The following is a 72,089-nucleotide window of genomic DNA, read 5'->3' as shown; positions in this document are numbered from 1 at the left end:
TAGTGACAGCAACAAAAATGTATTTCTTAGTGGTGAAAACTGCAAACATTCACTAAGCGGTATACTTTTGTGCCAAGGTATTAATTTACACTGAGCCTGTGAAGGAAATTCAAACAACCTTTCATGCCATCAACATGTCACACCTGCAACGCAGATAGAGCCTTTATTTAAGCAGCTCTCGAATGGGAGTTATAGGGGTATAATGGAAGAACGTTTTCAGTGACCTCTGAGCTAGTTGGTAACAAACCCAATTAAGTTTAGCATAGTCAGTAGAGACCTGGAAGACCGCACTTCTATGTCTATACTGCTGTTTATGTTATTCCAATGCGCAGGATCTATTGGGAAAATAGGAACTACACTACAGAGCTAAAGATGTCCAGATCTACGGTCAACATGTTTTAGCCCCTTCGTTGCCCCTGATGGGTCATAGGGCTTTCTTCAGGACCTATAAAAGGGTGTGTGTGGTGTGAATCAGGTATTTCCCCAATTCAAGGTGGCGTCACAGTAAATACCCTGAGGTAAGGTCAATAGTACCTGTGTGGTTAAAAGAGACAAAAGAACAAGAATGTGTGTTCATGATGAAAATGTACATATGTTATTCGTGTTTGTTCAAACCAACAAGTGCTGAAATTCTTAGAGTAAAATTTCTTTTTTATAATAATAAGCAGACTATAAAAATTGCAATTCTTTCCTTCATAAGCATACATTCAAAATGGCAATGCTTTACATATTACTTTACTGTTCTGCATGGGTGGTAGCCCCTGATGTGCAGCAAGAACAGTGGTGCTGGTTACATTGGTTTTTGAGTACTGATCGTAGTTGGCTAGCTGCTGTGGCCAGGAATAGTAAGTAGTGAGCGTATGGCTTTTTCCTCATGTGTGTGGCTCTAGCGTCTCTTAAATATTCACTCATTCCAAAGAGTACGTTAAATATGGAACTAATGGGTGAGGGCGGTGTCCTGGTTGTAACATATTATGCTCGAGCGTTATGGCGATATGTGATCATGCAGCTAGAAATCATTTCACATTTGGGACACTCGGTCATGGATCTAAATTTAATTGAAGGTGCTAAATACCGCACTGTGGGCAGGTGTACTGTGCAGCGCTTGAGTGCAGCTAGAGGGCATTTCATTTCAGGGGCACTCGGTCTTGAATCTAAACTTAAATTTAACGAGGGTTCTTAAACCGCGCTCGGGGCAGGTGTCATGTGCAGCGCTTGAGTGCAATTTAGTTAAATTACTGAAGAACCGCATACCTTAAGAAGTCCCGATTCGGGCTTCAACGGGGCAGCTGACCGCATGGTGCTTGCTGTTAAATTACAAAACATTAATAACGCGGTTAGCGTTTGGATTAGGGTACATTACGTGTCTTCAGGCATGCCATCCAGCGTTGGAAGTACCTTTTCTGCAGGTTTGCACAACTAGTACTGGCGCTGATGTCAGGGTCCCGGGTAGAATGGGATCCCGTACTCAGTTATTAAATCACATCACGCGTCATCAATACAGAAGACAGACTTCCGTTGGTATTTCTCTTGGAAGAGAGACTCTGTGAATATGTTGTTTTTTGCACTAGAGAGCACATTTAGTTCATAGGTCAACATGAACTGTTAGTGAGAATTCACAGGTTTAGGATTTAGATTACAATTGTTTTTCAAAGTTTTATCAATCTAATAATATAGGAATATCCTCTGTCTCATTGATATCTATTGATATCTTTAAAAGAACCTCAGTTCTAGAAATTCTAAAAAGTACTAAGTTAACTGTGTGGTGTCTTGTCATTATTTTATGCTGAGCCAGGGAATGTTATCATTGAGACCCGATGTGTCTGTCTTGAGGCGGTGCACCAATCTTTGCTCTTTCTCAAAGAGGATTTTCTCTGCATTCTGAGTTGCGCCAGTCAGTGTTTCAATAATAACCCAGTTGAGGTCATTTATGGAGTGTTCAAGTTCGATATACTGTTTGCTCATTTTGGTAGTTACACGTTTGCATTTTACAATACTCCTATGTTCACAGATCCTCTGCTTTATTTTTCGGCATGTCATTCCAAAATACCTGAGATTGCAGGGGCAGGTGATCATGTAGACAACATGTGATGTGTTGCAATTGGTGTGTTGTCTTATTGTCCATTTCAGTTCTGGTGTTAGTTGTAGGGTTTTTGTCGGAGTTGTCATTTTGCATACTGAGCACTGTCCGCGTGGAAAATGGCCTATGACTGGTTGCATATTCCAGTGTGTTGGTGGTTATCTTTTGTTGGGGTGCCTGTGGTCGTGTGGGTACCAGTATGTTTTTTATACTCCTGGTCCTTTTGTTAGCGAACCTTGGTTTTGGCCAATTAAGTGTGCCAGATGTTAATATGCTCCAGTTTTTGTTAATTATCTTTTTTACGGCATTGCTTGCTATGCTGTAGGTGGTGACGCATGTCAGTGTCTCTTGTGTTGGACTCTTTTTCGCAGTTTTAAGGAGACTTTCTCGTGGTTGGGTCCTAGCCCTCTTTTGGCACTTTGTCACTGTCTTTGCTGGGTAGTCTCTTTTAGATAGTTTGAGCACAATTCCTTGGCTTGTGTCTTGTACTCTGTGAGTTCGCTGCAGTTTCTTTTTAAGCGCAGGAACTGGCTGTAAGGTAAGTTTTCTTGTAGAGGACGGGGGTGAAAACTATTGTAAGAGAGGAGGCATATGGTTAAAAGAGACATATAAAGACTGGAAGAGATCAACGGAGAAATGAATGAAGCTAAAGAATACATTACCCAAAACAAGATACAGAAACTGGGAAAGCATCTCAAATGCTTCTCCATGGAGAAATTGCACCCCTACAGCATGGACGATTATGAAGTACTGGAAAACTCAACAGACAATGACACCAGCGGCAATTCAACGGACAATTCAGACTGGAGCAACGAAGAAACAAGACAACCAAGGAGGAATAGAGGGACATATAGCAGCATCGTAGACCAAACACATGGCTCAACTCACAATACGGGGACCAACAACCTAACCCTTTCCAACCGTATACACCAAATTTTCATGGATGGATGAACCCCTACACCACAGGACCACCACCAATGGGGCCTTTCATGGGACCGTACATGCAACAACCGTCTATTTTAGGGAGAGGCCAAACGAACCAAAGAGGACGAAGAAAAGGAGTGACCTGGACAGATCAGTAGAGACAAATTCTGACCAGGAGCATGTCAGGCATGTCGAAAGAGAAACTAGGAACAAGCACGATCCGCTCGTAATAAACCTGACTGACATCACCCTAACAAAGGAACAAGAAGACGTATTAAATAAGTATGGGCTGAAAATCCGTTCCGTTCACGGAATTTGTGGTTTTTGTGGCAAATTCGCAGTCCAAGAATCGCGCGAATTTGCCCAAAAATCCGCAATTCCCAAGCTGGCAGATTTTTTTGCTTGGTCACGCTTGAAAAATACAATATTGCACGCGTAGCGTTGACTTACCGTGATTCTGAGTTGTGCTGAACCATTTTGGATCTTGCTGCGTGATCGCGCTAGAGTTTTTAGACCACGAGTACATCATCGAAGCCTGCCATCTTGCACAGCGAGAGTTTGACAACCCGAGTACGTCATAAGGGCCGTCGATCACACATCGCGGGAGTAACCAATTGCAAACACGTAGATGCAGTGCGCAGCTGACTTCTGGCAGGAGATTTGAACCGCTTGCTTTCCCGAACTTGCAACAAAAATTGCAATTCTGCACAAGAAATCCACCACAGGCAGCATAAACCTTCTGAAAATGATGATTTTGACATTTGGCTGCACTCTTTAGTGCAAGGAGTCCATTTTTGGGGGATGGGAGGAAGGAAGTGCCCCAGAGTCTCCAACTTCCTGTTCCTGTCCAGCAGGCTCCTCCCAGTGCTTTGTCCATGTCCTGGTCACTCTTCATTTGGATCTGGAGCTGGAAGGATTAATTTTTGTGGCTGCTGCTGGATATTTATATTTGAGGACTTTTTGGACTTTGGATCACTTTTAGATTTGAGATTTTACAAGTAAGTTGGTGTTGTTTGTTTTGGGCATTGCAGTTGCTGCAACTACAATTTTAAAACTTTTTCACAACTTTAATTTTTTTTTATTGTAGGTAGCCACAGTATCCAGTAGGCCCAGGGTTAGTCATGAGTGCATGATACAACTGTTTCTGTGAGTTTTGTTGAACTTAAATCTCATTTATGTCATGGAATTTTAGCTCACTGTTATATGTGGAACTTTTTTCATTTTGGGGTGCGTGTAAAGCCACACTAGCCAGTAGGCCCAGGGGTGGTGAGTGGTGCATGGACCAAGTATTTCTGTGGGGTGTCCTGTATTTAAACATCATTGAGGGCAGGGATTGCATTGGATTGTAGTGATTTTTGTGCGTTTTTGACTTTTTGGCGTGTTGTTGGGGCCTGGCCATGTGGGTGGGGCCATTATGAGGCCTGGTCCAGCAGGGCCTGGCCATGTGGATGGGGGTCAAGGGGCCATTTTGAAGCCAGGCAGTGTGCTCAGGCCTGCACCCAGTTTGCTTTGCTTTCATCCATTATGCCCAGGGGTACTCAGTGGTGCATGGGCCAAGTCTTTCTGTGGGGTGTCTTGAATTTAAACACCATTGAAGGCATGGATGGCATTGGATTGTGGTGATTTATGTGTGTTTTTGTACTTCTAGGGGTGTTGTTGGGGCCTGGCCATGTGGGTGGGGGCCATTTTGAGGCCTGGTCCAGGCAGGGCCTGGCCATGTGGGTGGGGGTCAAGGGGCCATTTTGAAGCCAGGCAGTGTGCTCAGGCCTGCACCCAGTTTGCCTTGCTTTCATCCATTATGCGCAGGGGTATTCAGTGGTGCATGGGCCAAGTCTTTCTGTGGGGTGTCTTGAATTTAAACATCATTGAGGGCATGGATGGCAATGGATTGTGGTGATTTTAGTGTGTTTTTTGACTTTTTGGGGTGTTGTTGGGGCCTGGCCATGTGGGGGAGGGGCATTTTGAGGCATGGTCCAGGCAGGGCCTGGCCATGTGGGTGGGGGTCAAGGGGCCATTTTGAAGCCAGGCAGTGTGCTCAGGCCTGCACCCAGTTTGCCTTGCTTTCATCCATTATGCGCAGGGGTATTCAGTGGTGCATGGGCCAAGTCTTTCTGTGGGGTGTCTTGAATTTAAACATCATTGAGGGCATGGATGGCATTGGATTGTGGTGATTTGTGTGTGTTTTTTAACTTCTTGTGGTGTTGTTGGGGCCTGGCCATGTTAGTGGGGGCCATTTTGAGGCCTGGTACAGGCAGGGCCTGGCCATGTGGCTGGGGGTCAAGGGGCCATTTTAAAGCCAGGCAGTGTGCTCAGGCCTACACCCAGTTTGCCTTGCTTTCATCCATTATGCCCAGGGGTACTCAGTGGTGCATGAACCAAGTCTTTCTGTGGGGTGTCTTGAATTTAAAAATCATTGAGGGCATGGATGGCATTGGATTGTGGTGGTTTATGTGTGTTTTTTACTTCTTGGGGTGTTCTTGGGGCCTGGCCATGTGGGTGGGGCCATTTTGAGGCCTGGTCCAGGCAGGGCCTGGCCATGTGGGTGGGGGTCAAGGGGCCATATTGAAGCCAGGCAGTGTGCTCAGGCCTGCACCCAGTTTACCTTGCTTTCATCCATTATGCCCAGGGGTACACAGTGGTGCATGGACCAAGTCTTTCTGTGGGGTGTATTGAATTTAAGCATCATTGAGGGCATGGATGGCATTGGAATGTGGTGATTTTTGTGTGTTTTCTTACTTCTTGGGGTGTTGTTGGGGCCTGGCCATGTGGACAGGGCCTGGCCATGTGGCTGGTGGTCAAGGGGCCATCTTGATGCCAGGCAGTGTGCTCAGGCCTGCAACCAGTTTGACTTGCTTTCATCCATTATGCCCAGGGGTAGTGAGTGGTGCATGAAACAACTGTCTCTGTGTGGGTTCTCTTCTATTAATGTAAACATCCATTTTTGATTAGAATTGCAATTTTTAAATTGGGGTCTTTGGGTGTGTTGTAATAATAATAAATGCCTAGTTGCAAATAATAATTGAAGCACGACATATGCAACATTTATTTAACTGATGTTCCTCTGGCTTTCTTTGCTTTTAGGTGCACAAGAGAACCACATCAGTCATCGTTCATCATTCATCAGTGCCAGGAAGAAGTCCTGTAGCGGTGTGTGCAGCACAACGTCACGTGAAGTCATGTGTGGCCACAGACAACTCTGCAACTCGTGCAACTGCGGCCTGCTGTTCTGACATCTGAAGAAGATGGGCCCAAAGAAAGGTGGCCGTAGCTCCTCTACCAAGAAAGGTGCCAGTGCCGCTGCCAGTAAGAAGGAGCAGAAGAAGCACGTGGAGCCACTTACCAAGGAGACTGGTGTGCCCACAGACACTTTTTTCGGGGAAAAAAAACTACGCCTGCAGCAGCGGGGTCCGCCGGGGACCAAGCTGGGAGCAGCACCTCTGCTTCATTGGCTCAGTGCCACCACGCCAAGTTAGGTCCAAGACCATGAGTGCTGCAGAGGCAGTCACTTTAATTGCTTAATCACCATCAACCAGTGATGTTGGCTCATTGCAAGAAAGTAGCATCCAATCAACGCAGGGTGTAACTCATCTGACAAGTGTTCAACAACCACAGCTGCAACGACAACCACAGGTGCAACTAGTACAAGCGAAAGTAAATGCGCAAGGAGAGGCGCAAGTAGAGGCCCAAGTAGAGTCGCAAGTAGAGGCACATGGAGAGGCGCAAGGAGAGGCGCAAGTAGAGGCGCAAGTAGAGGCCCAAGTAGAGGCGCAAGTAGAGGCGCATGGAGAGGCGCAGGGAAAGGTGCAAGGAGAGGCGCATGGAGAGGTGCATCTAGAGGCACATGGAGCGGCACAACTGCCCACAATGCTTGTTCCTCCAGAAGTAGGGGCACATCAGGAAATCGAGATTCAAGCGGAGGTATCATCCGAGGAAGCCACTCCTCCTGATGATGATCCATTGTCTTCTAGGTCCCCAGCAAGAAAAAGGTCAAGCAGGGCTACTTCAAGTTCTTCTTCAAGCCCCATTCCTTCTGATGATCTTGATGTTGATTGGAACCCATTAATGCAGTCTGAGAGTGAGGCACGCCATGAGCTGACAAAGGTAGCTAAGCCTAAAAGGAAGGTTCCCGCAAGACTTTCACTTATGGGTGATGACGAAGAACAAGAAGTGTTGTATTCTGCTGCTGATGAACATTCTGACGATGACGACCCAGTCATCACAGATGTCATTCCAGCCCCAGCGGGCATGCAGCAGACAGACATTTTGACCCTATCCTGAATTGCTGCTGAGCGGGATGTGGGTGGCATGGCACTGGTACCACTACCAACGCAGTTAACTACTAAACCAATACTACCTACAGCTTCCATATACTTTCTCTTCAGATGGGCCGGCAGGGACCTCCATTCAGCTCGACCTCCATTACCTCAAGTAGTAGTGCTGTAAGTGCCCAACTGAGTCAAATTCAGCCATGCCCATCCTCCACTTCATCTGGCATTGAAAGTAGCACCTCCACCACCAGCAGACATCTCCAGTCCCCAGTTTAGGACTTCTTTAGTGTTAGCAAAAAGGCGGAAAACAGGGTTGTTTGTTCGATTTGTAAAACTGTAGTTAGTCGGGGTAAGCTTGGTACCAACTATGGTAACGGAGGCCAGAGAGGTCATCTCCAAAAACACCACACTACCATTTGGGAGGCGCAAATGTACAACAAATCCAAATGTATTCATTCATATTGCATCTGATGATGACGAGGAGGGGCTGATCATGCAGGGGGGAAGTGAAGAAGCGACAGACATTTTTTCTGGTAGACCTAGTACCCCTGGCAGCAGCACTGCAGTGGTAGCGCCCATACCCTCTACTTCAGCAACATGTATGAGGCACATTAAGAGTCTGGGAGAGACACCAATGCGAAAAAGTACATCAATGAGCCTAACTGGGTTGAAGAAGTCTGCATCATCATCATCATCACGTATGAAAACGGTCCAGACCACCATTAAAAGCATGTTTTGGTCAAATGCGCCATTTGAATGCAACCACCCTATGGCACGTCTTTATAATGCAATGCTGGCTAAAACGTTAGCGCTGGACCTTCTCCCTTTTTCTTTCGTGGAAGGGGTGGGTTTTCTAGAATTTGTGGCAACAGTCTGCCCTAAATGTAAGGTTTTTGGGGCAGCTTTGCAGAAGAGTGCTGTTCACATCATCCACCTGACAACAGACATGTGGACCAGTTGCCAAGCCCTTGATTACATGTGCATCACTGCACACTGGTTCTCTTTTGCAGGGGTGAGAGACAAGTTATATGCAGGTGTTGACCCGGACACAGTTTTTCAAGCTACTCGGAAACAAGCAACAGTAGCCATGTTTGCCATGGAAAAAACTGTTACTGCAAAAACCTTTTGGATGAGTTTCAGAGTAAGGTCTAAAAATGGCTGCATCCAAGAAAGTGCATGATTCGTTATGTTTCCACGGATAATGGGAGTAATATAGTTAAGACCATGCATGATGGTGGCTATTTCAGAGTGCCGTGTTTGGTGCACAGTATTAACATTGTTGCGCAAGAGTTCTTGAAAAAAGAAAACACAGTCAGCAACTTACTGACCACCTGCCGAAGAATCTACACACATTTCAGCCATTCTTTTAAGGCCCGGATGCAGCTGAGGAACATGCAACTTGAACGTAGAGTCCCAGTCAGAGGACTCATCCAGGAGGTGGTAACACGTTGGAACTCAACCTTCTACATGCTTGAGCGTCTGTCTGTGCTTGGTAGGTATGTTACTGTTACATCGCAATTTTTACATCGTAATGCTGTTACAACGCAGCTTTTACAACGCTGGTTCCATTACATCATATGCCATTACAACGCAGTACATTACATAGCAGATGCTATTACAACGCATGCCATTACATCGTAAGTATTGGTAAGTATATAATTTATTTTTTATTTTTTTAAATATTATTTAATTAATTTAATTAATTTTATTCATAAATAAATATATTTATTTATGTATTTTAATATTATAAATTAAATATATTAATTTAAGTAATTTTTAAAATAAGTATGAGTATAGGAGTATATGTTTTGGGGTACTGAGGTATATGTTTTGGGGTGTTTGGGTATTTTTAGGTTTTAGGGCTGGGTTTGCGTTTTGGGGTACAGGGGTATTTTTAGGTTTTAGGGCTGGGTTTGGGTTTTGGGGTACAGGGGTATTTTTAGGTTTTAGGGCTGGGTTTGGGTTTTGAGGTACAGGGGTATTTTTAGGTTTTAGGGCTGGGTTTGGGTTTTGGGGTACAGGGGTATTTTTAGGTTTTAGGGCTGGGTTTGGGTTTTTGGGTACAGGGGTATTTTTAGGTTTTAGGGCTGGGTTTGGGTTTTGGGGTACAGGGGTATTTTTAGGTTTTAGGGCTGGGTTTGGGTTTTGGGGTACAGGGGTATTTTTAGGTTTTAGGGCTGGGTTTGGGTTTTGAGGTACAGGGGTATTTTTAGGTTTTAGGGCTGGGTTTGGGTTTTGGGGTACAGGGGTATTTTTAGGTTTTAGGGCTGGGTTTGGGTTTTGGGGTACATGGGTATTTTTAGGGTTTCTTTTTTATAAAGTACTACTTTAATTAAATTAAATTAATTAAATTAATTAAATTTAGTAAAATGTATTTAATTATTTTAATTACAATTTTAAGAATAATTTAATTATATTAATTAAATTAAATTAATTAAATTAAAATAATTACAATTATAAAATTTATTAAATTAAATTAATAAAATTATATTGAATTAATTAAATTACATTAATACAATTTTTAAATTTAATTAAACTATATTTAATAAATTAAATTATTTTCAATTTTAAAATTAATTTCATTATATTTGTTAAATTAAATTACTTAAATTAACTTAATTTCCTTTTTTTAAAAAGATATACTTACCTATACTTACGATGTAATGGTATGCGTTGTAAAAGCATCTGCTATGTAATGTCCTGCGTTGTAATGGCATCCGCTGTAATGGAACCTGCATTGTAAAAGTTGCGATGTTACAGCCTGCGTTGTAAAATAACGCGTTGTAACATCATAGATCCGCTTGGTAATCAATGAGTATGTCTTTGCACTGGGTTCTACTATTCAAGACATGAGGCTAGAATTAGAGGAATGGAAGCTAGTTAAAAGCCTGACAGAAATGCTCTGTCCTTTTGAGGTCTTCACACGTGAAGTCAGCAGGGAGGACAGTAATTTGGGCAACGCTCCTTGATTGTTGCACATGCTAGAGCACCAACTGAAGGCAGTGTCTTCAACTTTCAAAGGTGATACTGCCAAGCAAGACGCATATCAGTTGGCGGAGAGCAATTTAACCTACCTAGTTGACAATGAAAGGCTTAAAAAATACATACAGAACAACATTACATTTGTGCCACTATTCTGGATCCACGGTACAAAAAGGCACTGGCCAGCAAAGCATTCATTCCTTTTAATGAAGCAGATGTTTCAAAGTACAAACATTGGCTAGGTCGGTCAGCCACTCAGTTAAAAAAAGAGCGGCAGGAAATTAAACGAACCGGCAGAAGTACTACTGAATCAGCAGGCGTTCCGGCGTCAAGGTCCACTTCCCTCAGAGCTGTTAAAGACACCAGCAACCGGATCATCACCTGCACCAAGCCCAGCCATAATATTGTCGGAAGCGGATTGGATAACTCATCAAGGGTTTGCTTGTTCCAGTGTTGATGCAAAGGCAAAAGATGTTACGCAAAGTGGAGCACCCCTGGAGGACCTTGAGCGGATGGATGGTGCAGGCCTATCTGGATGACCCAACAGAGGTCTTCATTGATCATAACCCATTGCTGTATTGTATGGGAATAGGCCTCAATTGCCACTGATCACCAACCTGGCTCTAAATTATTTGTCTCGCCCACTCGCAAGCGTGTCTTCTGAACGTGTTTTTTGCAGTGCTGCTGGTGCCATTGTAAATTCAAAAAGGACCTGCCTCTCACCCATAACTGTGGGGAGGTTAACAATGATCAAGATGAATCAGCACTTCATACCACCAGATTACAAAATACGTGAATGCACGCAGGAAGAAGAGGGCACCGACTTAGGTGACGGAATTTCTTCTCTGTTAGCTGACCTACTGCCATCTCAATTCACTGAGTTTGAGGACGAGCTTTACTTCCCTGACACCGAGGCCTGAAAATGACTTCCTTTTTCACTTTTTCACTTTTATTCCTGTGTGCCTTTCTTTGTTTTGCAACTTTTACCACAACAAAACTCTAATCACCCAATCACAACAAATCCATCAGCGGCACTGTCTTCATCTTATTTCCTTATTGATTTGAAGGTGCCGCTGTCTGCATTCCTGAGGTTCACAAGTTCACAACTCAGTCATGCTCCTCTAGCCTCCTCCTCCAGACTACCCCCTATCCATTTCCCTCAAGGCAGATGGCTGGATTATGCAGAATCAAGAAACTTTGGCTTCGTAGACGAGTCCCCTCAAGTGGGACTGGAATTACTGCCTACATGCTGATTGCTGACAGTTACTTCTGAAATTGACAGAAGAGACTGCCCTGTGGTCCTTAACTTTCAGAACAAGATGCGGACAAAAAGTGTACCAGGTAATGAATAATTAGAAGATGGCATGCAGTGGACAGCAATGGCTGTCTGGCTCTGATGAAAGCAATTGCTGTTTGTTTGTTGTGCATGAAATGAATCATATGTCTTCTGTTATTATTCAATCTTTTACACACTAAATGTTACTCAAGTTTACTCTGTTTTTTTTACCTTGTTTAATTCAAATTGTACTTCAACTGCAGGGCCCACTACGTTGCATTTTCCAATATGCAAAATGTCCTTGGACTCACTGTTTGCCAATATACCATGATGATGATGAATGTTGATGATCAAAATTAAATAATATATATTTTTTCTTTACAGTCACTCACTGGGATGGATGGATCATCATCGTCGGTTTATGGAAGAATTATGGCCAATTCGTGAGTGGCAAACAGGTAAACCAGTCAACAACAACTACTACAGCAGAACTACATGTACGTCTAGTCGTGGTATGGAGTGGTCGAGCCAGTGTAGTGTTATGCCAGAGTCCAGACAGCGGTTCATGTAAAATTGCGGCTATGTGGCATGCTGTATAAAATTAGATCTGCTTTGTCTGTCTGTGTCAAAGAGGTGTGGTCCATGGAGGTTGGTTCACTCAGTGCTGCCTGCCTTGACCGTATGCATGGCCCTGGCCTGCTGTGTGCTAATTATTTTCCTGGAAACAGAGAGTCAGAGTAGGCACTTTAGAAATGAGGCATGTATGTAATATACTGTCACCTCTGAAAGTGAAAGTGTTATTTCTGCACTATACAGTGTACCTTATATTTTTTTATCTGTGGTGTTTTAATATCATTTCCTGTTTTTCCATCAACAATTACAGGCCGGCATTTACCCTGTGCGATGGGAAAAACGATTAACTCAAGCTTACCATTTGCGATCCACAATTCCGCATCCGCCAGGCAGGCAGTGGTCAGTGTGTCTCGTCACCAAGATTGATCGACGGAGCGTCAGATGGAATGGAGGAGTACCGCGAATAAGAAGAATGGCTGGATGCATGCAACTTCCCAAATTCAACAGGACAACTACAGTTACAGTACAGTATCCTCTTCACTTCTCCTTATCTTTTAAATAATGTTATTGTTGTGAACTTCTATGAGTGTGACTGTGCATTTGTTTGCTCTCTGCTACAAATTCATCCCTCCAGCCATTGTATACGTTTTTCTTTGCTATTTTTAAAACTAATTTAATGTACTAACTGTTTATTCTCTCTGAGGGCAGATAGGCAAGGGAAATTGCATAATTACTGCAGCCCTTTACTGTCACATTGTTTCTTCATAGTTAGTAAGTTGTAGAAACGAAGTACTACTTTGTTTTCAGTAACGTAACCAGCCATTTAGCAAACAACTTCATGCATGAAGTAGTGCATGCACTTCCTTTATGTCCCTTAAAAGATTTATGGATATCTTCGTAACCAAAGATTTGTTTATCTTCATTTGTGGTTTGTCCATGCTGTGGTTTTTTTTCCTCTCTCCATAAAACTTTCCCAAAAAAAACCCATTCCCATCCAATTTTCAAACCTTAACCCTCTTCCCCAGGGCTGTGTGGTTTTCATTGAGGTGTGACTAAATGACAACAATAATTCCACACACTTGCTGGGAAGGATAAGTTCAAAGCAACAGAAAAATCATTCAAATCAGAATTTCATGTGCGCCATCGTGGATTGATCATCAACAACATCCTCCTCCTACACGTGACAAATCGAATGCTTAATGCTTACGCTGCTGTGTCCTTCACCTTCAATACTATTTCTTATAGTAGCCATACTCCACGCAACTAGTACTTATATGTTGAATACTTTAGCACTGCTTAGGCTACAATTATGGCACTGTTCTCTACCGTACTATCTATCGTAATGTTTTTTTTTAAATTATTATTCAGGATTTTCTCCCCATTTTACAATATTTTCCATTCCAGGAAATTCAAAGCCATGAAATCATATTCATACAATACCTTTTTCCTACAAAAACATTAACAGCAGAATTATGAAAAATCATAACTTTAGACTTTGCATGCTTTTTATCTCTACTTTTCTCTCTGTCTACTTTTCCACTAATCTAATGGTTGCCAGATTCTATCTCCCAATGCTCTCGCTCTCCTACCCTTCCTTTCATAGATAGCTTTCTCCAGGTTATATGTTGAGATCAATCTAGCTATCCACATTTGAAATGTTGGCGGGACCCTATCAAGCCACGCCCTTGCAATTCCAATTCTATAAACCGCAGCTATCATAAACATAAATTCGATATGATGAACCGCTGTTCCTCCCGACACACCTAATATATATATCATCTGACAGTTTACTCTTAAATCCCAAAGAAATCTCCAAGAAATGTTCTATTGCTATTTTTTAGTGTATGTAATTGCGGGCATTGGGCAAACATGTGGACAATATCCACCTCGTTTGAATCACAACGCGGACAGGTAATTCCTGTGTTACCACCCCACTGTGCAATTCTGGCTGGCGTATGATATAAGGAATATACAGCCTGATTCATGAAGTAAAATTGCGCCCGCAATCGCTGCGAAAATGCAAATGCGGGCGCAATTTCCGTAAACGGCATTCAACAACAAAATAGCGAATTCGCAAACACATATTTGCGAATTCGCTAATATATTCGCAGAATCCCGGCAGGTGAGCATTAGCGATTCAGAAATAGCGACACACCACGGATTCTGCGAAAATAATTCCAAAATCGCAATACAATCGCAATCGGTATTCAAGAAAAATCGCTATTAGCGAAAAACCCAAAAATCGCAATTTGCACCGCGCAAAATAAGGACAACTCAAAGCAGGTGGTAACCATGAAAGCCATGGAAAAAAAACTTTCAAAAAACCGTTTTCCTATTACCTACAGGTACTGGCCTGACCAATCACACATAAGGACCATCATCATCAGCAGCATTAGGAGTCCCACAATGCCAGGAATGTACATGGTGGTGAGGCGTCGCAGGCTAGAGCGATTAGCACGGAGGAGACGCAGGATCCAGGACAGGATATTCCGCCAGCGGGTCACCTTGCTGGGCCAAACCAGAGAGCAGATATATGCTAAATACAGGCTGAATGGGGAAATGATAATGCAGCTAATACAGGACCTTAACCCCCTGATGCAGCACCCAACAAGCCGTACCAATGCTGTGCCTACACATGTGCAGGAATTGTGTAGCCTGCACCTCCTGGCCTCCGGGAGTTTCCAGGGGATAGTAGCGGCTGCTGGGGGGATATCCCAGCCCACCATGTCACGCTGCCTCCACACTTTTGTTGACGCCATGCTCACCCAGCTACACCGTCACATCAAATTCCCCGCCAGCCAACAGGAATTGGACATGACCAAGCTACAATTCTACAATGTAGCCCATTTTCCACATGTGCTCGGATGTATAGACTGTACCCACGTCGCCATCTGCCCACCAGCTGGCATGGAGTATATGTTCCGCAATAGAAAGTCCTACCACTCCCTCAACATCCAGATGGTCTGCAATGCTAAGACATACATCACTGACATTGTCGCACGGTACCCAGGGACTACCCATGACTCCTTCATTTTCCGGCACAGCGGACTCCACACACGACTGGTCAGGGGAGAGTTTGGGGAAGGACACCTACTTGGTAAGTACTCTTTGATTGAAATGTCACATTGCAAAGATGTAACAGCGCAGCACAGGCAATCACCATCTGCTCCTCTCATTCAGGTGACAGTGGCTACGCCCTCCGTGAATACCTCCTGACCCCATACCTCAACCCTGCTACACCCCAGCAACGGCGCTACAATATTGCACACATACGGACAAGGAATTGCATAGAAAGGACATTTGGCCTGCTCAAGAGCAGGTTCCGCATACTGCACAAGACAGGTGGGGCCATGTATTACAGTCCTGAAAAGTGCTGCCGCATTGTGGCTGTCTGCGCAATACTACATAACATTGCAACCAAGCGCCGGATACCTGTTGACATCTCTGGCAGTGAATCTGAGGGGGACAACCGGCCACCTGCACATGCGCGCCATGCACATGGGGAGAACCCAGCAGAAGGGCACAGACGTCGCAACCACATCACATTGAACAGTTTCTAGTACAACCACTTCCATCACCCCACAAATCAACAATGCATGCAAAATGTAATGATGACACAACGCTAATGTGTGTAGCAAAATAAATGTATTTGTTAAATTCACAAAAATAAAAATAAGGTTCCTGTCCAAATAAGTCCAACAAACAGTATTACGCCATACTGCTGTGCATCACAACATGGCAGGCTTAACCTCAGCCTGTGCCATTGTTTAACTGCAGTTCTCTAGGAGCGCCCAGTGCGCGTTCCGCCACAGCGCCTCTGAGGGGCATCCTCCTCCGGGGCTTCAGGCAATGGGGGGGGGCATGGTGCTGCGGGATTGTGGTGGGGCCTGTGAGGCAGATTGAGAGCTGACGCTGGACGCCCCCTCACTCGCATCATCACCCCCCACAACAGATGGAATAGCTGGAGGGTGAAGAGCAATGACGGCCGTGGTGAGGGTCTCCAGCACCCTTGTCATGTCCTCGCTGCACTGTATGATTTGGTGCTGCTGGGTCAGGGAGCGCCGCGCCAACAGAGATGTAGCATTCGCTGACACGTAACTTGCCCTGCTGTTAGTGGCAAGCTGGGTTATCAGTTGGCGGTGGCGCCAGCGCGTTCCACTGCGCTCTCTCAACATGGCCGCGGTGTTGGCCTCCAAGGCTGCAGCCATGCGGGCCAGTCCTTCTCCCACACCTGCCATGTCTGCCCTCATGCCTTCCATGTGGCCTGCAACAGAGGCCACATTGCGCCCTATCATGTGCAGTTGCAGCTGTATAGCTCCCTGCTGCTGAGCCTGGCGCTGGTGAATGCGGAGCATGCGTCTCTCGACGCTGAGCCGCGCCAGTCCATGAGCATTGGCCCGCCTGCTAGCTGCTGTGGAGTGCCGGCGTGACCTGCCACGCCTGCCCTGCTGGCCTGAGTGTGAGGCTGCCAGCTGTGTGGACACTGGCGCAGCCCGGATGTAGAGGCGACAGCTGCTGGGGGTATGACCGCCGGTGTTGCAGGTGCGCCAGACGCAGGGGGTGTGACTGCTGGTGTGGCTGTTGTAGTAGCTGCAGGGGGCACAGGAGTGACTGCCCTGGCTGCGGCTCTGGGAGGAGCAGCGGTGGCAGGAGGCACAATGGGGGCTGGTCTGCCAGCGGATGTGGGTGCTGCACCTGTTGCAGGGGGGACGCTGCAGGTGGTACTTGCTGCTGGTGTAGATGCAGCGGCAGGGGCTGGTGCCTGGGTTGGTGTTGGCACCTCCACCTCCGGGACGCCCTCATCGATCTCCAGCCTATCGCTGTCGCTGGTATCGCCACCTGTGGGGGTAAGTGGTGGATCATTAGTTGCATGTATCTGGCAGACGTGAAGTTGCTACATGCATGCTGGGTGACATTCCCTGAATGGCAGTGGCTTTGTGTGCTTTGGGACCTGTCTGGCTGCATTGTGGTCCTACAACATTGTGGCCAGACTACATCTCCCACAATGCTTCAGGACATTCCTTGATGTGCAACTATGGCATGCCTATGGGAAATTGGGGGAGCCTATTTGGTCATGGACATTCATAGTGGGCAGGGTCGCAGTCGCATGCCACTTACCTTGGGTGTCTTGGGTGGTGCGGGATGAGTCCAGTGTTGTAAAACCGACACAGGCCTCCTTCTCCAGGGTGTTCTCGACCTGGTCCTCCAGGGAAGTGTTGGGTGGTACAGTTGGTCCTCCTCCTCCAGTGCCTGAGGACTCCCCAAGGCGCGCCGCCACCTTCTCCTTGGCACGGCCTCGGAGGTCGTACCACCGCTTTTTTAATTCCTCCAGGGACCTGGCCGCCACTCCCACGGAGTTCACAGCCGAGGCTATCCCCTGCCATATGCGCCGCTTCTCCTGTTCAGGGACCCTCCGAGAATTTGCCCCAAACAGTCTGTCGTGGTTGGCCACAACCCCCTCAATGAGGTGTTCCAGCTCCTGCTCTGAGAACTTCAATTTTCTCTTGCGCCCAGACGAGCTGCTGGTGCCAGGTGCAGGTTCCTCAGCCATGGTACAAGGGTTGTGGATCAGTGTATTTTCCAGATTAGCTGCAGCTCTCCTAAATGCTCCCTCTCTCTCTGCCTCAATGTGGAAAATGGTGGTGGAAACCTGCAGCTTCCTGGTTGTGATGTCATCACTGGGCTCGAAATGCGACTTCCCGTTTTCCCGATCTCGCGAGTTTGCGATCTCGCAAATAGCGATATTGCAAATAGCGATATCGCTATTTGCGAGCTCGCAGTCCAGGCGCGGGTAGCCGGAAATAGCGATTATTCTGCGATTATCGGTCATCGCAAACGGAATTTGCGATCGCGTGCGAATCGCTTTTTTTTATCGCAATTATTCATGAATTCGGATTTGCGATTTCTGAATAGCGATTTGCTTTTTTTCGCTATTTCAGAATCGCAAATGCCGATTTTCATGAATATGGCGGATAGTGTCTTATAATGTTGCGATTGGAGTGTCGCAGAGCAAAGAACTGTCTGCCCTAAGTCCAGCGAGATCTGTAAATCCTCTGCTGTCGCTCCCACCTTTGCCACCCATTTAATAGCATATTTTTTTCTGTCATCAGATTTTAGTATATACAGTTCTGCTTACAACTGTCGAATTGTACAATGGTCCGCCTTCTCCAGATAATCCATAATTCTACTGTGTTCAAAACCTATTAATCCACCTGTGCTATTTACAAAATAACTTCTTATCTGTAGATATTTAAAAAAATTGTTCCCCATTATCCCGTGTTTTGTTTGTAAGTACTGAAATTGTCTAAATACCCCCTCTGTATCCAGTAGATCCCCTATCTTCCTGATCCCCTTATTCTCCCATACCTTCATGGTTGCGTCACTAAATATATCCCCTGGAAGTGAGTGATTACCATATAGGCGTGTATAGTAATTATATCTTCCAATGCCGAGCTTTTTTGCCACCGCTTTCCACACATTATATGCTGCTCGCAAGGTCTTAAACTTAGTATGCTTAAAGTAGCTGAAATCAACTGTTTTCAGTAGGCCATTCTTGGCTTCCTCTCCCATTAATACTCTATATACATTAATGTACCTTAATCTGCCCTCTTGATTCTCTTTGCCCCCCCACCTAGTAATCCTTGTGTATATTGCAAAACTGCTGCCCAGTAATAAAATCTAAAGTCTGGGGCCCCCCAACCTCCTTTCGCTCTCGGAAGTACCATATATCTGTATGCTCTTCTCGTCTTCCCGTGAGCCCATATCAATCTATTGAGTATTAATTCCAGTTTCCTAAACCAAACCTGATCAAAGAATATTGGGATTGCTCTAAAAAGATATAAAAATTTCGGAAAAGTGATCATTTTAATGACGTTTATCCTACCCATTAATGTTAGATGTAAATTGTGGATTCTTTCGGTATTTCTTTTTACTTTATCTAGTAATGGATTCATGTTAAGTCCTACTAGACTATCTAAGTCAGTAGTCACCTTTAATACTAGATATGTGGCTGCAGTGACTATTCTAGTGTCTTGGTATATTGTAAACTTATTCTGTACAATCTGGGTTTTGCCTTTGTTAATCGAATAGCCTGCGATTATCCCAAAATTAAAAGCCTCTTCCTCTACTTCCAGTATAGATCTCCCTGGATTTGGTGTTACAATAGCCACGTCATCTCCGCGTATGCAAATAACTTATATTCCATACCATGTAACATAACCGGATATATTAGCATTGCTTGCTAATTTCCTTAAAAAAGGGTCTAAGTATAGAGCAAATAGCAAGGGGGAAGCAGGGCAGCCCTGTCTCGTCCCTCGTCTAATCTGTACTGCCTTTGTATAATTTCTATTTATTCTAACCCTTGCTGTTGGCTGCTCGTACAAGGCCTGAATTGCCTTAATGTAACCCTCGCCTATTCCGAACCACTTCATTACCCTCCACAGGTAGTCCCACGAGACCCTGTCAAAGGCCTTCTCAGCATGGAGGAATATAGCCGCGACAGGGTCCCGTGTCACCTCAGCAGCATCCAAAATTGTAATTATTTGTCTAATGTGCTGTGTCGTGCCTTTCCCGGGTATGAAGCCATGCTGTGTATTGATAACTAACCCTTCTATGACCTTACTCAGTCTTTGAGCTAGTGTTTTGGAGAAGATTTTTGTATCTGCGTTTAGTAGAGTGATTGGCCTATACGATCCAGGCTCTAAAGGTGTCTTGTCTTTCTTTAAAATCACTTATATATCGGCACCTGCCTAAGACTGTGGTACCGATCGTCCTGTCTGTGCCTGTCTAAAAATCTCTAACATATCCCCCCCAGTAGATCCCAAAATGTCTTGTAAAATTCGGCCGGTATTTGGTCTGGTTTCCCCGCTGGAAGTTTGTTCACGGCCTCCATGACTTCCTGTAATGTTATTGGGAGGTCTAATTCTACTTTGGATTCTGGGTCTAATGTTTCATGATGTATCCCTGCCAAATATTCAGTTATTTTCTCATCTGTGTTACTTATGTTTGAGTCATACAAGTTGTCAAAAAAACTCTTAAAAACCTCCGGTATTTTTTCTGGTGTATTAACCTTATTGCCCATACTATCACTAATTTCTTATATTTCCCCTTTTGAAAGATTTTGTCGGGTACGTATTGCTAGCATATGTCCTACTCTTTCATTGAACTCATAGCACTTTTCTTTCTTCATCAAGTAGTTCCCGGCAGCCTTCTGAGCCAGACTTATCCCTGCATCTGCTTTATTCAGTTCTATATCTAGTAGTGTTTCCTCTATTGGCTCTCGATTACATATAGCTCTAATTAATCTCCCTTCTAAAATCTCCAACTCCCTCATCTTATTATCCATCCTGATTTTCTCCTTCTTAGATCTTCGTAGTGTATAGCTAAGTGTTTCCCCCCTCACCCCGGCTTTGAATGCATTCCACACCATATTGCTCTTAGCTGTGTTCCTATTAACCTCCCAAAATTGTGGTATCCATCCCCTCATATGACTAATATATTCAGGCTCCTTTAACCCCTTCCCTGCTGGCCCGTTTCCGCCCCCGTGTGGTAAACAAACGAACAGGGGCGGGCCATGACGAACCCCAGCCGTCATCAGCACACGAGCACCGTAGTGCATGACGGCTGGGGTTCGTCACCAGCATGGAAGGGGTTAATAGGGCTCTCTCGAATGACCATTTGCTGTTTTTTGCCGCTGTGTTACTGATCGATGGCAGGGTTAACACTAATGGGTTATGATCTGAAACTACCCTGGGCAGCCTTTCTATTTTAGATTCATTCATTATTGAACTTGATATAAAGAAATAATCTAGTCTTGCTACCATCTTATGGGGGGCAGAATACAACGTACTCCCTGTACCACTTGGGTTCCTTTCTGCCCAGACATACTGTTCTATGCTATGTTCAGGCCAATCAATGTTTCATTTCCTTTTTTTAAAATATGCTGCTACTGCCAGTGTGTACCACTACTACTACCAGCACAACAATGACATTTCATCCATCCAGGATTCCATACCCAACCTTAATCGCCATTTGCCATGCAGCCAGTCCTGTGCCTAGCCCTATTCTCAAACACGAATCACAGGTAAGATAAGCATTTTGGGGAGGTAGAATAATGGGCTAGGACTCGGAGGAGAGACTGACAGTAGTACTAGTAAAGTACTAGTAGGGGAATTGAATTCACTAACTCTGTTAGTGGCACTTTTGTACATTTTTGGACGTTTAGATAATTCATGCTGGTAAGTTTGAGGAAACCAAGCGTACAGGAACCCCCGCCCACCACCACACAAAATAATATGAATGTGTATACTATGTTTAAGTATGTAAAATAAATAAATATATTTTCCCTAACAAAAATAAACTATGCAAAAGACCCAACTCACCCCCCTCCCTAACCCCAACCAATGTCCAAATGTCCTCCCTTTGAATCCTCAACGCCAAATTCCCACCCCCTCAACAGTCTTTAAAAAAGGGGCAAGGGACAGTCACTTCTTCCGGCGTTGTCCTGTGGACAGTTAGTCCCGCATCTCTTTGCGGAGGTCTTGGAGCTGGCGCTGGAGCTTCTCCACCACTCGCTCCAGGGAGTCCACTCTCCTGCAGAGGCGGCGCTGACGTGCCATCCAGGCTCTGGGAGAGGCAGCAGGTGTTTTGCTCGGCGGCTGCGTGAGGCTGTCGTACCACGGCACGGTACAACTGGAAGCTGTTGGCTGGTCCCAGGGGCACTGGAGGAGGAAGCAGTTGTTGCCGCCTCCTCCTCCTGCTCCCGAGCCCACAGCCGCCAATATTCAGCACAAATGGCCTCCAGCTTCTGGGCCCTGGCCCGGACAGCCATCTACTTCCTGGTGAGCTTTTGTGGAACATCTATATGAAGAAAGAAAGAAAAATACTGTAACCAATACTCTTTAACATTAACACAAAATAATTCAACAGAAAGTTGTCTCACAGTAACACTAGCAACTTGCAAGCAAAGTATAACATTTTGGCATGTATCTTTCCACCATCTTTGTAGGCCTGTAACATTAGTGGGAGTTTCAGGAATTCTACTAGCAGCACTATGGACTCACTACATAGTCAGAGAGTACACCAGTCTTCTTTTTTTCTCTTGTTTTGCGAAATAAATTACTTGTACCTGAACTTGTGGTAGCCGGCATAATGCCAGCTAACTCAGCTTGAACAAAAGAAAAAGAGACACAAGCCATGATGACGCAGACTCGCATTACTTTAAGCAGTACATGCAGGTGGGGATAGGGAAGCTCTTACTTTTCTATAGCGGTGGCACTGGCCATACTCGGTTACATCAAGGGCTACTGCTCAATGTAATTTATATTTCGCACTGCCCCCCCGGGCCTTGACTACTACAAAAGAAAAATGAAGATTATTCATTTCTGATCATATATCCTGCCGATCACATGATCTTTGCTTATATGATGGATGACTTTAGGTGCATTTTTTTGATAGATTGAGTGAACAACAGCAATAGTCCACCCATGACACAGCTGAAAGAAAATTATTAACATAGAAAATGAGTGTGATACACATAATTGCCGGAGGAAGGGAGTTGACTTGATATAATGTCAACTATACAATACATACACAATATATGCTGTGCTTGCAAAGTAAACTACTGTACTGTTAGTCAAGGGAGTATTTCTGAACAATCACAACTTCTAGTATTTGGATTTCCTCAGCTTTGCTACTCTGGCACGGACATGCTGTTCAAAGTAACACTCTTCATCCACTGAGCGCCTACTCTACACATACACCTCTGCTATCTATGAGGAAGAAGATACAATCCAGGCTTCGAAAGTAAACGTCTATCATTCTTCTTAATGTCTCAACTGTACCAACTTTACTTTTTCTCAACAACCAACTAACCCCCTTTTCATTTTATTTGGTAAACCACCGTCTTGATATGCATTTGAGTTTCACCCAAATGATATATAGCAATGCACACCACACATGCATTTTCTGATTCACCCACACAGGCAGTCATCTTTTCTTTCTCCTCCAACCATCCCTGCTTCAAGCAGCCATGCATCTGATTCCTTCCTATCAGCCACCTCTGCCTGCATTCAAAAACACGTATCATTATTTAAGTCATAAATGTTACGACTCGCTTGTCCTTCCTTTCACCCTAAGTTCTTTCCCTTTATGTTCATCACATCCCTCAAGTTCATCCGATATGACTTGGCTTCACGATAAAAGTTTCCCTGCTGAGTTGAAGTCAAATAGAGGGGGCCATTGCTTAATCGAGAACTACTGCAGCTAATGCTATTGCTAAGTCAAGGGTGGCTGTCTTCTCCGTGATTGGCAAAAATGTAGTTCTAAATTAGTAACTGTTCTTAACAGTACAGTGTACTTGTACTAGTATACTGTCTATTGTACAGTACATCATACACTCCTTTGCGAGCCTACTCAAAAATGTCAATAAGTAAGGAGTATAATAACTTACCACCGTCCGCCGCTACTGAGCCATCCCCCACAGCTCCTCCTGATGGCACTTGTGGCACCGTCGCATCACCCCCTGGAGTAGTGGACACCTCTGCGCTACTGGCCCCGGCACTGATGGTGGGAGGTGCCGCATTCGATGTTGTGATGACGCCTAGAAAAAACAAGTCATATTTTTAGATGCCATACACCACCCCCTATTTCATCTCGTAATGAAAGAAAATGTTAATACAGAAACAATTTTTAATTATTGGGAATGAAAAAAAGTGACGGTTTTAAGGAGGGTGTTAACCTTTTATATGCTTAGCCATTACATGCTACACTTTTTGGCACAACTGATGAATGCTTGCTTTTTAACATGCACCATTTTTCTAATTACAGACATTGCCCTTCTGCCAAAAAGAGCTTTTCAATTCACCACCTACTCCTGTCCTTATCACCACCAGTATTTGAAGTTCAAACAAGGTGAGGGCTCCCACACAGTTATTCTAATAATTAGATGTATTAAGTTGAAGTATATTGATTCTAGGGAAGGGTGTTTAAACTTTAACGTCATCTATCACCACTGCTCGCTCAGAATACTGCGCTATTAAAAATAAAGAAATTGTTTTTTTATTTCTTATTTGAAAATAAAGCTAAAAACCACTTTGTGGTTTTTATTCACAAGTGAGTGAGCGGAAGGGTTCGCACCGCTGCACTTTGCAGGCATGCTTCGGTGACTCTGATAGGTCGGGACTCAGCGGTAGTTTTCTTCTGTTTTTCTGGGTCGTATAATCATTGGTCAGACACACTGGATAGTCGGTCAGGGGATTGGGGGTTCAACTTCTGTTCAGACTGAGGTATGTGGAAAGTCGAACTGCACCTATCATCAACAATGTCCTATTTCTCTTGTCCATACTTCTGCATGTGCAAAATAGTCCCTGAAACACTAGCGGTATGGTATGTGCTCCTATCAAATCAAAAAAGCCAACTACTAGCTTATTCTTGCTGGATACATTGACATTTTGTTGTTGGAAATTGTCAAAGCACTTACATTAAGAAGACTGGAATAGACAGCAAGAGCAACCCAGAGGACTGCACTAAGTGCCTAGAGCTGTTGCTGGATCAGACTTTTGTTTAACACCGTTTGCTGACTGGGCAAGCCTAGCTATCTACACAGACCGAATCATAATAATAGTAAATAGTAATAGCACAGAGAGTGATAGTAGAGGCAGTATTAGAATGTAGAAACAGTCTACAAGAAGATCAAAGACTATTTTGTAAAAAATAGAATTAGGAAACAGTTTGGAATGAATAGGTGCTGTAAAAGTTAGGGAAGTATAATTATTAATATTAACAACAGAACAACTTACTGGAGCCAGCAGAAGAGACCACAGAGGACCGATCCTGCCCACCTTGTTCCGCTGGCGTCCTATTGCCCCTGGGAGTTGCTGATGATCATGAAATAAACACAAACATGGATGATTGTTTTTTTGAAATATTTGATTTCTTTGACCACAATCTAAAATTATCTCGGGGAAATAAATTACCAACAATTGCACTACATGTATTGACCTATCTGATCTGGTCAACTAGGAGAATAGTACAGTATTGCTGGATTCGCAGACCGTCTACTTGGAAAGTTATGTAAATCACTAACTAAACCAACAACAAAAATGTTCTACTACGACTGCCAGCACTAAGCAGCACGCGACGTGACAGACACAGTCTGTCATCATGATTGCAGACCACTAAAAAATGTCCTACTACTAATAACACGTCATAATATACTGAAACTATCAATCCACCACTATCTCTTCTTCTTAGTGGCAGCAGGAGTACAAAGGAAGGACTAGACTTGAGTCTCTAATCTCTCTAGCATTACGCAGTTCTGAAAAGTACTAAACTCATACATAATCAGGCCAAATGAGCACAAAGTTACAAACAAGTAAGCATAGCAGCAACGCCACTTAGCAGGCGAGCAGTGCACCTGCAATCACAGAAGCTATCAACATTAATTTACCTGCAATGTAATCGAATCGGCAGGATTCTTGCGTTTCGGGAAAAACATATATTAGCAATATAATAATAACACAGAGCAGAAGAAAACAAAGTAGTTATTAAATAGCTACTCACCAAACCTGGGGATCTCCACGCCTAGCAGGTTGAGCAGGTCCTGCTCCCGGTCAAGGAGGTCAGCCCACTGGTGCGTCGCCTGATGGTAGGTGCGCCGGACCCCCGACTCCCTAAACATGGCCCGGCACACCTTAGCCCAGAGCTTGCGGCGTTCCCGGAGGCCATACCTTGCACCGGGCATGCCACCTGCTACGACGGTCTTCGGGAGGTGGCGCTGAACATAAAAGATAAGTGCAGCCACCGCCACCGTGCTAAAAATCTCCCGGGCCAAGACATACTCCCCCTTAATCGCCTGCAAGGGAGCCAGGTACGGGGTGCGGGACCCTTCCCCTTGTTCTTCCCCGCTCCCTTTGCCATGGTCCTGGACAGGACTGGAAATAAATAGGAAAGAGAATAGGGAAAAAGTAAATAAAAGAAAAAAGAGTTAATAAAAGTAGTTTTAAAGTAACCAAAAGTAGAAAAAAACACAAAATATAGATGTAGAAAAAGAGAGTAAAAAATATCAATAAAAGTTCAAACAAACAAAGGATTGCAAAGATGAAAGCAGGATAGAAAAAGCATGCCCAGAACCATAGCAATAAATGAAATCAAGATGGCCGCGCCCATTGAGGACCGCGTGGGTAAGTTCGTGTGATATTTCCCCCGCAAGCATGCAAAAACAGACGCGATGACGTAATTGCGCCCCGTACGTTGGAAATGCCCAACGCGAGCAAGCAACTAGCGCCCGGAAACGGAAATACGCAATGCGAACACTGAAAACAATATGGCCACGCCCATATACGACCGCATGGGTAACTTTGCGGTCGGTGCGCTGAAAAAAACCAGAGAACACGCAAAGCGCAGGCGAACACGCAAAAATAAAAAAATCTGCAAATTTGCAAATTTTGCTAACCGCAAATTTGCTTTCACACGAATTTGGGTACCACGAATTCGCAAATTTCGCCTATACTTCGTATTGAACAATGGTTTGGGCTTCATACCAACGCCCACACTAGACGTTTTCAAAATACAATGTGAAGTTGCAGAATTCTGCAGGAAGCTGAAACTGAAAGCCTTCTTCACTGGAAAAGAAAATACCAATACTGAGGGAGATACCCCATTATAACCTAAATCCACCTTCTGCCCGTTGAACCACCAAATTCCAATTGAAGTCCAGGCATTTGAACAGGCCGTCATGAAAGAAATTGGAGAAATCAAAGGACAAACAAAGAAACCCTTCATGAACACCACAAGATCAGAGAAACAAGCTTTGGAGGAACTGCGACAAAACAAAGACATCATAATAAAACCAGCCGATAAAGGAGGAGGGATCGTTCTTCTAAGCAAAGATGGATATGATCAACAATGTCTTGAACTCCTCTCTGATGACAAATTCTACAGAATCATCAAAACTGACCCCACACCCACATTACAACAAACAATCAGAATCATGGTAGAGGAAGCAGAAACGAACAGATGGATATCAAAGAATGTAGCAGACTTCTTGAGGACAAACTCACCCAAAGTACCCTACTTCTATTCCCTGCCTAAAATACACAAAGAGAGGAGACCACCACCGGCCAATTGTGTCAGGGTAAGGGTCGATCCTTGAACCACTCTCTCAATTTGCTGACCATTATCTCAGACCACTAGTACAGAAAACACCGACCTACCTAAAAGACGTGTGTGATCTACTCAATCTTCAACAAGAAGAAACATTCTGCAACGACACCATGCCACTCATTGGATTTGACGTAGAAAGCCTGTACACCAGTCTACCACAACAGGAAACAATGGAAATACTGGAGGAGATACTTTTCAAACAAAACTGGTCCCACCACACACCAAGACCCTTCATACTACAATGCTGCAAACTTGCTCTCACTGAAAACTACTTTGAGTATAACGGGACTATGTTCCAACAATGTCATGGCACATCCAAGAGAAGCACATTTGCTCCAAGTATAGCTGGATTTTATGCAAGTAAGTTCGAGAAAACATTCATACACAATGCAACCAACCCGTACCTATCGAAGATCCGATTCTGGAAACGATATATAGATGACGTCATGGTAATCTGGGAAGGCGACCAATCCAGTCGTTGCAACTTCCATGAATGGATGAATGAACAAGCAAACCAGAAACATTTAGATTTCCTTGACCTAATAATCTATGTTGAAGATAACACCATCAAGACAAAGATATTCTTCAAACCTACTGCAAAAAATAGCCTCCTCTCTTACAATAGTTTTCACCCCCGTTCTCTACGAGAAAACTTACCTTACAGCCAGTTCCTGCGCTTAAAAAGAAACTGCAGCGAACTCACAGAGTACAAGACACAAGCCAAGGAATTGTGCTCAAAACTATCTAAAAGAGACTACCCAGCAAAGACAGTGACAAAGTGCCAGGAACCAACCACGAGAAAGTCTCCTTGAAACTGGGAAAAAGAGTCCAACACAAGAGACACTGACATGCGTCACCACCTACAGCATAGCAAGCAATGCCATAAAAAAGATAATTAACAAAAACTGGCGCATAATAACATCCGGCGCACTTAATTGCCAAAACCAAGGTTCGCTAACAAAAGGACCAGGAGTATAAAAGACATACTGGTACACACACGACACAGGCACCCCAACAAAAGATAACTACCAAGACACTGTGGAATATGCAACCAGTCATAGGTCATTTTCCATGCGAACAGTGCTCAGTATGCAAAATGACAACTTCGACAAAAACCCTACAACTAACACCAGAACTGAAAGAGACAATAAGACAACACACAAATTGCAACACATCACATGTTGTCTACACGATCACCTGCCCCTGCAATCTCAGGTATATTAGAATAACATGCCGATAAATAAAGCAGAGGATCTGTGCACATAGGAGTAATGTAAAATGCAAACGTGTAACAACCAAAATGAGCAAACATTATATGGAACTTGAACACTCCATAAATGACCTCAACTAGGTTATTATTGAAAGACTGACTGGCGCAACTCAGAATGCAGAGAAAATCCTCTTTGAGAAAGAGCAAAGATTGGTGCACTGCCTCAAGACTGACACATCACGCCTCAATGATAACATTCCAAGGCTCAGCATAAAATAATGACAAGACACCACACAGTTAACTAAGTACGTTTTAGAATTTCTAGAACTGAGGATCTTTTAAAGATATCAATAGATCTCAATGAGACAGAGGATATTCTTATATTCTTAGATTGATTTTAATCTAACACCTAAACCTTTGAATTCTCACTAACAGTTCATGTTGACCCATGCACTAAATGTGCACTCTAGTGCAAAAAACAACATATTCACAGAGTCTCTCTTCAAAGAAAAATACCAACGGAATTCTGTCTTCTGTATTGATGACGCGTGATGTGATTTAACAACTGAGTATGGGATCCCGTTCTACCCAGGACCCTGCATCAGCGCCAGCACTAGTTGTGCAAACCTGCAGAAAAGGTACTTCCAACGCTGGATGGCACGCCTGAAAACACGTAATGTACCCTAATCCAAACGCTAACTGCGTTCTTAATGTTCTGTGTTTAGTCTCTGGGAGGTCTATTTATGAAAAAGTCACACAGTGCAGCACAGCAAGTCACCTTGCTGGACTTCATGACAGTGAAAGGGCAGGAATGCTCTGTATTCAGGGCATTATGGTGCATTCCTGCCTTTTCTCCTGCGCTGGCACTCTTAGCATTCTAGTGCCAATGCATGTACCCTTGCACCATAGGGCAAGGGTGCCTACGATGCATGAAGGATTGTTTTTGTGCAGGAAGGGGCACCTTCCTACTTAAAAACAATACTGAGAGGCCTCTTCCTCTTTTTATGTGTGCTGCAAAATGCAGCACATATAGAAAGAGGAAGTAACAAGAAGAAAGAAATGTATTATATATTCCTCCTTGTAACGCACCTCCTGAAAAGGCGTATAATTTTTGGCTCTTTCCCAGGTCTACTAGTTCTGGTAAATCTAGGACTGTGTCAAAAGGCATGGGAGTTGAGTGGGAACACCAACACAAAACCCATGGAATGCCTTTCCAGGGCAGAGTAAGACAACGTAGTGATTTGTGATGCGTTGCCTTACTCCAGAATTATGGAGCCACTCAGAGCCATGCAAAGTGACTATGCGTGGCATCATAAATCTTACATGCATGTACCACCTTGCATGGTGCAAATCCAATGCACATCATCTCGTAAATAGGCCACTGGGTCTTTTAAGTCTAAGGAGTTGGCAGTGGAAACACTCATGGCTGAAAGAGTTGTTCAAATGGTGGACATCATTGACAGGAATAGGATTTTCAGAGTGGTAAAAAGGGAAAACAATAGAGAGATTGAGCACTTTCTTTAAAAGGCCTACTTTCTAAAATCCACAAAAAAGATGGATATTTAGCAAATTTTAAAAGGTTCAATGGCTTATTGGGAAAATGTGTCATTTCTGCAGCTTAGGAAACTGAGTAATGTGGAAAAGAAAAGTACTTTTGGGCTCCTAGTAGGGCTAATTTTATTTACTGAAACATTTTATAGCTTGTGGAGTATCAGGGTGATTTACAATACCAGAGTTATAGGAGCAGTTAGATTACAAAGAGTGTCCAATAAAAAAGGAAGGGCATAGGCTAAAGGAGTATGGAGTGTGTAAAAGAGAATCTATCAGTGCGTTCTGGTGGCAAAGAAAAGGTTAGGATGAGTTTAGACTGTGATAGATTATCTACTTAAAGATAGAAAGTGATAAAGGGGAGTCAGTTCGATTGATTAGGGAGGAGTCAAGATAACCTCAAGGCTAATATGCATTATAAAGATCTGTGAACCAGATTAAAACATTTATTTTTGGATATAAATATATGTTTGCAGCTGAAATGCCTCATTCATGCCTGCCAGGAATTCACAGAAGGATTCCTAGCAAATATAAATGGATCTACTAGTGTGAATTGTGTGCACAAATCTGTAGTAGTAATCCCACACAAGAAGTGGGATGTGAGTATTGCAAGGCATGATTAACCTTTTAAACTTGTGAATACCCACAAACATCCATGTTTGTTGGCATTGACACACTGCTATCCAACCTCCTTGGAAATGGTTGGTAGGTAAATCCAGCCAAGCGTTAAAGTATTGTCAATTCCTGGATGGGAAGGAGAATTGATGATCTCCACCTTTAGTGAGGGAGTGGATAAAGGGCTTACCCCATGAGGATTTTGTTTTCGCCAGGGAGAAAATGTTAAAGAAAAAAGTGCAATTGCATGGGAGCTCCATTCTCAATTCAGCATGCCAGTTGTAATCCGACTATTAGTATATAATCACTCAGTGTCCAATACACACATGTTCTAATGGTATCTTTAGATGAAGAAGCCTAGAAAATGACCAAGAATGTTTGACCATCAGGCTCCTTAGTCTCAATGAGTGATTGGTCTTTAGGTCACCATTAAATAGAGAAAAAGTGTTAAATCAAATAATGCTTTAAACTTTGGAAGATCTTCGCTACCACTCTTTGAAAAGGCTGAGAAGGGCATACCTTTTTAAAACATTCCCACATTAAAACGGGTTACAATGCTTAAAAACAAAGAGTAGCATGGAAGACTAGACTAATATACAAAGGTACGTATGAAGCCACTACCAGAAGAGTGAGGTAACATCATTTTCAGAACATAAAGATCCCCAGAGGAATCTAAGTAGTCATTTAGCAGAGTAATTGTGTCTCTATTGTCATATTTTGTGCGCTCATAATCAAAATATCTCTATCTAATCATTAGGTGGGATTACGGAAAACTGTGACACACAACATATCTGGCAAGCAGATGCCTCAGTGAAGGTCATATTTCTGTATCTCTATAGGGAGCCTCAGTGCTCCCTGTTTTGAAGAATCTACCCAGAACCTCTGAAATTCTATGACACTTTTGGCTATTGGTCTTCTTTCTGTCATGTATTTTCCATGCTGATTGTAGGAACTCAAACTAAGCAAATTTAGGAGTTTCTTTTTGGAAATGACTTTTAAATCTGATTGATGAATAGTGCATGGTACACAGACAGCACTTTTTTATAGACTAAAAACTGAAAATGTTTTGAAATAAGAACTGGAGCTGTCGGTACATGATGGAGCTCTTGCACACAAAGCAGGTATGCATACAGCTAGGTGAAATCATACATTTCTCCAGCAAACCTTTAGGGAGTTTAAATTGTGATTATATATACCCTGGAGCCATGTTCCAGCCCGCAAGCAGCTCTCTGACCAACCCTTTTCATTGACCCTCATATATTTTCCTTCTGAGGGCCTTTGAAGTAATTAGAGTGCTACAAGTAGGGCTTTACAAAACAATGTGATAAATTATGCACTGTGACATTTCATTAGAGCAATGCTTAATCTGTGTGGGTGGTTGTAGGTGTTGGGCACTGACTCTGCATCTTTGGTACTGATTGTCCATCATCAGAATTTCACCCAGAGTAAAAGAGAGAACAGCAAAAATGTTACAAAGAAAGATAGAAAAACAGTGACAAGGGTAGGAAACATGCATGAAAAAGAATCTGTTAAGGTTGGATAAAGAGATAGGATGGGCAGGGTGTTGGAGGAAAGAGGCTGAGCTGGAATTTAAAACAGGCAGCTTTGCAATTCAGCAAATTCAGCATTTGGCCACACCAGCACCAGGCTTACAAAATAAATGATCTGCCCGTCCACTTAATTTTGTTTTAATTAATTAAGCACTGCAGAAGAGTCGGTGTTACGATCACTTCTTTGTAATATACATCTTCATTTTTTCAGTATAATGCTAAGACTTTCACGTTGCTTGCCTAGGGTACAGGACAAGAAATATATAAGAATGATAGAAAGTTCTACTCACTTCTTCTGTACGCAGGCCTTGCGATGGATGCTGTGGTCTGTGGGAAGAAGGACACCTAGGATGTTTGATGATGTGGTGGTGAACCATGTTTGTGGGCATCAGGCGTGTAATAGGCTTGCAATGTGTGGTGCATGTAGCACTGCGGAGCCCGCAATATTGAGCATGAAATGTAGTTTGAGGGTGTGGGGTAGTTAGTGATATGTGTATGAGGTTTGGTCTCTGTATTGCATTGTGGGAATGCTATGTGAGTGTTTGGATAGTATTAGGTGTCTTTGTGGGGATTGACGGTATGGGGTTCTGGGTGAGGTACATAATTTTATATAAGTTTTAGTGGAGCTGGGGTTCTGCCTCAAGGCTCTTCCTGGCCTAAATAGGTCCAAACAGGTGAAATCCTCATCACTGATTTTCTTCTGCTTGCGAAACTCCGTTAGTTCGATTCAAGAAGGGAGAAGCAGCAAGTGATGTCACTTCCTGTACAAATAAATAATGGGATGTGCAGGAAAATAACTTTCTGTGCTGATGGATGATGGGAAATGAAGTCCTCTTGCTTAAATTATTCTTTTAAAAATTGTTTTTGGAGGTAAAACTGTGATGTCACATATGACATTTACTAAGAGCAACTAACTGAGTAGGGGCATTTGAACTTTGAGAGGTATCATTAAATCCTATAGATTAAAACAAAATTTGGATTATTCCAATTGAACATTTATCTGATCTGCTAAAACTAAGACTATATTAAACTATTTCAGAGAAATCTTATGTAGTTGTTTTGTCTGATAAGATTGGCTTATATTCTACTAATGCAAAAACAACAGGTGATGAACAGAATGCAGCACAATGTAATACATTCACCCCAGTACAGAGATCTGGGCCTAAATCCATCGTTTCTTTGCTCATCATGCCATTTCAGTTTGAACCCAGCCATATGCAAATTAGTCTTGACTCTGTGCCCCATGGGAACAGCCCAGCCCGAACTGCCATGCCAGGTCCTCCCTGGACTGGAAACAAGCATCCAAGGACCAGTTTCGGGCTTTCAGCCCTCATCAGCCTGGATAGCTTGATTCCAGTGGCATAGAGAGACTAACATCTGAGCATACCCGTCCCACTCGGGGTGACAAATGCTAAAACAACAGGTGATGGACAGAAGGGAGAAGATTGTCATACATTCACCCCAGTACAAAGATCTGGGCCTAAATCCATTGTTTTTTTGCTCACCATGCCATTCCAGTTTGAACCCAGCCATATGCAAATCAGTCTTGACCCTGTGCCCCATGGGAACAGTCCAGCCCGCTGCTGACGAGGGCTTGGGTCACCGTTCTTCTGGTTTCGATTGGGATCCACTTGTAGATCCTGCGAAGCATGTGAAGGGTGTTGTAGCAGGAGGAGGAGACGGCGCTGACCTGCTTGGACATGTTGCGTGCGTGGTCCGCAGGCGTTGGTGCTGGTTCTAGTGTTGGCGGCCCACAGGAGTCGTCCCAGGCAGACGGGGTAGGGCCGAGGATGAGGACTTCCGTCTTGTCCGAGTTCAGCTTCAGGCGGCTGCTCCTCATCTACTCGGCGATGGCCTTCATACCCTCGTTAAGGTTGGTTTTGGCGGTCTGCGGGTCCTTGGTAAGGGAGATGATGAGCTGGGTGTCTTCGGCATAGGAGATGATGTTCAGGTCGTGATGGCGGGCCACTTGTGCGAGGGGGGCCATGTAGATGTTGAACAGCATCGGGCTGAGGGATGAGCCCTGGACTACGCCGCAGATGAGGTTGGTAGCTTTGGAACGGTAGGATGGGAGGCAGACACTCTGGGTTCTGTCGGAGAGGAAGGAAGTGGTCCAGTCCAGGGCTTTTTCCATATTTCCGTCTTCTTGTAGGCGTGTTCTTAGTGTGTGGTTGCAGACCGTGTCGAAGGCGGCTGACAGGTCCAGGAAGATAGTTGGCATCGGATGTCACCTCTAGCGGCAATGAGGGCTGTCTCGGTGCTGTAGTTCCGTCTGAATCCGGATTGTGACGGTTCTAGGATGTTGTTGTCCTCGAGGTGGCTGGTCAGATGTATGTTGGCGATTTTCTCAATGACCTTCGTCGGGAAGGGGAGCAGGGAGATGGGGTGGAAGTTCTTGAGGTCCTTGGGGTCCGCCTTGGGCTTCTTGAGGAGGGCTTTGATTTTGGTGTGCTTCCAGCTTTCCGGGAATGTCGCCGAGTTGAAGGAGATGTTGATGACCTTTCGTAGTTGGGGTGTGATGGTGGCATCTGCTTTGTTGAACACGTGGTGTGGGCAGGGGTCTGCTGGTGATCACGAGTGGATGGAGTTCATGATCTTTCGTGTCTCGTCGTCGTTGACGTGGGCCCAGGATGTCAGCTAGTTGGTGCAAGTGGTGTTCGGGGTGGGGTCTGTCGTGGTCAGGGCTGACGGTGCGTTAAAACTGTTGTGGATGTCGATGATCTTGCAGTGGAAGAAGGTGGCCAGTGAGTCGCACAGTCCTTGCGAGGGTGGGATGTCGTTGATGTTGGCGCTGGGGTTGGAGAGTTCCTTGACGATGCTGAAGAGCTCTTTGCAATCGTGTGCGTTGTTGTCCAGGCGGGCTTTGAAGGAGGATCTCTTGTTTGTTCGGATGAGTTGGTGGTGTCTGCGAATGGCGTCCTTGTGGGCAGTGTGGTTGTCTGATATGCGGTCTTGGAGCCATTTTTTCTCTAGCATCCGGCATGAGTGTGTAGAGGTCTGGAGTTCTTCGGTGAACCAGGCGGCTTTCTTGCTGGAGCGGTTGATGGAGGGCTTCTTTAGCGGGGCTAGGGTGTTGGCGCAGTCTTCGATCCACTGTTTGAGGTTTGTGGGTGGTGGTGTCTGGGTCGGTTGGTGGGTCCAGGGCGAGGGCGACAGTCAGTTGGTTCTCGGTGATTTTGTCCCAGCAGTGGCGAGGAAGCTGTTGAGTGTGGTGGTGCGTGGTTGCCTTCTTGAATGTGAAGTGGATGCAGTGGTGGTCGGTCCAGTGGAGTTCGGTGGTGTAGTTGAAGGTGACGTGGGTGCTTGTGGAGAAGATGGGGTCGAGCATGTGGCCGGCGGCATGTGTGGGTTTGGTGACAAGTTGTCAGAGGCCGAGGTTGGTGAGGTTGTCGATCAGGGTGGCGGAGTTGGTGTCGTTGTTGGTTTTAAGGTGGTAGTTCAGGTCCCCGAGGAGGATGTAGTCCGTGGAGGAGAGTGCATGGGTGCTGGCACGGTCGGCGATGGAGTTGCTGAACAGGGCCCGGGGTCCGGGAGGTCTGTAGACAAGCGTTCCTCTGAGAGTGGTGTTGGGGTCGGTGTGGATCCGGAAGTGAAGGTGTTCGGCGGAGTTGAGAGAGTCGTCTGTGAAGGTGTGGACCTGGAGTGTGGGCGTGTGGACAATGGCTATTCATCCTCCGATTCTGTTGGCGTGATCCCTGCGAGTGATCTTGTAGCCGTCCGGGATGGCTATGGCGATGTCAGGTGCCGAGGATTCGTTCCACCAGGTCTCGGTCAGGAATGCTACGTTTGGGGCCGTTGTGTCGAGTAGGTCCCAAAGCTCGACAGCGTGTTTGCGTGCGGAGCAGGTGTTGAGGAGTATGCAGAGGAGGTGGTTGGGTCCGGTCCTTGGAGGCTTGGTGGTTCTGTCACAGGAGAAGTTGCAGGTGTGTCAAGAGAAGCGTCCGTGGGTGCGTTTCGAGGCAGCCTGGAAGCAGCAGCGGTCCCAGCCGGTGTTGAGAGCGAGGCGGGCGTTGGCGTGTATCTGAGTCTAGCGTTGCAGGGGACGCAGGGTCCAGGGGTTCTGACACTGGGCGCGGTCCAGGCGCAGACAGGCGCAGACGGACTTGCCTTTGGCGCGCCTTTGGCTTCCGCGCTGCATCCTCCATAAAAGGCGAATTGGGAGGGCGGAGTAGCTGGGAGGCGGGAGCAGGGCGGCCAATGGGCCTTGGAGGACAGGACGGAACCCAGAAGGTAAAGGGGGCGGGCCGCAGGGGTGCAGCAGTGGGGGGCGAGGGGTACAGAGGGCAACGAGCGCTAAAGGACCCAGAACCGACTACAATGTTTAGAAAGAGTTTTGAAAGGTTTGTTTTAGTGGATAGCAAAAGAGGTGTCAGATGATACAAGGAGGGGTAGAGTAGGAGAGAGTCTAGAAAGGGTTATTTTGGCAATCATAGTAGTGGTATGGGGTTTGGGATGAATGAGAGAGTGGATGTAGAGGATATAATGATAGATGTATAGGATGAGAGATAGGGTAGTGCATGCAAGGAGTAGTAGAAGAAGTTTGAGATGAGTCAGAAGGTTGGGCTAGAAGATATATTGAGCGAAGTATAGGCTAATAAATAGGGTATTGCATTGGAAATGCTAAATTAGAAGAAAGTGATAAATATGTAGAGCCATAATTAAATTGAAAGTATATGTGTTGCAAGAGTTACAAAGTGTGGGGGTGTGCAGTGTGTGTGTTGTGCGTTAGTGTTATTATGGTAGAAGGGAGAGGAGGGTGTTTGTTGGACAACTGATGGAAGGTCTGTTAGGTGTAATTAAAGCAGAGAGAGTGTGTCTGAATGGAATGTAGTTATGTATGGTGTTGATTGGGGTTGTGTTAGTGATGAGTGTATTGGTTAGTGGTATAGGATAGAGTTGTGTACTGTTTGTAGGTGATGGTGGATATGTGTGGCAGTTGGGATAGTAGGGTGTGTAGATGTGGTTTGGTTGGGTTTGTAGTGCAGGCTGGTACATTGATCTGTGCATAGTGTTGTGCGTGGTGTACATTTGGTGGGAGTGTGTTGCTCTGTTTGTGGATGTGGATGGTGTGGGATGGGTATTGCTAAATAAGAAAAAGGGCAGCATTTCTGGCCCTAGTCCCGACCAGTCTCGAACAAGATCAAACAGGCAACTGGCCTTGTCCTCTCTGCCCTTAACAGGCTCAAAAAGGCAACTGCCCTTGTCCTCTCTGCCCTTAACAGGCTCAAACAGGCAACTGCCCTTGTCCTCTCTGCCCTTAGCCTTGACACCCGGGCTGAGACGCCCTATGCCTGGCCTTTTTTTAGAGCCCTAGTTATCTGGTGCCCCTTCAGCCAATGGGAACCCTAGCCCTAACAATATCCAATCACAACTCTAGCCCTAAAATCTAGGAACCAATAGGAGACCAGGACCTTACTGCCAATCTTAGCCCTAGTCCAAGCACCCAATCAGTTCAAATAACCCTGGTCTCTACGTCCAATAAAAGCCCTAGCCCTACCAGTAGTCCCAAAACAAGTCCATGCAACCAATGGCACAGGTAGCCTTAGTCCCTACTTCCAATAGAAAGCCTAACCCTACTCTAAGTCCCACACCTAGTCCAGCAACCAATCACACCAGATGCCCTAATCGTTACTTCCAATTAAAGGTCTAACCCTAGCCCTAGTCCCACCCTACCCCCAACAACCAATAACATACGAAGCCCTAGTCCCTACTTCCAATATAAATCACAGACCCAGAAACCAATCAGAACCCTCAAATACCAAACCAATGGGGACAGTAACCCTAATCCAATAGAAACACCAGATACAACCACCAATCAGTGTAGACATGTACCAACCATTAGCAGACCATATAAAGTCCCAGCGACCTCAGACAAGGTTTGCTGGCCAGGGAGTTGGAATCTGCTTCTCCTGTTCAGAATCTCCTGGGAGACAGACAGGCTCAATCCACACTTTGGACTTCAGCAGGTAAGGGCCTCACTAACTTGAAATCTAACAATACTGTTTGAATAAAAATTTACTCCCCGCCTGGCCAAAAAACTAAGTGCACAGGCCCTAGTAAAACACAGTTTAAACAGCTCACAGAAGCACCCTCTGATGTAGAAAAAAACCCTGTTGCTGGGAGGAGGCAGGGGCTGGTTTCACTGGCTTGTGAACACAATATGGTGGCTGGGAGTGCACTGTTTTAACATACAGGTTTTAGCAAAGAGCAAAGAAGAACTTTGGAGGGAAAACAGAATTGTCACCAAGGAATGATAGGGACAAACTACAGAGGTTAGCCTGCAAATCCCACAGTTCAACACACTAAATGGAGGCAATCATGGGCAGGGAAAACCACACATTTAAAACGCAACACAGGTGAAAAAATATGCAATTACAGGCAGGCTAAAACTACAATTTTAAACTGTAACAACCACAGGCATAGACAGTAAACACAGAAAGTGAAAATCGTTTTTTAAACAACTTTTTGTCTTGGGAAGAGACAGCACTAGTCTGCCTCCTTACCACTTCCTAGACTCTGCTCACTGCAATCTGGCGCACAGGTAGGCTGCAACTCACAAGATGGAGGAGAATGATTTGGGGTGCAACCAGCAAGGCCTTAAGGGGCCTGGGCAGGTCTGAGAGGAGGGCTCAGACTTGCCTGGTAGCTGAATAGCCAATAGTCTGCTGGCCTGGGGGTGGCGGCTGGGCAGCTGCTTCTCCTGTTCAGAATCTCCTAGGAGACAGGCAGGCTCAATCCACACTTTGGACTTCAGCAGGTAAGGGCCTCACTGACTTGAAATCTAACATTACTGTTTGAATAACACTTTACTCCCCTTGCTGGCTTAAAAACAAAGTGCAAAGGCCCTAGTAAAACACAGTTTAAACAGCTCACAGAAGCACCCTCTGATGTAGAAAAAAATCCCTGTTTTTGGTGGGGGGGAGGCAGGGGAGCTGGTTTCACTGGCGTGTGAACACAAACTGGTGGCTGGGATTGCACTGTTTTAACATACAGGTCTTAGCACAGAGCAAAGGAGAAATTTGGAGGGAAAAAAGAATTGTCATCAAGGAATGACAGGGACAAACTACAGAGGTTGGACTGCAAATCCCACAATTCAACAAACTAAATGGAGGCAATCATGGGCAGGGAAAACCACACATTTAAAACACAACACAGGTGATAAAATATGCAATTACAGGCAGGTTAAAACTACAATTTTTAACTGTAACAACCACAGGCATAGACAGTAAACACAGAAAGTGAGAATCGTTTTTTAAACAACTTTTTGTCTAGGGAAGAGACAGCACTAGTCTGTTCCTTACCTCTTCCTGGACTCTGCTCGCTGCAATATGGGGCACAGGTAGGCTGCAACTCACAATGGATTTAGGCCCAGATCTCTGTACTGGGGTGAATGTATGGCATTGTTCTGCATTCTGTCCATCAACTGTTGTTTTTGCAGTTGTCACCCCGAGTGGGCCGGGTATGCTCAGACGTGAGTCCCGTGCTCTCCACGCCACTGGAGTCAAGCTATCATGGCAGATGACGGCTGATAGCAAGAAACCGGTCCTGGGATGCTTGATTCCGGTCCAGGAAAGACATGGCTTGGCAGTTCGGGCTGGACTGTTCCCATGAGGCACAGGGTCAAGGCTGAGTAGCATATGGCCATGTCTGAACTGGGGTGGTGTGGTGAGCAAAATAACGTTGGATTTAGGCCCAGATCTCTGTACTGGGGTGAATTTATGACACTGTTCTGCATTCTGTCCATCAACTGTTGTTTTTGCATTTGTCACCCCGAGTGGAATGGGAATGCTCAGACGTGAGTCCTGTGCTCTCCGCGCCATTGAAGTCAAGCTATCCTGGCTGTTGACGGCTGACAGCCAGGAACCGGTCCTAGGATGCTTGATTCCGGTCCAGGAAAGACATGGATTGGCAGTTCGGGCTGGACTGTTCCCATGAGGCACAGGGTCAAGGCTGATTTGCATATGGCCATGTCTGAACTGGGGTGGTGTGGTGAGCAAAATAACGATGGATTTAGGCCCAGACCTCTGTACTGGGGTGAATATATGAGATTGTTTTGCATTCTGTCCATCAACTGTTGTTTTTGCTATTTTCTACTAAGACACCCTGTGAATAGACAGGGAGGACTCGTACAGACGGTCAATGCATATGTGTTTGCAAATGTTATGTTTAAAGAATCAGAGTTCCAAGGAACATCTATCATTGCAAGATTAAGAAGCAAGTGGATATTAACAGAATTACTAAATATTTTTAGTGAAGTAGAAGCTAATATTCATCTTTCACCAGTGATTGTATAGTGAGAAAGCTTGAGTTAGTTATCCAACAATACAACTCCACAAGAAATAATTTTAAATTAAATTATTTTAAATAGTAAAGTTTTGTAATAAATATAATTTTATCGTAAACGATTCAAAAAGTACTACATATATATTATTAATTTTAAAACGTGTTGCCTTTTTAAGTAAAAAGTTAATGAAACAATATTTTATTTAAAAGATATGATTTTACTTGTAATACATTATATACATCGTGTTAAATAATTCTCAATGCATAATAAAAAAAATGGTAGGGTTTTATTAATGTTTTTATTAGAAAATAATATCAAAGCAGTTATGGAAACTAGACAGATAATAGAAAAATCTGTCAAATCTAATATAACTGTATTTGATAAATCTAATGTATTAGATTACGATATTCCATACATAAATTGGTTCACTCTCAAATGTGGCAGCCTACTTCAACTGGTTTCTTTATGTAGCAAATGTGAGTTTTCATGTGAAATAAGTGTCCGAAATGCTTATCAATTCACAATCAGATTTTTTTTTTTTACTGCAGTCGTGTGTTTACCTATTTGCTCAAATAGGTGTTAACGTTTAATGTAGATTGAGGATTATGTCATGCTATTCAATGCATATGTAGATGTGACAACAATCTCTCTTTAACTATGAACATCGTTTCCCCACTTTGTAAACAGAAGTGCTGATGCACAATAAGCAAATGCTGTAAGGGCTAAATGTAACTCACAATTTCAATTTCAAAGGTTTCATCAGAGGTAGAGTGTATACAGAAAATTATTCACTGTGACAAGATGTCACGAATTCAAGAATTATGATTTTGTTTTATTAATAACATTTTATGAATCAGAGCCATACGTCAATCATATTTGCAGAAGTAAATGTCAGGTGCAACTTAGCCTTCCTTCAATTTCAAAGCATATTAGACACAACACTTAAATAACATGTATTACATTTCACCATTGCTGATAATAAATTGCCTAGTATTGATAGTAACAACAGCTATTGTGGAAAATATATCAAGGGTTTGGAAAGCTTGTTTGTGACAAGAATGTCATCATGATTGCTGTCAATGTTCGTTACAGTTTTTCAGAAAAAAGTAAAGCAAGGCAATCAAAGGCGTAAATAAATAAGTTGTTTTAAAAAAATATATAAAAAAAAGCTATTTGTTTATCATATTTATACAGCTGACTGCATGCAAACACGGAGCAATATCTTTGAAAATATGGTGCTCTCCTGCTCCCTCCCTGTCATGCATTCCAGCGCAGCCTCACTGGGGCTGCGCTGCCGTGTGTGACTTTTTCAGACTCTCCCCCTTAGGGCCGCATTTATGGGTTTTTTGCCGCCAGGTAGTTCAGCAGACCTTGTTGCTGTGCTGCCGTACGCAAAAGAAAAGGGCAGGATTTCACCGTATCTATCAGATACAGCGCACGCCTGTCCTTATCCCTTGCGCCGGCGCCTAATGGGCTGCCGTGCGCCAACGCAGGCACCTTTGTACCATGGTGCAAAGGTGCCTGTGTTGCGAGGATGATTATTTTTGTGAAGGAAGAGAAGCCTTCCTGTATAAAAACAATCACAAGAGGCTTTTTCCTCTTTCTATGTGTACTGCAGATGCACCACATATAGAAAGAGGAATAACAAGGAGATATAAAGATATTTCTCCTTGTTGTACCTCCCTTATGCCTCCCCTGGGGAGGCGTACATTTTTAGTGCTGCCTCAGACTTACGATTCCTCATAAATCAGGGGCAGTGTCAAAAAGTCATGGATGTTCATGGGAACTCCCACAGCAACACCCATGGGAAGCCCCTTTCATGCAGTTTTCTGCATGAAAGGGGCACATATTTATAAGGCCATTAAAAGCCATTTAATGTAGCTTTATGTGGCCTTATAAATATGCCAGTGGCACATTGCGCAACCGGAACGTCCAAAAGGTTTCGGCGGCGCAATAGTGCAAAAGGTTTCGGCGGCGCAATAGTGCCGGTAGGGCCTCATAAATGTGGCCCACACTTGTTTGGGTTTGTTCTAACCCTGGGGAAGAATAGTACGCTATGCTAACGGAGCATGCAAAGTTTGTACTAATTCACAGTTCGTACTAATTCACAGTTCGCAAATTGCACATAATACAGTACCAAAACAGTGCTTAAGCACGTAGCGTAGCAGCTAAATCAAAAACATCCTCAGATGCTTTGAAAAAGCAATTTTACATGCTTAAAAGCACATAACCAATTCACAATAGTGAACTTTTACAATGAAAACATTAGGCAATGAGAGAGCTGATGATTTTAGGGTCCCCCCTAACCTAGGGGGAGGACCAAGCAGATGCCTTGAACACAAAGAGCATAAACAAAAAGCACATTTTGTTGAATTTCAGTGGTGGTCCCATCCTCTTAGGACTACCCCAAGCACAGTTATTGGCAAAAAAACAATCCCAACCAAAGGCCCTGCAACGCATTATGGGACAAGATTAGCAGTGGGCAGTGAATATTATAGTATTCAATATAAAAATAATTCTACAAAGAGCTGCAGTTCCCCTAGTCCTTACAAGATGTCCCTCACGAGTCAAATGCAAAGCATTGAAATTATTCTTACATCAAGCTGCAGTTCCACTAGTCGTTACTAGATGTCCCTCACGAGTCAAATGCAAAGCATTGAAATTATTCTTACATCTAGCTGCAGTTCCACTAGTCGTTACTAGATGTCCCTCACGAGTCAAATGCAAAACCATTTAAACCTTTTCATCAAGCATTTGCATTTGACTCGTGAGGGACATCTAGTAACCACCAGTTGAACTGCAGCTCTTTGTAGAATTATTTTGATGTTGCATACTATATAATATTCACTGCCAACTGCTAATCTCATCCCATAATGCCTTGCAGGGCCTTTGGTTGGGGATGTTTTTTTGCCAATAACTGTGCTTGGGGTGGTCCTAAGATGATGGGACCACCACCAAATTGTTCAATCAGATGTGTTTTTTTGTATTCAAGGCATCTGTTTGGTCTCCCCCTAGGTTAGGGAGGATCCCAAAATCATCACCTATCTCACTGCTTGCTAATTTTTCAGTTTCACTTTTGAGAAAGTACTATATGTATTTTAGCATATAAAGATAGATGCTTATTTTATCATAACTGGCATTGTGCAAGATGCCATTTGCAATTCTTTTGCAATTTGTTCACAGTGCAGACAAGTACACAGTGTCATCAGCTATGCTATGCAGACTATGTGTACTACGTGAAGTTCAAAATATACTACGTGAAGCTACGCCTGGTTTGTCCCACTGTCAAGTTCACAACTGTCAACTGATTGTCCCTTGGGGTTTCAAAAGCACGCCTCTGGCAGCTATACCAGAACGGACGGCAATTCTCAAAGAAACTGCTTTAAGCTTACGGTAAAATAGCACAATAAAACATCAACACACTTAAAAAATAAGAACTTAAAGGTCCAAACAAAATTTACCTAAAAAGGCAACACCTTACTTGGCAGAAACTTGAAAAATGATGAAAATGCTAATAAAGGATCAAAGGTTGTAGCAAACATAAAATTGAACAAGAGGGTATAAAATTGAATATAGGAACAACAAAGCAACATTAACATAGCTTATATACACTGAACATTCACCAGAGGACAGCAGTGCATTGAGATTGTTAATTATAATGGAAACAACATGTTAAAATGACACCTAGCATACCTTCATATGATTTATCAAGTTTTCTGAAAATTTCAGGCACTTCAGTGTAAGTTTCGAATTATTGGCAAGGATGGGAGCATTACATAATCACCTATGTTTGCTCTACTCTTCCCCAACACTTCAAATTCAGCAAGGAAATAGTCAGGGACAGAAAGAATCCTTTGATGTAAAAGACTCAAATAGATAATCCCAGACTCAATCTTCCCTTAGCTGTGAGAGATCTGAATGACTTTGTGGATCAATTAAGGGAGATGGCTCCTTCAGTTCTGCAAAAAGTGAACATCACTGAGATAAATGTCATCAGCAGGAACAAAAATTCTTCAGAGTTCTTCCGGTAAGTGTTACAAGGTAAGCCTGGGGAAAAGGCCAACCGATAGATCAGGAGAGTAATTAGGGATGCCTACACACTGGTTGTCGATCGGGAGGTGAACCAAGTGTGGTTCCTCCCCTTTTATTGACACCCTGAGGGCCACACTAAGCCGCAGATGACGTGCAGCATACATCTGGTTTATAAACCGGCCAACAGGACTGCTGACCTGTTACATCCCTCCTCAACTTGGTCTTAACACCAGTCTATGATGTTTAGCACCCAAAGTTCTGAAGTCATCAGCTAGGCTGAGAGTTTGGCCTCAGATGGGGTTGGCTTCGGATAGGTAGTTCACTTTGCGGAGGTGTGTTTGGTGGGGATTCTTGTGAGAGTCCAGGTGTCCCCTCTGGCTTTGGGTCCATAGTGCACTCGAAGGTTGGGCTGCAGCTTCTCTATTCAGGTCCCTGGTAGTCTCTGTGACCCTGCTCCGAGTGAGTGGTGGAATTTCGTTGAAACACGAAATGTTACGCAACACTTCCTCGGTCCCCTTCTGGGCCATTCCATTGTGCTTCTGTTGGTAGTGACTGTCCAGGTACCTGGCTTGTAGGTGGTTCTGAACTTGATGCCTGGTTGACGATCTTTGAGGATTACTGTAGCTCCGGGCAATATTGCCCTCGGGCGGCATGGAATCTTGTGCTGGCTTGTTCATTCCGCTGCTTCCGGCATGCCTGGGTGCCTTGGATGTCATGAGGTGGGGGCATCCATACTGGACAGATGGGGATCAGATCTCTCTGTGGCCATTTGAACATCAGAGCCCATGGAGTCTGTACTGTCGTGCAGTGAGGGGTGCTCCGGTATTCTTAGAGGAATACGTGTAGACGTTGTTACGGGCAGGCTTGCTCCACTAGGCAAGGGTGCAACATTTTGTTCAAAGTGTGCATGAACCACTCAATGTCGCCATTGGCATGCAGCCATTGTAGGGTGATGCATAGTGGTGGATTCCCCATTGAATAAGAAAAACTGCAAACTCAGTTCCATGGAATGGGCCCCATTGTCGCTCCGGATTTCAGCTGGGAATCAGAAGGACGCAAACACCTTCTCGAGGACAGGCACCGCATGGGTGAAGGCTGATGAGGTAATTATTTCTACTATTGGGTACTTGGAATATGCATCCATTAAGACGAGCATGGTCTTCCATCCCGGGAAACTTCCAAAATCCATATTCAGTTTGGACCTAATATTGGTGCAAGTTCTTATGTTATTACCTGAGAAGGGCATTCTGGTCATTTGACAGGCATGGCATTGTTGTACTATAGCCTCCACCATCGCCTCTAGCCCTGGGAACCACACCTTCTCCCTCATTCTGGACTTCATCTTGGTTGTGCCTGCTGTGCGCTAGTTGCTTGACTCGCTGACTCAGTGTCTGTGGGATCACGAGGTGAGAAGCTTGTAGCAGGATTCCGTCTCGAGTAGCACTCAGCTCGTTTTGCACTACACATCTTGGTCAATTCCTTTTTTTCCTCTGAATTCAAGTAATTTGTATGCCAGAGTAAGTCCTTCCATGATCCGTCCTGGACAGACTGTATTGTTCTTACATTGACTGGGTCAAGCTCTGCAGCTCCCTTGATGTCATCGAGAGGCATTGCTTGGGGACATGCTACCATTGAGGCCATTTGGATGTGTTGTTCTCTGCCTTCGGGATGTTCAGATCCTTCCACTGGTGTGGGGTGTTAAGATAATAAATCTGCGGGGTTCTTCGCCCCTGGGCGGTAGACCACCTCCTTATGGCAGTGTTACAACTGGATGACCCACCTTGCGATCTGCGGTGGTGGGTGAGGATCTGACCTTTGGAAAAGCAGGACCCGTGGCTGATGGTCAGTCACGACCGAGAATGGTTGGCCGCTCAGATATAGGTAGAAGGGGTTACACGCCCACTTGATAATTAGGGCCTCGCACTCAATCTGGCATACCTAGCTTCAGTTGGAGTCAGCGACTTGCTGGAGAATGAGAGGGCGGCCCTTCACCCAGGTTCCTTTTCTTGGGTTAGTACTGTTTCAACCCCATGGGGCTGACATCCACTAACAAATCAGTGCCCCAATCAGGGCTGAAATATGCCAGTGTGGCCTCACTGAAGAGGGCAACCTTGATGCTCAGGAATGTTTCCTCTTCACTGTGACCCCCAGGTCCATTTGGCCTACGGTTTCTTGAGGGCTCTTAACAGTTCGGCCAGGGTTGTGAGGTCTGGATTGAACCTCCTGCAGTACGTGGCCATGCCGAGGAAGCTCCTTACTTCCAAGGGTTTGCTGGGGGCAGGCATTCTTTGAATTGCTTGTGGGGATCCACCTGGATGCCTTCTTGGTTGAATACGTATCCAAAGAATTCCAATGATGGTTGGAAGAATGACCACTTGTCACAGTGCAGCATCACCCCATGTTCACTGAGACCTCCTAGTGTGTCCTCCAGCTGCTTATGCTGTTCCGCGGCAGTCGCTGAGTGGATTAGTACATATTCGCTGACATTTAGAACAGAACAGAAAGCATATAAATGCAGACGTTCATACCGCCACAACCTCAGGTGTGTGCTGAATGTTGTGATGTACCTGCTCTTCTCTGCCAGGTGTAGTTGCTGATACCCAGCGCTGAGGTCCAATTTGGAGAACCACCTGGATCTGTTTACACCTGTGATTATGTCATCCATAGTTGGTGTGATGTGTCGTTCATGCTTGATGGCGTGGTTGGGTAGCCCAGGTTTTCTTCCAGCAAACTGTTGTGAAATGGTTGGGAATCTACAGGTGGTACAGGTCCGGCAATGTGCGGGGCACTCACCGGCTGGGTGTTTGTCACGCCCACAGTAGCCACACTACGTCTTGATTGTTTGGGGTTTATGTTTTCTGTATGTGTCACTCTTCTTCCTTGTGCGAAGTGCATCAGCCCTTCTGTCTTGATGTTTGCTGTTCTCTTTTCGGCTCTTGTAAGGGCTTGGTTCATTTCGCTGGCCCATGCTGCTAAAAGTTTGCGCCATGATTAGGATGTTTTCTAAACTTATCTCAGGCTGGCCTCAGAGCACTTTGTCCTGGTATCCTTGGATGATCTGTGCACTGATCTCCTTTGGTTGGTCATCTGCTGCACAGGTACAGGCCAGCTCGCGTATCCGGGCGTACACTGCATCAATGGATTCGCTTTTGCGTTGTCGCTCCTAGCGCAAATTGAATCTCTCGAAGTCTGAACTGTGGGTCAAAATGAGCGTTGAGTGCTTTTACTGCTGGGTCGTAATCTGTGGCAATACCCTTGTTGGGTAGATGCTTAAACAGTCTAATTATTTTGTCCCCGGCGTAGTGAAGGAGTAATGACCTCTTAACGGCTCCGTCATTCTCTCTCTTGGTGACTGTTAGATTTGGGGGTCTCTAGTTGGCATAGGTAGGTACTTGTGACAAATTGGGACCCTTGCCTCTAGTCAGGATAAGAGGATTATACTCCTAAATAGCCCCTGCTCACCCCCTTGGTAGCTTGGCACGATCAGACAGGCTTATCTCAAAGGCAGTGCGTAAAGCATTTGTGACCACACACAGTAACCCAGTGACAACACTACAGATGGACACCACACAAGGTTTTATATCAAAAATAAGTTTACTTTATATAGATTTACCACAAGACCATAAACAATAAAAATACACAATACTATTACTTTAAGATGGTAGTTTTAGGTTAGTTACGTTCAGTTCTTAAGATGCGACACTTTGCGTCAATGTACCTTACAATGCATTGTGCTTCCACGACAAGCAATGTCGCTGCGAGGGAAATGCCGCAAAGTTCTGGTGCAAAGAAATAAAGACGTGAAGATCTTCCAGTTGCGGCATTCTTCTCCGGGGATGCGAGAAGTTCTCTGTTCAATGCGTGGACTGCAGCAGCAACACCCTTGTTCAGAAATGCAACAGCAACAGATTTAGCTGCGACACTGTTCTCCCACGTTGCGTGAAGCTTCTGCACAATGTGACAACTACAGCGGCGATATCCATGTTCAGAAATGCAACTGCAGCAGCTCCGATGGCGGCACGCTTCTCAGGGGATGCGAGGTGCTTTCCTCGATGCAGTGCTATGCGACAGTTCCAGCAGAGAAACCCTTGTTCAGAAGTGCGACGGCAGGCAGCAGCGACGGCGACACATTTCCTCATCATTGCAAGACGCTTCGCTCAATGCGGTGCAGTGCAACAACTCCAGCGGGGACACCCTTGTCGCGCTTCCAGCTCCTTGCGACATGCAGTTCCTCAGAAGGCCCAAAACAGCAGCAGGCACTTCCAAAAGAACTCTGGGGAGCCGGGGGTAAAAGCTCCCTCTCTCTGTCTAGCTCCCTCTCTCTGTCTTATTCCCTCTAGCTCCCTCTGTCTCCCTCTCTCTCTGTCTTACTCCCTCTAGCTCCCTCCCTCTCTGCCTTACGCCCTCTAGCTCCCTCTCTCTCTGTCTTACTCCCTCTAGCTCCCTCTCTCTGTCTTGCTCCCTCTAGCTCCCTCTCTCCCTCTCTTACTCCTTCTAGCTCCCTCTCTCTCTGTCTTACTCCCTCTTGCTCCCTCTCTCTCTGTCTTACTCCCTCTAGCTCCCTCTCTCTGTCTTACTCTCTCTAGCTCCCACTCTCTCTCCTACTCCCTCTAGCTCCCGCTCTCTCTCTTACTCCCCCTAGCTCCCTCTCTCTCTCTTACTCCCTCTAGCTCCCTCTCTCTCTGTCTTGCTCCTTCTAGCTCCCTCTCTCTGCCTTACTCCCTCTAGCTTCCTCTCTCTCTGTCTTACTCCCTCTAGCCCCCTCTTTCTTACTCCCTCTAGCTCCCTCTCTCTCTCTTACTCCCTCTAGCCCCCCCTCTCTCTGTCTTGCTCCCTATAGCTCCCTCTCTCTCTGTCTTACTCCCTCTAGCTCCCTCCCTCTCTGCCTTACGCCCTCTAGCTCCCTCTCTCTCTGTCTTACTCCCTCTAGCTCCCTCTCTCTGTCTTGCTCCCTCTAGATCCCTCTCTCCCTCTCTTACTCCTTCTAGCTCTCTCTCTCTGTCTTACTCCCTCTTGCTCCCTCTCTCTCTGTCTTACTCCCTCTAGCTCCCTCTCTCTGTCTTGTTCCCTCTAGCTCCCTCTCTCTCTCTTACTCCCTCTAGCTCCCTCTCTCTCTGTCTTGCTCGCTCTAGCTCACTGTAGCTCCCTCTCTCTCTATCTTACTCCCTCTAGCTCCCTCTCTCTGTCTAGCTCCCTCTCTCACTGTCTTATTCTCTCTAGCTCCCTCTCTCTCTGTCTTACTCCCTCTAGCTCCCTCTCTCTGTCTAGCTCCCTCTAGCTCCCTCTCTCTTGCTCCCTCTGTCTCCCTCTCTCTCGGTCTTACTCCCTCTAGCTCCCTCTCTCTCTGTCTTACTCCCTCTAGCTCCCTCTCTCTCTGTCGTACTCCCTCTAGCTCCTCGCTCTGTCTTCCACCCTCTATCTCCCTCTCTCTCTCTCTTACTCCCTCTAGCTCCCTCTCTCTCTGTCTTACTCCCTTTCGCTCCCTCTCTCTCTCTCTTACCCCCTCTAGCTCCCTCTCTCTGTCTAGCTCCCTCTCTCTGTCTTGCTCCCTCTAGCCCCCTCTGACTCCCTCTCTCTCTGTCTTACTCCCTCTAGCTCCCTCTCTCTGTCTAGCTCCCTCTAGCTCCCTCTCTCTCTGTCTTACTCCCTCTAGCTCTGCTCCCTCTCTCTGTCTAGCTCCCTCGAGCTCCCTCTCTCTCTGTCTTACTCCCTCTAGCTCCCTCTGTCTCTGTCTAGCTCCCTCTCTCTCTCTGTCTTACTCCCTCTAGCTCCCTCTGTCTCCCTCTCTCTCTGTCTTACTCCCTCTAGCTCCCTCTCTCTCTGTCTTACTCCCTCTAGCGCCCTCTCTCTCTCTGTCTTGCTCCCTCTACCTCCATCTCTCTTATTCCCTCTAGCTCCCTCTCTCTCTGTCTTGCTCCCTCTCTCTCTGTCTTGCTCCCTCTAGCTCCCTCTCTCTCTATCATACTCCCTCTAGCTCCCTCTCTCTGTCTAGCTCCCTCTCTCTCTCTCTGTCTTACTTCCTCTAGCTACCTCTGTCTCCCTCTCTCTGTCTTACTCCCTCTAGCTCCCTCTCTCTCTGTCTTTCTCACTCTAACTCTCTCTCTGTCTTCTTACCCCCTCTAGCTCCCTCTCTCTCGCACATTAAACCCGGGGGGGAGGGGGAGGAAGGGGGCAGGACCCCCCGCCCCCCCCTTTTACACTCTCTGCCGCTTTCATGTGGTTTCTCTTTTAAAGCTTTTCAAGATGCAAAAAGAAATCTGTGTACAAGGCACCAGCGAGTTTGTAGACGTGAGAATGTTACGATATGTAACAGCTAAAGTAAAAGCTAATTTCCAAGCGGTTAATACCCCCCCTCTTTAGCACTGTGTCTTTTTCCATATAAATGGCGGGGGCCCCTCATTACTACACTTTTCAAACTTTATCTAATGAGAACATTTTAATTCGAATAGGTGAGAAAATATCTCGGTTCGCTTTTGTTTTTAAAGCGGATCGAGTCTCTCCGAGGCCTTCGGGTGCGGTGCAGGGGATGCCATGTACAGAGGCCTACTGGGGGGGCGGGGGGCGCAACCAGATGGTGTCACCCCCATGTGAGGGTGTCACCCGGTGCGGTCCGCACCCCCCGCACCCCCCTAGTGACGCCACTGGAGGCAAGTGCACTGCTTCGTTGTTTGAAATTATGTTGAATTTAAAGAATTTTGGGTGCACTACAGGTAGCGTCTGATGTCCTGAGGCGCTTGAGTTACTGAGAGAAGGAAACGTGCTTCTAATGGAACATTAGGAGCATCCCCATAGGCACACCCTCCACCCCTCAATATACAATGAGGGTTCCTGACACTGTTGATGTTAGATATTCTCCATGTTTTATTCACATGTGGTTGAATAATTTCATTTTTCTCATAAGTTCTCCTTAAATCAATTTAATTTTCTTAGTCAATTATACTCCATTCAATGTAACAAACGGCATTATTTTGAATCCATCCAATGCATTTCTGGCACTACACATTGCCCTTCATCAGGGAATAACAATGCCAATTCTGTCGGGTAACTTGTCACCATACTAAAGAAAGCTGTTTTATTCTCGCTCGTGAATCAGCTTACTCAGGTGTAGACCAAGCTGTAAACCCTTGTTCAGAAGTGCGACGGCAGGCAGCAGCGACGGCGATACATTTCCTCGTCATAGCAAGACGTTTCGCTCAATGCAGTGCAGTGCAACAACTCCAGCGGGGACACCCTTGTCGCGCTTCCAGCTCCTTGCGACATGCAGTTCCTCAGAAGGCCCAAAACAGCAGCAGGCACTTCCAAAAGAACTCTGGGGAGCTGGGGTGAAGTCTGTTGTCCCTGAGACTTCAGCAGGATGCAAGCTCATTTCCAAGTCCTTGGAAATCCTTCACAAGTTGAAAGCAAAGTACACAAAGTTCCTTTCTCCTCTCTTTGGCAGTAAGGCAACCACTGCAGGCCAATCCCCTAAGCAGCACTTCAGCTTAGGAATAGTCTCTCCTCAGTTTCTTCAGGTTCCTCTCCTCAGGAGAGGTTTCTTCTTGTAGTCTAAAGTGATCTAATTTCTTCGGATCAGGGTCCCAATATTTATACCTCCAAATCCTTTATTTTCTGAGGGGAGAGGGGCCTTTGCCTAGTCCAAACCAATTCTGGAGCACTCTGTTTACCAGACTTCTTCTTTCCTTTCACAGTGCATGACAGAAACATCAGACGCCCCACAGGAGGTGGAGCCAGCATTGTGGAAGGCAAGCACAGCCCTGGAGCACTTTGTTGACAGGATTCCTTTTCTTCTTTCTGTGTGCAGGGCAGAGACATCAGCAGCACCCCAGGAGGTGGAGCCAGCATTTTGGAAGGCAGGCAAAGCCCTATTCAAGGTTCAGGTGCAATTCCTCCCTCCCATCTAGATGCAGATCTCTCTATTTACCACTGGGCTGACTCACCCTGTCGCTTGGAATCCCCCGACCCTGTCACTCACAAACTCCAGACAAGGAATACACAACCTAGCAGAGGCAGGCTTAAAAGGTTAGGCAAGAAAATACCTAGGGCCTCATTTATGAGGCCCCTTGCGCCATCGGAACTTCACTTTTCATGAAGTTCTGTGGTGCAGAAGCCTGCGTGGTATTTATCAGGCAGCAGTACGCCAGTTTTTGTGGCGTACTGCTGCCTGATAAATATCAGTCCCTTTAACGAAGTGTTCTGCGTTAAAGGGGCGTGCAATGGGTGTTGCTGGGGGCATTCCCAGCAACATCCATGGCCTTTTGACACTGCCCCAGATTTATGAGAAATCGTAACTCTGAAGCAGTGCCAAAAGCTTATGCCTCCCCAGGGGAGGCGTAAGGGAGGCGCAACAGGAAGAAATGTCTTTATTTCTCCTCGTATTTCCTTTTTCTATGTGTGCTGCATTCTACAGCACACATAGAAAGAGGAAAAGCCTCTGGTGATTATTTTTGTACAGAAAGGTTTCCCTTCCTGTACAAAAATAATCTTCCCCGCAACGCAGGCACCCTTGCACCATTGTGCAAGGGTGCCTGTGCTGGCGCAGGCAGCCCATTGTGCGCGGCGCAGGGAAAAATGACAGGAATGCGCCGTATCTTATAGATACGGCGCATTTCTGCCCTTTTCTTTTGCCGTAGGGAAGCGCAGCAGGAAGGCCTGCTGCGCTTCCCTACGGCAAAAAGTCATAAATTAGGCCCCTACTTTCTAAAAGTGGAATTTTCAAATACAGAATGTTAAAACCAACTTCACTAAAAGATGCATTTTATCATTCTGAGTCCAGGCATACTAATCTCGAATTTCTACTATGTACTTGAGTCAGAATTATAAAAGGAAATAATTCTACAGCCCATTCTGGCCTATGGAGAACAGGTAGCCTTGCAATAGTGAAAAACGAAAATGGCTGTAGTTCGCTATTAGGACATACCACACACCAGGGCATGTCCTACCTTATACTTACAACACACCCTGCCCTTGGGCCGACTATAGGGGTGAGTGATATGAAGAAAAGGGAAGGTTTAAGGACTGGCAAGTGGGTGCACTTGCCCGGTCAGTGTGACAGTGCCAGACTGCACACAGGCTCTGCAATGGCAAACATTAGACACATTGTACAAGGCTGCTTCTGTGGGTGGGACAACTACTGCTGCAAGCCCACCAGCAGCATTTAGATTTACACGCCCTGGGCACACTCAGTGCACTGTACTAGGGTTTGACAAGTAAACCAAATAGCCAAACATAGAACCACTGATTAATACATCAATTTACAATAGGGAGCACTTGCACCCTTGGCACTAGACAGCAGTGGCACAGTGCCCAAAGCATCTAACACCGGCAAAAAATACATAAGGCAACAGTAAAAATGGAAGGGAGACCCATGCCAATGGTGCCAGGTCTAACAGTGACAAAGTAGGTGTTTAATCTTTTGATCCAGATCTACCACCGTGGAGACGTCGTCGCTGGGTCTTCTAACTCATTGAATGGCAGCAATACCCTGAGAAGGCATGCTGCCCTGGAGCCCTCTGCTGGGGCTGGGCTTGGTCTTCATCTACCATGTGGTGTCGTGTGTGGCTGCTTTCCTACTTGTGTCTCTTTTCCTCTCTTTTCGTCTCTTTTCCACTTGGCTGCTATATCGGTTTGCTTTTTTTCACTTTCTATTCTTGCTCACTTTTCTTCTTATTTTCTATGTTTGCACCTAGATAGACTCTCTTCCTTTATTTATTTTCTAGTTTTTTTTATTTTTTGTTCTTGGCCCTCGGCAGCGTACCCAAACTAACGGACCATGCACGAAACCTGGGCTTCATCCTGGACTCCTCCCTCTCGATGACCAGACAAGTCAACGCCGTCTCCTCGTCATGCTCCGGGAGATCTTCCGGTGGATCCCCACCGAAACCAGGAAGACGGTCACCCAGGCCCTCGTCACCAGCCGACTGGACTACGGGAACACCCTTTACGCCGGAACCACAGCCAAACTCCAGAAAAGACTCCAGCGCGTTCAGAACGCCTCAGCACGACTCATCATGGACATCCCCCGACACAGCCACATCTCCGGACACCTGAGAGACCTGCACTGGCTCCCCGTCAACAAGAGAATCATGTTCCGACTCCTCACCCACGCACACAAAGCTCTGCACAACCAAGGCCCCAGATACCTCAACGATCCCCTGACCTTCTACACTCCCACTCGCCAACTTCGATCGACCAGCCACGCCCTCGCCGCCGTTCCCCGCATACGACGAACCACAACGGGAGGAAGATCCTTCTCCTACCTGGCTGCCAAGACGTGGAACTCCCTCCCCATCCTCCTCCGCCTGACCCAAGACCACCTCTCCTTCAGGAAGCAACTCAAGACCTGGCTGTTCGAGCAGTAGAGGACCCCCTCCCCCAAGCACCTTGAGACCCTCCGGGTGAGTAGCGCGCTATATAAATGCTTTGATTGATTGATTGATTGATTGATTGATATTTTTAATGTCTTGATTTGTGCCCCCGTATATTTGTTTGCAGTCACCGGGCTGCGACAGCAGGGGAAGCTGTTGTGTTCTGTCTGTTCTGGAGCAGCACAGCTGTGCATGCTCCGGCGAGGTTCTCTGTGCGGGCGGGGCTGGCAGGCGGGGATTTACCAGCAGACGTATGCAGCACTACAGAGGCCTGTGTAAAGTCCTGGGGCCTCATTTATGAAAAGTGACGCATCGCTGCGGGAAAACAGCGATGCGTCACTTTTCATTGCACCCTCCTTGCGACATGCTGGATGCGTCATATTTATAATATGACGCATCATGTCGCAAGGAGTTACAGATACGTCAGTAATTCTGACGTATCTGTATGGCGCAAAAGTGACGCATTGCTGGAGTGTGTCACAAAAGTGACGTAACTCCAGCAATGTGTCCTTTCACATGGGGCAAGTCCCAAGTGAAAGGGCCTGCGTCAGTCTTACGCCTGCTGTGAGGCAGGCGTAAGAAATTGATGCATTTGTGTCCTAGAAGTGGCGCAGTGAAATCTCATAGATTTCACTGCGTCAATTCTACGACCCTTTCTTGCGTCAATACGCCCCCCTTGCATACATTATACCTGGCGCAGGTATAATGTGGCGCAGGGGTTTACAAAGTGACGCATCTACTTAGATGCGCCACTTTGTAAATATGGCACATCCAGGCGCATTTTTTACGCCACTGCTGCGTCACGAAAAGTGACGCACCAGCGACATAAAAGTGACGCACAGCCTCATAAATGAGGCCCCTGCTGAGCAGGGAGGGTTTCCCTTACCGCTTCCTTGATGCAGGAGCCGCTCCTTCTCCACTGCTGTGGGCGCTGCCTCAGGGTGACTTTCTGCCTCCCCGTAGTGTGCCACGCAGCGAGGCAAAGGCACACTCTGTGGTGGCTCGTCTTCAGTGGCTCTGGCATTGAGGAGTCTACACGTATGGGTGTACGGGGCATGACCCCCTCATCGCCAGTGTTATGATGTAGGCCTGAGGACAAAGCCTACTGATAGATCTGGAGAGTAATTAGGGACACATACACACTAGTTGTCGATCGAGGGGTGAACCACATGCGGTTCCTCCCCTTTTATAAAACCCCTTGGGCCACACCTGGCCCGTAGTTGACGTGCAGTATACATACGGTTACAAACGGGCCTACAGGACCTCTGACCTGTTACAGTAAGTACTAAAATGTCTACTTAGAGTAGCCAGATATTATTATTCTTATTCAAGCAAGTTCTGAGGGAAAGTAGGCAAAATAAAATGTTAAAGGGAAACTAGCATACTGTAGATAAGTGATTTGAAGCCACTCTGTTGAAGTTTCCAACAGACCCACACCCACCTTATCTCCACAGAGTCGTAGTACCTGTATCTGTTTTTGACACAGTTGCCCCAGAGCTTGTGTTGTAAAATGCAAGAAGTCAGGGGAAAGCAGTTCTACAAAGGAGCACCTTTACATCTTCTAATTCTAACCACTATCAATTAAGTAACCTTAAACAATTGCAGAGAGATTTCAGCACCACCTGCACCCACTATTTCAACAGGTCTTGCTGGAAGAGAAGGCTCATAGTCTGGCGTCTACATTTTCTTGACAAGAACCAAGCGTTAAGTACCCAAATTACTAAAAAAATAACCAGGCATTGATTACGTTCTGTCCTCCCCTCTTCATAACTCTTGTGTTTGTTCCATTAAAGCATGGAGAACAAATGTCTTCCTGTAAGACGGTCACAACATGTGAGATGAAATTGACTCTTATGGTAAAGGTGTGAAAATACCTCAGCTAAAGAGCATCTCGTTAGGCCTCTCTTGTTGGATGGAATGTACACTACTCCATGTCTTAAAAGTCAAGCCCCAAAAAAATAGGTAACTTCAATCTACTAAAACATGCATATTCTGTCAAATTGCATTTAGGATGTAATTTTGATGTTTACAATGACAATAAGTGTATTATATGATTGCTTAAAATTGTTACCAAACATAAAATGTTTACAACTTTTAATACAGGTGCATTTGTTTGGTCGTTATTAAAAAATAATTTTATGTCATAATGAAGCAGTCCATGTTAAATATTTTACAGATCATTTAAAAGCTTGGTTGTGTTTATAAGTGCGCTAGCAGCATCATGTATTTTAATGGGAGGGTCATAGTAGACAGGAGGGGTGAGTGAGATCACATTGGAAGCAGGAGACGATTCTTTGAAAGACATGCTGGAAGCAAGGGATGTACAGAGTGCTCTGCCGTTGCAGGTTGAAGACAGATCTGGACCAGGGTAAGGGTGCTGCCCTGTGCTGAAGCATAGAATTAGTACTGCGGGAGACCGAAAAAAGTGCAAGAATACTGAAAACAGGCTTGACCAGTAGCGGCTGGTGGTGGGAGTGCTGATGGCGGTGGAAAGGGGCGGGGGAGGAGCAGGGTGGGGGGTAGTAAACTACGGAATAGGGCCCAACAGGGCAAAGTAAACAAATAAATAAATAAAACAAATGTCATTGCGCACGCTCCATTGCCAAATGCGATACTGCGCGCGCAACGAAATTCATTTTATTTATTAATTTGTTTACTAACCTCCATTTGGGCCCTATTCCATAGTTTACTACCCGCACCCTGCTTCTCCCCCGCCCCTCCCCACCGCCCTGAAGTACTCCCACCACAAGCTGGTACTGGACTTGACACCCCCTCTCCCCCCCCCCCCCCCCCCCCCCCAACAACCTATGGCTAAAGTGCAAAGTGTGGTTCTGGCAGGGGTGTGGGGATATTAAGAATATGATGATATTTTGTTGTTGAGTTTTATTTTGCCAGCCTTTTTATTCAGTTTAATAGTAAAACGGCATTTTATTTAGAGGAGACAAGGGGTCTACAGAGAAAGCTCTCATTGCTTCCGTGCAGCATGCATTTGACTGTATGGTAATATGTGGGGATGACATACTGTTGACTTGCACATAATGTGTTATTAGTATCTAAAAGGTTTTCATGATGATGGAATATCTGAAAACTTTAGGGCTGGTCTAAATCACTGTGAGTAGCACTGAAGGGACACATATTTCCTGGTTTCACATTTTTCACAGACCCCAAACCACTGAAGAAATGCAAAATTCAAAGTTCCTAGTTACTATCAACAGGAGGTAAAGGTGGAGTTTCCAACAACTTCTATATTTTATTCTAGTGTCTCTACAACATTTGACCACCAAAGTCTGCAAAACAATGTAAGGGCAGTGATGATAAAGGTGCTGCATTTTCGTTTATGTTTGGCTGAACTGCTTGCTGAATTACCCATTTAGCACTTTCAATAAAATTGTGCAATTCCCCAAAATATTAGAATGTCTATGGATGTTTATAAAAGGATGATATGAAGAAAGCTTTGAAATATGATATGTTAGAATGTTATTGTCTCTTCTGAATGGCCAGTTGTTGGACCAGGGCCTTTTTGGCTGGTTCACCCCTGAACTTTTTGCTTTTGATGGCGACCTGGCGTTCATGATTTCTGGCTTGGCGCACTTTTTCCCTGGGTCCCAGAGTAAAGTGTGTGCGTGGAGTAAGGATGGCCTGCCCTCCCATAGGAATGCATGGGGAATGTGTGTGTCCATGTTAGTTCGGGATGTGTGGGGAGTGCAGGCTCAAGTTTGGTATGTACGAACTCGTGGGTGTAAATGCTGCGCAATGGTATGTGCGGCGTGTATGTGTCTAGTGTTGAAGTGCCACTTCTAGACATTGATGTGTGTGTGCAGTGAAAGTGCTGGAGCTGGCTGGCAAACCTGGCTCCAGGAAGTCTGGATGGGTCTGCCCAGGAGTGAGTAGAGAGATCAGCATGAGTGATGTGAGGGAGGGCTGCACCTGGTTCCTGAATGGGGCTGGGCTTTTCCCACACAATGCTGGCTCCGCTCCCTGTGGTGCATCTAACGACCCTAGCCTCCCTAGTGAATGAAAGGGGTGGTTGAGCCATCAAGGGTGCTCCAAAACCAGCTGCGACTGGTTTCTCCCCCGCCCTGCACTTGCAGACAAAGGATTTAGTAGTATAAGAATTGGCTGTGTCCCCTTACAATTGGTTCTCTGCCAGGATCTTGCCTGAGGGGGCTGCTGCTGTTGCTGGGGCCAGGAGGACCACCACTTGGGTTGTCTCCCTGCCTGGAGACCCAGTGTGCTGGCTCTGGGCCCAGCCTTGCCCCCCTGCCTGGCTCTGCTAGGAGGAATTTAGTCCTGGACTCTTTGGTTCCTGCTGGTTCCTGCTCGTGCTTGGGAGCGCTTGATTTGCACTTCTAGCGCCTGGAAGCGCTGTGGTTGCTGTGCCAGAGCTTGGGAGCGCTTATTTGCCGGCTTTATTTTTACTCTAGCGGCTGCCCACACTGCATTGCTGCATTTTTTGGCCGACTCTGCGTCCCTTTTGGTCGGTGCCTACCCGGCATTGATGTGCCCGTTTATTTAGTCAACTCGAGGGAGCCAACCCCTCGGTTGAAGTCAGTCCCCGCCTGCCTGCCTAAAACGGGCCGCCGTGCTGTCCGCGACGACCCGGAAGCACTGGGCCGGCTGGCCAACTGCAGCGCGGCCCCGAGATGAGCTAACCGGAAGTCCCGCCCTGCCGCCGCAGAGGAGAGAAGCCGGCGTCTGTTCCTTCCCCGGGGCTCCCAAGAGTGAGGGAGAGCCCCAGAGAGCGCAGGAGGGGGACAGCCAGAAGGACAGAACCTCGCCGCCTGACGGAGACCCGGTGAGTGGGGGCCGGGAGAGCGAGTGAAGGGAGGAGGGCGTCGGGGCACATTGCCGGTGCCCGCCCCTTCCCTCCAGTGTGCGGGCCGGGTCTGAGAGAGGCCCAGTGGTGTTCGTGCCCCGAGAGGCTCGCAGGTGATGACTTTCGAGTCCAGTAAGGCTCAGGGGCATATCTTGTGTTCGGGGCCCCGAGCTGGGCTCCTACGTTGCGAAGGGCGATATCGAGTCCCCCGAGAGGGGCTCCCACCACTGGCCTTAGTTGTGTACAAGTCCCTAGATACTCGAGGGGCCAGTTCTTTGTTTGATGAGCCTGAGAGTCTCCCTGCCCGCATTTCTTCAGAGCCTGAGAGGCTCAAGGCGCCCTATTGGTTTCCAGAGCCCCGAGAGGCTCCGAAGCACCGCATCTATTTCTGAGACCCCAGGGAGGCTCATGAAGGCCCGCAGTTGTTCACGAGCCCAGAGAGGTCCAGGGCCCCATTGTTGTTGTAGAGCCCCAGAGAGGCTCAGGAACCTTGCGTGGTTGTAGAGCCTAACGAGGCTCCAAGGGGACAGTGTTTTTGGCCAGAGCCTGCGAGGCTCTAGCATTGGCCCATCATGATGATTCAGCTGCCCAGCACTTCGTGGGCAGCTGCCACGTTTCGGCCTCTGACACTGGGACACAGGGCGTCCTAACCCCAACAAGGCCAGAGGGCCTAGGGACTGCCACAGGTTGTGGCTCATGTGAGTTTTGCGCAATTGCTTGTGCTTGCACCTCTGAATGTGTTCTTATGCGTCATGTGCCTTGTTTTTACACCGCTGAATGTAGGTTCTGCATCATGTGTTTTCCTTCCCTACACCTCTGAATGTTTTGATGCATCATGTGTTTCCTTCCTTACACCTCTGAATGTTAATGCATCATGTGTACTGTTTCTATGCTTATGCCCCTAAATGTATGGTGATACTTAGGTGGTTGTTTTTCTCCTAGCACAGGTGTTGCTAGTGAGTCTTGGTTCCCTGCGCAATATTTTCCTAAGGTGGTTAGGGTTGCGTAGGAGGTACTTACCCCTTTACCAGTAATTACTGGTTGTGTGCTAACTGGTTCTAAAAGTGTTCTATGTGCTAATTACTATTCCTAAAAAGTGATGATTCCTGACAGTGGTCCAGGTGGCCCTGTCTTGTACATTGTTATTGTTATTGTTATTGTTATATCTACTTCTAAAGCGCGACACTCATCCGGAAAGGATATCACGGCGCTGAGATTAAGCAGTAAACAATGAGCAATTACCAGAGGCTAATATTTATTCTATTTTAGGGAATAATGCAGTTTTTAATTTTTTCCTGAAAGTGGGGTAACAATCCATACACCGTAGATCCATAGGCAGGTCATTCCAACACTTGGCGGCAAGGTGCAAAAAGGCACGTCCACCCATCCTAGATCGTTTTACTCGTGTAGTGACTGCTTTGGCTGTGGCTTGTGAACATAAGTTCTGAACTGGTGCATAGAACTTGATTCTATTCCGCAGAATGTAAGGACCAGTATTATGCAAAGTTTTGTGGGCAATGCATAGCATTTTAAAAGATGCTCTTTGCCTCATGGGCAGCCAGTGTAACGCTCTCAAGCAGTTCGTAGCAGAATCGTACTTTTTCTTGTCGCAAACAGCTTTGGCTGCCGCATTCTGAACAAGCTGTAGTTTTGAGAATAGATAGTCCGCCATACCAACAAACAGCGAGTTGCCGTAGTCCAGCCTACTAATCAGTAATGACTGGACTAAAATCTGTCTACATTCAATCGGAATCCAAGGAAAGACGCGTTTGAGCATTTTTAATATGGCAAATCCTTTGCCACATATTGTAGTAACATGATGCTTCATGGATAAGGTAGTGTCCATATGGATTCCCAGGTCTCTGGCGGTCAGGGTTGGGTTTGGTGGAGTGCCTAAAGTATTTGGCCACCAGGAATTGTCCCAGAGCTGTTTGGATCCGCCGAATAAAAGAATTTCTGACTTGTCGGCATTTAATTTCAAGTAGTGACCATGCATCCAATTAGATAGCTCTGACAAGCAGTTATGTAGCCTATTTTTGGCGTCCTCTTCACCATTAAGGGTTATCATCAGCTGTGTATCATCAGCTTATGAGCAGATATTGATACCCCATTTTTTGCCAATAGACGCCAATGAGGAAACATAAACATTGAACAATGTTGGGCTCAATGTTGCTCCCTGTGGCACCCCATATTTGATCTTCCGAGGAGTGGAGGTAAAGTTTCCTAAACAGATAGACTGGGATCTATTCGTTAGAAAAGATTCCAGCCAGTACAGGGCTTTGTCTTGTATTCCTTTAGCAGCCAGCATATTTATTAACAGATTGTGGGAGACCGTATCAAACGCCGCTGATAAATCAAGTAATATCAGGGCGACCGTTTTTCCTTTATCAATCTGCATTCGAATATCATCCATCACAGCCAGGAGCGTTGTCTCAGTACTGTTGTTCGATCTAAATCCAGTCTGAGAATTGTCAAGCAAGTTGTTAATTTCCAGAAAATTTGACAACTGTTTAGTTACCAATCTTTCCAAAACCTTTGATAGGTATGGTAGCTGTGAGATGGGGCGGTAATTAGCTGGATTGTTTATATCCGCACCTGCTTTTTTTAATAGTGGTATTACAGCTACATTTTTCCAGACTTCTGGGAATTTAGCTTGATCTATGGACAGATTGAGAGCTTTCGAAACTGCTGGGCAAATTACGGGTGTAAGTTGAGAAAAAATATAGTGTGGACAAACATCCCATGGGAATCCTGATTTAATTTCTAACATAGCCTTGCTAACTTCTTCTTCAGAAAAAGGGCCGAAAGTAGAGCAGCTGGCCTGCAGAGTAGAATCAACATGATACTCTACATGATCCTGGCTATTGTTTACAAAGGAAGCATAGATTTTATCTATTTTTTCACTAAAAAAGTTACTAATTTTGGAGCAGTTTTCATGTGAGGGAGTCAAGTTTGAGGTGAGGCTAGGGAGGTTACAGAGTTCTTTTACTATTTTAAAAAGCTCCTTAGAGGTGTCTCTAAATATCATAGCCACCCCACCACCCCTCTTGATTGATCGATTCAAATTAACAATGTTATACCCGATGGGTAGTGCTGCAGTAATATCAGGGGTATTATGCTCACCAAGCCAAGTCTCTGTGATAAAAGCAAAGTCTGGTTTAATCTCCTGTAGCATATCCCATATCTCTATAGAATGTTTGGGAAGGGACCTTGCATTAACATAAATGCAAGAGAAATCCTGAGTGGGAGCTATTTCAGATATAGGACACTTATATCCCCTGTAAATTCTGCCTGTGCCTGTTGGCACATTGTAAAATGTGTGTTCTTATCTAATGTGTTTTGGTATAATACAAAGGCTATTTTTATATAACCTTGTGTGGAGTTTCCTTTGTGGTGGGCCTTGGGTGTTGTTGCTGGGTGCACGCGCAAACACTTAACCTACATAGCCTCCAAGTTTAGCCTTGCTGCTCGCGCCACGTTACCTAGAGGGTGAGCAGGGGTTATCTTGGCGTGTAACTCCCTTGCCCTGACTTAGGAATGGTGGTCTCTGACTGACTTTGGCGCAAGCACTGGCCAGCCAGGGATCCCATTTCTAACATTGGTGGCAAGCAGTGCGGATCCGGATTTGTGTTTGCGTTGTACCGCAGTGGCAACGGGCCACACTACAAAACTCTGCATTTTAGATAATTACATGTTGGGGATTATTGTTCTTTGAAGTTCTAGTATTTCCTTTCCAAAAGAGTGTCCAGTACATTTGTCCCCTGCCCTGCTCCCAGAGTTTGGTACCTGTGTCACGTGTGGTCAGGTTGAGAAATCAGGGGTGATAAAATTTGCCTTACCGGTCCGAGCGGGGGGTGTGTGTGGATGAATGGTGTGTTGCCTGGACAAATGAGTGTGAGTTCTCTTAGGTAGGGAGCTTGCTGAAATACTTTGAACTGTGTACTCTTACTTCAGACTGTTAGGTCCCCTGTGTTGCACGTGTCTGTGAGCTTCCTGCCAAGATGGAATCTTCTTTTAACCTCTGTGGCCTGCTTAGGTACAGTATGCATGAGTTGGTGCAGTTTTGTGAGGAGAGAGACATCACAGTGAATGAGTCAGACACCCAGTCCAAGCTTAGGGATAACCTGATCCTATGGCAGAAGGATGACTGGGAACGTGAGCATGGTGAGAAAGAGAGGGCCCGGGCCTCACACCATGAGGGTGGTGGGTCTGTGGGGAGCCCTGAAGAGTCTAAAGAGGAAGATCTGGATGACATTGAATGGGCGCCAGCTGAGAGCGAGGACCCCTTAGATAGGGAGTCCCTTGCTGGGTCCAGTGTCAGATGCAGCAGCCCATCCCTTTCCCTGTCCCCAGATGAGTGGTTGGATAGGAGGGATGAGAGGGAGCACCAGCTGGCTATGGAGAAGCTCTGGTTAGAGCATGCCAGAGAAATAGCGCAGCTAGGTGTGCAGGAGAGGATTGCAGAGGCTGAGAGGGCCTTGGCCAGGGAGAAGAGAGCCCTAGAGGGTAAAGTATCCCCTGACCGCAATTATAGTTTTCTGGATTCCCCAGGGAGGGTTGAGTCCAGTGGTGGCAGCAATAGAGAGTTCAGTGCAGAAGGTCCCAGTCCCCTTCTCCAAAGAATACTACCTTGTTCCAGAGAGGACAAGTGCCGGTTGAAGTTCAGGGGTAGTAGGAGACTGCCTCACCAGGATTGGGGGGATTATGTGGATAATTGCCATGATGCACTGATTGATTGGATAGAGGTTCACGGGGAACCTGATTTTGATGGACTGCTCAACCTGGTTATCAGAGAGCAGCTGCTCAATTTTTTTGCGCCAGAGTTGCGCAAACACCTGTCGAGGGGTGACTTTATTTTGTCCTTGGGACATTGCAGAGGAAGCAGACCGCTGGGAAGGTGCCGGAGGTTTTGACACGTCATGGGTGAGTGAACCCGAGAGTAGTGGGTCAGGTATCCTCCAGCCCGGTGTGGTGGAAGAGGCTCAGAGTAGCCCAGCTAGGTCCCAGTGTAGCGAGAGGGTTGTAGGGGCTCACGTCTTGTCTCAGTGGAGTAAGAGTGACAAGGGGACTGAGTGTTCCCAGGTGCCCGAAACCCAGTCTCAGAACCTGGATGGTTTCTTCAGGGAACACCAGGTTGGGGACCTAGGCTGTCCTGTTAGACCCCTTGAGGGGGATCTCCTAGTGTCTAGAGAACCTGGAGTATCTTTAAATAGTGTTCCAGTGGTTCTAGTGTCCGGCAGTGCAACTCCAGTTGGGGGGGCACAGAAGTCCGAAGTGAGGAGTGAATGGGGGATGTGTTCCCCAGTGAGTCAGGGACTAGCCAGTTGGGCTACGTTCCCTTGCAGTGACCATGGTGACACCACTTCTGTTCTGGGGGATCTTCCCGCACTGCCAGGTGGACAGGGGACGGAAGATCTGCGCCAGACAGACACTCACACAGCACATGAGTCAAGTGTTAGCTTCAGGGGGATGGTGAGTGAGTCCCCAGAAGTCCTGGAGTGCCAGGCAATTATCCCACCTAGGGGTTTACATCGAAGGGTGGGAGGCCAGGTTCAGGATCGGCCTGACCTGAAGGGTGGGACGTCTGTAACCAGAGTCTAGGCCAGTGCTTCTTCCAGGGGTACCTCTACAGTTGGGAGGGTGCAGAACTCTGGAAGGGGGTGCAGAGGGTGGGAGAGCCCGCCTCTGACCCCGGTGCAACCTGAGGGATTAAGCCCTAGGTTGGGAGAATGGGGTTCTAAGGGTACACCTCGCAGGAGGTAGAGGAACCCTAGAAGAAGAGGTAGGGGGAGGAGAGCCTTCCCTGAGACTCCTGGTCCGCCTGAGGTTGTAGACCCTAGGCTGGAGAACCAGTGGCAGTCTAGCCCTGCCTTGCAGACAGGAAGAGTAGAGAATGGCTACTATGTGCCAGGGGTTACTACCCCCCACTCGGTGGATAGGCAAGGACTGGTGGCACCTGGGTGGCCCAGGGCCCGGTCCTGGCCGCGGACGGCTTGGGAGTACAAGTGGGGTAGCCCAGTGGTTCCAGATGGTTGTTTAAGAAGGAATCCCTGGGGTTCACAGTGACGTGGAACAGGACGGTGTCCCGGTAGTGGCGGGTCCGTGTTCTTTCGCCCAAAGCAGGGAAGCCCATCACGGTGGTGATCGATCTACCCTGCGTCTTGGCTGGAAGGGGGTTGTGTTGGACCCGGGCCTTTTTGGCTGGTTCACCCCTGAACTTTTTGCTTTTGATGGTGACCTGGCGTTCATGATTTCTGGCTTGGCGCACTTTTTCCCTGGGTCCCAGAGTAAAGTGCGTGCATGGAGTAAGGTTGGCCTGCCCTCCCATAGGAATGCATGGGGAATGTGTGTGTCCATGTTAGTTCCGGATGTGTGGGGAATGAGGCTCAAGTTGGGTATGTGCGAACTCGTGGGAGTGAATGCTGCACAATGGTATGTGCGGCATGTATGTGTCTAGTGGGGAAGTGCCACTTCTAGACATTGATGCGTGTGTGCAGTGAGGGTGCTGGAGCGTGATTGGCTGGATCTTGCTGGCAAGCCTGGCTCCAGGAAGTCTGGATGGGTCTGCCCAGGAGTGAGTAGAGAGATCAGCATGAGTGATGTGAGGGAGGGCTGCACCTGGTTCCTGAATGGGGCTGGGCTTTTCCCACACAATGCTGGCTCCACTCCCTGTGGTGCGTCTAACGACCCTAGCCTCCCTAGTGAATGAAAGGGGTGGTTGAGCCATCAAGGGTGCTCCAAAACCAGCTGCGACTGGTTTCTCCCCCACCCTGCACCTACAGACAAAGGATTTAGTAGTATAAAAAGGGGCTGTGTCCCCTTACAATTGGTTCTCTGCCAGGATCTTGCCTGAGGGGGCTTCTGCTGTTGCTGGGGCCAGGAGGACCACCACTTGGGTTGTCTCCCTGCCTGGAGACCCAGTGTGCTGGCTCTGGGCCCAGCCTTGCCCCCCTGCCTGGCTCTGTTAGGAGGAATTTAGTCCTGGACTCTTTGGTTCCTGCTGGTTCCTGCTAGTGCTTGGGAGCGCTTGATTTGCACTTCTAGCGCCTGGAAGTGCGGTGGTTGCTGTGTCAGCGCTTGGGAGCGCTTATTTGCCGGCTAGCGCTCCGAGCGCTTTATTTTTACTCTAGTGGCTGCCCACACCCCATTGCAGCATTTTTTGGCCGACTCTGCGTCCCTTTTGGCCGGTGCCTACCCGGCATTGATGTGCCCGTTTATTAAGCCAACTCGAGGGAGCCAACCCCTCGTTGAAGTCAGTCCCCGTCTTCCTGTCTAAAACAGGCCGCCGCGCTGCCCGCGACAACCCGGAAGCACTGGCTGGCCAACTGCAGCGCGGCCCCGAGACAAGCTAATCCGAAGTCCTGCCCTGCCGCCGCAGAGGAGAGAAGCCGGCGTCTGTTCCTTCCCCGGAGCTCCCAAGAGTGAGGGAGAGCCCCAGAGAGCGAAGGAGGAGGACAGCCAGAAGGACAGAACCTCGCCGCCTGACGGAGACCCGGTGAGTGGGGGCCGGGAGAGCGAGTGAAGGGAGGAGGGCATCGGGGCACATTGCCGGTGCCCGCCCCTTCACTCCAGTGTGCGGGCCGGGCCTGGGAGAGGCCCAGTGGTGTTCGAGCCCCGAGAGGCTAGCAGGTGATGACTTTTGATTCCAGTAAGGCTCAGGGGCATATCTTGTGTTGGGGCCCCCCGAGCGGGGCTCCTACTTTGCGAAGGGCATTTTGCGATATCGAGTCCCCCGAGAGGGACTCCCACCACCGGCCGTAGTTGTGAACGAGTCCCGAGAGACTCGAGGGGCCAGTTCTTTGTTTGATGAGCACGAGAAGCTCCCTGCCCGCATTTCTTCAGAGCCTGAGAGGCTCCCAATTGGTTTCCAGGGCCGCGAGAGGCTCCGAAGCGCCACATCTATTTCTGAGAGCCCAGGGAGGCTCAAGAAGGCGCCGCAGTTGTTCACGAGCCCAGAGAGGCTCCAGGGCCCCATTGTTGTTGTAGAGCCCCAGAGAGGCTCAGGGACCTGGCATGGTTGTAGAGCCCAGCGAGGCGCCAAGGGGACAGTGCTTTTGGCCAGAGCCTGCAAGGCTCCAGCGTTGGCCCATCATGATGATTCAGCTGCCCAGCACTTCGTGGGCAGCTGCCACGTTTAGGCCTCTGACACTGGGACACAGGGCGTCCTAACCCAAACAAGGCCAGAGGGCCTAGGGACTGCCACAGGTTGTGGCTCATGTGAGTTTTGCGCAATTGCTTGTGCTTGCACCTCTGAATGTGTTCTTATGCGTCATGTGCCTTGTTTTTACACCGCTGAATGTAGGTTCTGCATCATGTGTTTTCCTTCCCTACACCTCTGAATGTTTTGATGCATCATGTGTTTCCTTCCTTACACCTCTGAATGTTAATGCATCATGTGTAATGTTCCTATGCTTATACCCCTAAATGTATGGTGATACTTAGGTGGTTGTTTTTCTCCTAGTACAGGTGTTGCTAGTGAGGTCTTGGTTCCCTGCGCAATATTTTCCTACGGTGGTTAGGGTTGTGTAGGAGGTACTTACCCCTTTACCAGTAATTACTGGTTGTGTGCTAACTGGTTCTAAAAGTGTTCTATGTGCTAATCACTATTCCTAAAAAGTGATGATTCCTGACAGTGGTCCAGGTGGCCCTGTCTTGTACATATCCCCTGTAAATTCTGCCCCTGCCTGTTGGCACATTGTAAAATGTGTGTTCTTATCCAATGTGTTTTGGTATAATACAAAGGCTATTTTTATATAACCTTGTGTGGAGTTTCCTTTGTGGTGGGCCTTGGGTGTTGTTACTGGGTGCACGTGCAAACACTTAACCTACATAGCCTCCAAGTTTAGGCTTGCTGCTCTCGCCATGTTACCTAGAGGGTGAGCAGGGGTTATCTTGGCGTGTAACTCCCTTGCCCTGACTTGGGAGTGGTGGTCTCTGACGGACTTTGGCGCAAGCCCTGGCCAGCCAGGTATCCCATTTCTAACACCAGTCTGGTCTTGTTAATTTTTTTTGCTAAAGCCTGTTCTTGCTGGTTATAGAACTTTGTGAGCTTTACCCCTGATGACCATTAGTAAAGTGCCTGTGCTCCCTGTTGACATGGTTGTATTAGCATACTCCTAATCAGCATATTTAATGTTTCGATAAGTCCCTACTATATGGTACAAAGGGAACACTGGGCCTGGAAGTTTAATGCCTCTAGTGGACTGTAGCACCTATTGCGCTATTCACTACAGTGGCAGTGCAAGCATGGATGGCTTCAGCCCTGCCATTGTAGCTTGACTGGAGCAGTGGAAAAACTCCAATTCACCCTATAAAAATAGCCCGTTGACAAAACTAAACCTTAATTTTAAAAAGGATTAAGACATTAATAAGTAGACCTTGTAGCGCACAAGGCACGAACCCTAATGATGGCCACTGCTGGAGTGAACCCTGATCCCCAAGTGCTGTTCATGAGATATTGGAACCCTTGACTATGTCTGGCAGGATTTCTCCTACCACCCCTGAAAACCTGGGAATTCGAAGAGACTTGTTCACCTACAAGACCTTTGCAGGACCAAGAAAAACCTGCAAAGCCAATCAGCCCAAGAAGTGCTGCAACTGTGCTGAAAATTCAGCTCTCTCTCGCTTGGAGCTTCTCCACAGCAGCAAATCCAATTCAGCAGGACCTCGCTGAGAAGGTATCCAGCCTTGTGGATCCCTCTTCCGGTACAGTCTGCTAAAAAATTCTGACTCCGAAAAAAAGACTAACTGCAAACATACAAATCCTTCACAACAATTAAACCTACAGCCGACTCTAAGCTGAGCACATCAATCTTAAAGTCCCTTATAAAGTTGAGTCATATGCCAGCTGACCATGGGACCTGCTGCAGTGCGGTCCCACTGGAGATCCAGAAACGAAATTCAATACATAGGTGGTGGCAGCACCAGGTATGAAGTCACACATCGGCCACTTTATTTCAAAAGTTCTTCATTGATCTTCATAAAACACAGGACAATAGCCATTGCATTTCATTCCTTTAAAAGGAGCTTCCCCAGGGCTGTAAGCAACACAAAACAACATATAAATAATCATATAAATGACCACATATATATATACATATATATTCCAAATACACATTTGTACATAACAACTATACATAAAAACCACATGTAAAAGTACAACTGGACATAACTAATTCTATGACATTACAACATGGCACTAATGTTTGACATATACACATCAAGACTTGATTCATAGTAACATCCCAAAAAAAAAAAAAGGGGTTATACTGAAGGTTAACCCCTCACTAATCGTATTATTGAACCTGTATAATATGACAGGGGACACATTACTTCTCGTAAAAAATAATATTATATTACTCAGAAAGGGGAAAGAACAGGAGGAGAAAACTCACAAAACCGGAGGAAACAAAGCTATCAAAAATAGAAAAAAAAGTAGTAAAAAGGTACTGGCACATCACCGTTACCAAAAGAAATGTAGACTTGTAGGCTGGACCCAGAGTTGTGGCCTGGAAAGTGATAATCCCGATCCTATTGTCTATCGCAAGATCCAAAGTCTGTATACGATACATTGGAAAATAGACATGTAAAAGAAAATATATAAATAGGACTTCTTGCTGTTAAATAATAATAAGCCTGCAACAAATCACAGTCCTCAACATGGGCTCCTACGTGTATGTTTTTGAAATACCAATGTTACTATGTACAGCCCAAAGAACAAGAAAAAGTGAAGGTCAAATATGGCATTGTATCATGTACCCATGTCCTCACCTCTACAATATCTGTACATGGGCGCAGTTCAGTAATCTCTTATGCAGGCAAATTCTCCAGGCTGAACAGTACACAGCCTGTGTTTGAATACCATGAATTCAAATAAGCAGAAGTCCAAAGAAGGAAGAAATCCTGAATAGGCAAAGGTGGCAAAGAGTCCAGTGCACTGTCAAACAGGCTCAGGGCAGCTCCTGCAAGATGGGGTTTTAAGCAAAATGAAGCTCAGCAGATCTTACGAATGTGAATGTAATAGTACCATGAAAGGGCCCTTTCATCAGAGAGTGGAACTTCAGCTTGAAAAAGCCTAACGTAGGCCTTCATGATTTTGGTTTGGAGATTGGGAAAATGTTGTAGTCATTTTGTATGTAGTTCGATGGTCTTGTCAGCCTTCTCACATGTCTTCAACAATGCTATCAGGTCCCATGGGGACACGAAGAAGTCATGGTGCCGCCAGCTGAGAATTTGCAAGATTTTGGAGAGAACTATATAAATTGGATAGCTATAATGCCGCTTCACTTGCTCTTTAAGTCTCTGACTTTTGTCAGTAATACATACTGTGTTTACATTTAAGATAGAGGTTTAAAAAATACGCTTTGGAATGGTTACATGCTTGCTTTTAATTTTTATGACAATTGTAATCTTTTCAGATGATATGCAGGAAATACTTAGCACTGAATGCAATCTACACAATTAGAATTGCCTATGCCTCTGTACGACTGCATCATTCGAGGTAAACTGATCTACAAATCTTTCGGAGGAAATGTCTTTGTCATCGTGGCATAAAGAACTTTATGCAAATACGCGCATATTATAATCATGCATAGGACGAAAACATTTTAAATAATGCATGCTTCAGTCCTTTCTTAAGCCATCATGGATTCCATTATATTTGTAAATAAATGTATGCACTCAAAATATTTTCGCAGGCATATGGTGATCATGAAACGGTGCAGGTTTTCAGAGTTCATTTAACAAATGCGAACATTTATTACCGTGCGCATTAGTTGCCATGGACTTGCGTTGAATTGGTCTTCTACGACAGGGACATTAAAAAGCAGCAACATTTCCAATGGACTATCAAATCTCACGTCTATTAAAAAAAAAACATCAGTAGGGTGACATCAGTTTCAGCAGTGATAAAAATCAAACATTTTCTACAGCCATTATTGTCCTAAATGTTAATGGAGTTTACTTTTTAAAATGTGATCGATGGGCTGGAGAAAGTGCCCATAAATTACTTAAGGCAAATGCCATTCTCTTAGCACTCGGCGGGTTTTGCAACATTTGCCAGTCTTTGGGTTTCAATAGAAAAAAATTAATTTGCTGAAAGCCTTGATTTTTTTTTGTGTGTGCCTCTCTTAGGCAATCTGTATTAGAGACATTGTAAGTTCCACTTCTGTAGAGCTCTGGGTTTTAATGCATGGCCCGCCTCTGACAAATTTGAAGATCTGTGCCTTGGGAAATCGTTACCGATTGTCATGTTTCTATTATGACATAATTAGGAAATAAAGACACTTATGCAAATGCGCATTAATATGACAGTAACCAAGAGCAACATCCGCGTTTTGTGCTTACGCTAATTTTCTAATGGCTCCTCCGTTCATCAGAGTGCCGGTTTTTTCCCGTGGCGTAACC

This window comes from Lissotriton vulgaris, chromosome 1_1 (assembly GCF_964263255.1).
Source record: "Lissotriton vulgaris chromosome 1_1, aLisVul1.2, whole genome shotgun sequence".
Classification (NCBI taxonomy): Eukaryota; Metazoa; Chordata; class Amphibia; order Caudata; family Salamandridae; genus Lissotriton; species Lissotriton vulgaris.
The sequence above is the reverse complement of the archived record's forward strand: the minus strand, read 5'-3'. Positions refer to the sequence as shown.